The 72,089-nt window shown below is 44.5% G+C and overlaps 1 protein-coding gene across 1 annotated transcript; it reads right to left on the bottom strand.

Moving 5' to 3' along the window:
- Window positions 1-18,057: 18,057 nt before the first annotated feature.
- On the bottom strand, window positions 18,058-57,743 carry LOC136610153 (solute carrier family 23 member 1-like). The gene is made up of 12 exons (XM_066589401.1): window positions 57,489-57,743; window positions 43,298-43,459; window positions 43,041-43,198; window positions 36,951-37,110; window positions 34,650-34,831; window positions 32,298-32,421; window positions 30,258-30,414; window positions 27,636-27,889; window positions 25,291-25,455; window positions 20,896-21,004; window positions 20,405-20,500; window positions 18,058-18,979 (listed from the first exon to the last, which is right to left on the bottom strand). The coding sequence occupies exons 1-12, from the start codon at window positions 57,528-57,530 to the stop codon at window positions 18,756-18,758; spliced, it is 1,833 nt and encodes a 610-aa protein (XP_066445498.1). The 5' UTR covers window positions 57,531-57,743; the 3' UTR covers window positions 18,058-18,755.
- Window positions 57,744-72,089: the final 14,346 nt, after the last annotated feature.

The following is a 72,089-nucleotide window of genomic DNA, read 5'->3' as shown; positions in this document are numbered from 1 at the left end:
TCTACATTGTCCGGGAGCAATGGTGGCTGAGTGTGGGCGTCTTAACCATATGCATCTTCCAAATGCTAGAAGTCTAATGAATGGAATGGGGCAGAGATAGTAAGATCGGCTTCAGCTGTTCATAGTGTTTCTTAACCATCGTCTCTCATATCCTAGAAAGAGGTTCTGCAGCAGACTAAACGCTACACTTTGCAGCCGGAGAACACTTTGGTCTCTCTGCTAAAAATGAAAGGTGAGTACATCTGTATACTGAGGCGAGCATAGTATGTATATACTGTATATATGTAACCATACACCGTACTGTGAATCTCTGCCCCTAAGGTCACATTCTCATAGAGGACAGCAGTCCCCGTAGCCAGGAGGACATCAAGGATGAATATTTACAGCCTTGCAGTAGCAGTCAGAGGTAGGCGACACGGATGCAAATGCAACTTTAAAGGGGTTCTCCAATTTGTTCCTGATGCTTTATGTTGAACTCAATGGGCCGTCAATATACTGCACGGACGTGGTGCTGGTTTTTTGCAGTGACCTTCTGTCCTTCTGAGTATGTGAGGACAGCCATTGCTTTTGTAACCTCTAGTAGACAGATGCATGGGGTGTGGGTTCATAGGGTGTAAGTCCTTCCTGCTGCTGGATGTACCATTACATCCAAATTACAGAGCTCCTACCGCAGATGATAACTGTGCCCGTGCCATCAACAGAAGGGCAGGGGTTACCCACTTTCCCAGATTAGTAAGGGACAGGGGTCCTTCCATCCTTGCCTGTAGAGGTGCAATTGGTCTTTGCAATACTATGTGTGTGATTGTGGTTTTAAATGGACACAATTCCAGCGTCCACATGGAGGTTTGGCACTCTAGTGCACCCAGTGGACGTTACAGAATGCCCAGCCTTACCGTGCGGGATGTACTTGTGTTTTATCCCTTCTTTTGCTGACTGGCTGGCGTCTGCACTAGGCCCGTATGGATAGGTCCTGTGCATGCTATGTCAGTAGGGTGGGTTGCCATTTTTTACCCTGTGGACTAGTGCACTTTTTCTTGCAGGCTACTGTGACTGAGGCCAGTTGTGTAAGGCGCAATGGTCCTGTTTTTAGGTGCACTATTAGTTACTCTTCCCTATTTGCCATCTTTGCCTTGGTGTCAGGGCCTTTATAGATAAGTCCTGTACACATGCGCGGTTTGGAGGAGTTGCATAATTTTTTTTTTTATGCCCAAAGGGTCCAGAGGCCCCTTTTTGAAATTGGAGGTGCTGTTAAGGTTGTGCATCTGGGACTGTGGTTCTACAGGCTCCTTGTGCAAACCTTGACAGGTAGGGGTAATTGAGCTGGCTGAGTGTGGTATTGTTCACCAGCCAATCCCCCTGGTCTGCGGCAGATAAAGACCAGCAAACTCTTGTGAGAGATTGCTGGTCATGTTAGTGCTTTACTGTTGTACCCTCTGTTGAGCCCACTCAGCTGCTATTTGCATGCTTGTCTGTAATGTCCCTCTCTCCTCCCCTGAGGACGGTCTGGACACCTGCTGTTCCTCCCTTCCTTGTGTTCTGGGGTTCGTGTATTGTGTCGTGTGGGGTATGGTTACCACGCAGGTGCAGGCGGCCCACAGGTTTCTTCCTATCCCTTGGCAGGTGCGACCCCCAGACGTCTGATGTCCTGTGTGTGTGTCTGGTCGGTGATGCCTGACACTGTTCTTTATGTCAGCACGATGGCTGACTCTATTCCCCTGTTTATGAGGACACTTGGACTAGTTATGGTTTACCATCTGCATGCATGTGAGCTCTGGGTGGGGTTCCTGTTATATGTTGTATGCACAACCATATATGTTGGTGTGAACAGTGACATGTGTGGTATGTCTGTGCAAGTGGCCAGACATGTGCTGTATGTGTAGTCCTGTTCTGTGTTTAGTGTGTGTGAACAGTGTCGTTCTCCTGCTCCTGCCCTGGCTGACCCGCACCCCACAGGCAAACAGATCTAATCATTAACCCTTTTGGGACCCACCAATTGCTTGTATGTTTTAAACACCAGCTGAACTGACGAAGGGGTTATCCCCGAAATGCGTTTTCATAAGCTGATCACGTACTTTATTAAATAAAAGGAGAAGTTTCCCAAACCTTTGGTCACTTCCTATTCACTTTAACCTGGAGTGTTGCGCCTTCTCAACTGCCAGTTTTTTAGTTCTATCCTCTTACTCTATCACGCCCCCCGGTGGTGCGTCATCTGGTCAGGCAGCACCTCCACTATTGAAGTCACCACTTCACTCTCTTCACCACTTTTACAGTATCATTTTTCACAACAAACACAACTGTACGGGTTTTGCTCCACCCCTCTTTTTCCTCCTCGTCCACAGTAGACAGAGCGTCTGACCAGACTGTTAGAAGGTGTTGGGACCAGTGGATGTGTGAGGGCACACAAGGTGACTGGGCTCAGGACCCCCAAAAGACCACCAGTAGAGAGGAGCGTCTGCCCAGACTGTTAGGAGGTGTTGGGACCAGTGGATACATGAGGACACATGGTGACCGTGCTCAGGATGCCCCCTACAGACCACCAGTAGAGAGGAGCGTGTGTGGGAGGGCACACAAGGTGACCGGGCTCAGGACGCCCACTACAGACCACCAGTAGAGAGGAGCGTCTGCCCAGACTGTTAGGAGGTGTTGGGACCAGTGGATGTGTGAGGGCACACAAGGTGACTGGGCTCAGGATGCCCCCTACAGACCACCAGTAGAGAGGAGCGTGTGTGGGAGGGCACACAAGGTGTGACAAGCAGGAGAAGCTCCAATTGCTTGTTTGTCTGCCATTGTTACACCTCTTTATCTGTCAGAACCATTTACAGGCATTTGGCTGAAGGACATCATGGTCTCACGCCGCCCATTACGTGTACTGCCAGTGACACCCACCGTCACCTCCGTTTGTAGTGGTGTCATGAATGATGACCACCCCCCCACCTTTCACTGCTGGTGTGATGGTCTGGGGGGCCATCACATAGTGCAGTCGGACCTCCCTAGTAGTGGTACGAGGCCAATGACATCTCAGCGATATGTTCAGGACATCCTGCAGCCACATGTGTTCCTCCAGCAAGATAATGCTCGGCCGCACACACAAGGGGGTCACAGGAGCCCCCACAACATTGTCACACTTCCGTGGTTGTTCAATTGCCAAATTTATCACCAATAGAACATGTATGGGACCATCTGGGACGCCAACTTCCACAGCGTACAAGTTTGCACAATCTAGAGGCTCAGTTACAGCAAATGTTGAGTGATATGCTGCAGGATACCATACAGAACCTGTATGCCTCCATGCTCGCCTGTATCACATTTTGCATCCAAGCTAGAGGTGGTACAACAAGGTCCAAGAGCCTCCATGCTCCTTGTATCCAAGCTAGAGGCGGTACAATGGTATTAGAGCCTCCATGCCCGCCCGTATCACGTCTTGTATCCAAGCTAGAGGCGGTACAAAAGGGTACTAGAGCCTCCATGTCCACCCGTATCACATCTTGTATCCAAGCTAGAGGTGGTACAACAGGGTCCTAGAGCCTCCATGCCCCTCGTATCACATCTTGTATCCAAGCTAGAAGGCGGTACAACAGGGTACTAGAACCTCCATGCCTACACGTATCACATCTTGTATCCAAGCTAGAGGTGGTACAACAGGGTCCTAGAGCCTCCATGCCCCTCGTATCACATCTTGTATCCAAGCTAGAGGCGGTACAACAGGGTCCGAGAGCCTCCATGCCCGTCGTATCACATCTTGTATCCAAGCTAGAGGCGGTAGAACAGGGTACTAGAGCCTCCATGCCCCTCGTATCACATCTTGTATCCAAGCTAGGGGCGGTACAACAGGGTACTAGAGCCTCCATACCCCTCGTATCACATCTTGTATCCAATCTAGAGGCAGTACAACAGGGTACTAGAGCCTTCATGCCCCTCGTATCACATCTTGTATCCAAGCTAGAGGCGGTACAACACGGTACTAGAGCCTCCATACCCCTCGTATCACATCTTGTATCCAATCTAGAGGCAGTACAACAGGGTACTAGAGCCTTCATGCCCCTCGTATCACATCTTGTATCCAAGCTAGAGGCGGTACAACAGGGTACTAGAGCCTCCATAACCGCCCGTATCACATCTTGTATCCAAGCTAGAGGTGGTGCAACAGGGTCCTAGAGCCTCCATGTCTGCCCGTATCACATCTTGTGTCCAAGCTAGAGGCGGTACAACAGGGTACTAGAGCCTCCATAACCGCCTGTATCACATCTTGTATCCAAGCTAGAGGTGGTACAACAGGGTCCTAGAGCCTACCTTCAAGGGGTTATTTTTCTGAAATAAGTTCTTTTCCTGCTCCGATATATTATAATCACTTACAATCGCAGATAGAAAGTTTCCTTCCACTTTGATGACTCCTTCTAGGGGAGAGATTGGTTTTTACAATGAGTTTATTTTATTTTAATGTTTATAAATTTGGAATTGCCGGGATCGTACTAATCCATGGAATAAAGACAACGTCCTCTGTAACGGGAAAAATAAAAATGTACGATTTAATGAAAGTAGTAAGGAAGAAAAAGGACTGCAGCAGGAAGGGGTTAAGTGTGTTTGAGCGTACAATCTCATATTTGCAGCGTTTTTTGCTTGTTTTTTCCATGTCAGCGGCCCACCTGCAGGCCCGGTGCGTCAGGCGCAGATAGACCCCTTGATCTTCTACCTTTATCCGGTATTACTGAGGGACCTCGAAGAGTCGGTGGAAGAACTAAGGATAGAACAAGCTAACAAAGCGTTATACTCTCTGGGCCTAATGGAGTTTGAACGGTAAATATAATATTTTGGGACATGGAAGTTGGATATTATACACTATCTGCATTATATTTTAGTCCTAATTTTGCTGGCTTCAGAGTTAAAATCTCCCAGCATTCCCTGCTTGTTCTGTGTTTTTATGGAACTTGCCTAGTGATTTGCATTCTGGAGTGTGTCGTCTGTACACCAAGTGCGTTACAGTCATCGGATGTAGTAAAATAAACTGCTGCTTGTATTATAGGAGCTCAGCTAAGTCAGGATAGGGTGTCTGACAACAAGCTGGCTGACTGTTGCCAATAACCACGATAATAAATTTAACCCCTTAATGATCCCCAATACACCTTTTTATTGCCGACACTTGGGAAATAGTGACCACAAGATAATTAATTTCCAGCTGTCATTCAATAAGAAACCTTACCAGGGAATGACAAGAAAAACGAAACTTTAGTAAAGCTAAATTTGATCAGCTGAGAACTACTATCGGCAACATTAATTGGGACAACATCCTCAATAATAAAAAGTACAGGCGGCAAATGGGAAAAGTTTAAAAACATCCTAACGACCTCATGTGAGCAGTTCATACCCTTTAAAAATAAAAGAACTACAAGTAGAAGGAAACCAATGTGGCTGGACGAAACTGTAAGGGGAGCAATAAGCGAAAAAAAGAAAGCGTTTAAAATATTAAAACAAGAAGGCAGCGAAGAAGCGCTAAAAACATACGGGGAAAAAACTAATTATGTAAGGAAAAGATCAAAACTGCCAAAGAGGAGGCAGAAAGACTGATTGCCAAGGAGAGCAAGAATAATCCTAAACTATTTTTTAAATTATATAAATGGTAGAAAGATTTGGACTGAAGTCACTGGCCTGTTAACTAATAATGCAGGAGAAAACATAGGAGGTGATGGGGGGGGGGGGGGGGTAGCAAATCTATTAAATTGTTTTTTCTCAAGTGTGTTCACGAAGGAAAAAGAAATGTCACACGAGATGCAGGGGGGATAAAATGAACCCCTCGCTTAATATCACCTGTCTAACACAGGAGGAAGTGCAGAGACGATTAAAAAAGATTAAAAGCGAAAAATCGCCGGGCCCAGATGGAATACACCTAAGGGTCCTAAGTGACGTCATAGATAAACCGTTATTTCTTATATTTAGGGACACTATTAAGACTGGGGTTGTACCACCGGATTGACATATTGTCAGTGTGGTTCCAATATACAAAAAGGGGCCAAGAAGAGAGCCTGGTAACTACAGGCCAGTAAGTCTCACTTCAATATTTGGAAAAATAGTTGAGGGGTTTCTGAGAGACGCCATCGTAGAATACCTCAAGGAGAACAACAGAATAACTCCTCACCAGCACGGGTTCATGAGGGGTCGATCATGTCCGATCAATGCGATCAGCTTCTACGATGAAGTAAGTTCTAGGCTGAACCTTGGAGAGTCTATTGATCTCGTATATCTAGATTTTTCTAAAGCATTTGACACCGTGCCGCATAATAGGTTAATATAAAATATGAGACAGCTCGGACTGGGCGAGAACGTGTGTATCTGGTAAAGAACTGGCTCAGATAGGAAGCGGAGGGTGGTAATAAATGGTTCATACTCTGATTGGGCCACCGTCGCTAGCGGGGGCCACAGGGTTCAGTATTGGGCCCCATTCTGTTCAATATATTTATCAATGACCTGATAGAGGGGCTGCACAGTAAAATATCAATATTTGTAGATGGTACGAAATAATAAAGCTGGGGACTTGGGTAGAAAAATGGCAAATGAAGTTCAACAACGATAAATGTAAGGTTATGCACATGGGCAGGAGGAACGGATGTTACCAATATACACTAAATGGGGTACTGCTTGGGAAAAGTGAGATGGAAAAAGACCTGGGGGTACTAGTGGATAGTAGACTAAACTGGAGTAACCAATGCCAGTCAGCTGCTGCAAAGGCAAATAAAGACTTGGGGTGCATTAAAAGAGGTATAGGTGCGAGGGACCAGAACATTATTCTTCTGCTATAAAAGGCACTTGTCAGGCCCCACATGGAATAAGTTACTAATGGGATATCGACCTGCACATACATCTTTTTAAAGTGGTGGCTTGGTTGACTAACGACAGCCAGGGTCCAGCTTTAGCAGCCACAAACATGCCACAAACCATAACAGCTGCATGTAAGCAGATGACAGGAACAGCGGTCTCCTCCTGTCACTGATCCGCATCCTGCAATGTAAAAGCAAGGTACTAATGGGTTCTCATGGCAGCAAGAGACCTGAAAAGGCCTCCATGTCCGCCATGTATCTCAGACTATTGTACCCCGCCTCCAGCAGAGTCTGAAAGGCCGATGTCATAGGCATTGTAGAATGCATTACATAAGTAATGCTGTGTGCTATCCTAGCAATTGAATGATCACATTTTCAAGTCGACTTGAGGGACTAAAAAACTGTCAAATAAAGTTACATTTTTTTAAAGAAAATCCAGTGTAAAAAAATACACATTTTCCACCAAAAAATCCTTTTTAAACAGATACAATACACATATATATATATATATTTTTTTTTTTTAAAGCAGCACATAATTGGGATTACTGTTAGAGATGAGTGAGCACGCTCGGTAAAGGCAGATACTCGAGCGAGCATCGCTCCTCTCGAGTAACTGCATACTCCTCTGAGCAAATGCGCGCAGGGGGGAGCAAGAGAGATGGAGCGAGAGAGATCTCTCTCAATCTCCCCCTGCCCCCCCCCCCCCCCCCCTGCATTTGCTCGGACGAGTATGCAGTTACTCGACAAGAGCTTTACCGAGCGTGCTCGCTCATCTCTAATTACTGTATTTGTAATGACCTAGACAATGAAAATTAAGTTTGTTATTTATCGTGCATAGTGAATGCCATAAAAATCTTAAAAAGTAATGTCAGAATTGTTATTTTTCTTTTGTTCGCCTCCCACAAAATTGTCATAAAAAGCCATCCGAAAGTCACATGTCCCTCAGACTGGTACCAATAAAAACTACAACTCTGCAAAAAATACAAGCCCTCACAGAGCTCAGCTGATGGGAAAATAACAATGTTCTGGGTCTTACAACGTGGCGATGCAGAGTCAGCTGTAAAAATAAGAAAAATCTATAAACTTGGTATCACAGTAATCATACTGGTCAGATAAGAAAGTTATCAGGTTATTTTTACCAAATGGTGAACGCTATAAAAAAAAAAACCCTAAAACAATGGCAGAATTTCTGGTGGGGATTTCCATGTTCTTCCCCCCCCAAAAGATATAATAAAAATTCTCCAATACATTATATGTACCCCAGAGAGTGACCAAGAAAAATACAACTCGTCCTAGAAAAAATCAAGTTCTTGTATGGCTATGTCAAGGAGTTATGGTTCTTGCAATGTGACTATTGAAAACCACTTCGTCCATAAAGCGACCTTAAGGGTCTGGAGAAACAAAGATGGCCACATCAGCTTCTCTGACTACCAGATGCACACTGTACATTAGTATGCATCATTAGTCTAAGACATTACACCTGCCTTGATTGGAAAGTGCTGCCCACTGAGCAGTCAGAGCAGCATGTAGTGTCTTAGACCACTGAAGCATACTAGGCACAGTGAGCATCATGTAGTCCGAGAAGTGGTTCGGCCATCTTAGTTTCTCTTTAGGCCTAGAGGGTCGCTTTAGAACACAATATAGTCCGGTCACTAAGGTGTTAAGGATAATTGCTTGCTCATATTCCCATCCAGGTACATGCGCTTCTATAAGCAGACGGTGGATATGTTCATCGAGAACAAAGTGGTGCCAACTGGGCAGGTCACTCATCCCGTGGTGTCCAAAGCCATCTTCAACCTGTGGCAATGGCTTCTCCGAAATGGTAAAGCCAATATTTATCAGAAGTGCTTGTCCAAAGCCAGAAACACTGCTGCCTGCCCTTTAACCTACCCCTCATACGCATGCTATGCCAGTGGGGGCAAAAGAGGTAGTGAGGCGGAGAGCCAGAAAAGACCTGGAGGCCTTCTGTCTTCTACTTCTAAAGATGTAAGTGGTGAAGTCCTAAGTAGTAGCAACTATGTTAAAAAGTTTTTTTTTTATACATTGTTTCTCAGTTTTGCTACTTTTTAAATAAATGTCGTGTTCCAGTTTCTCCTTATCAAGTTCGTTGCCTGCTGGCAGAGATTGAGAGCATTTTTTTGCTTACATCTAGAGGCTGAAAACCCATCCTGATATTACAGGAGAGATGGAATATGCTGTAACAAACCATGTGTCGAAACTATCCTGATCATGTTGGACTATCAGGCAGATAAACAAAGACTGAAAACCCGAGTGGCAACTAATATGGCTGCTATTACAGCATCTAAAGGCATTGTAGTTCTGTAGGAGGGCATCGGGGTCATCCTCCATCAACCACCTTCCCTGAGGGCCCTTCAGCGATCCTGTCCAGCTGATGGAATCACTGCCTTGGCTGTCTTCATAAATCCCATAGACTGCATTAGAGAGGGTCAAGGAGGGACTCAACATCTGTGACTGCAGTAGGAGGTTAGATGGGGTTCCTCCTACCCCAGACGATTATCAGACACAAATGTTTCTCTACTCATTCACAGTCGTCCATGATGAATGATCAGCTGACGAATGAGGAACTGCTTGTTCTTTGGGTAATTGGATTATTTATGGGAGGATAAAAAAATAAGGCTTCTTGGTGGTACATCCTTATCCGGTTATTGCATTATAAAGATCATGGCGTTATCCTGTGAAAGGCTATAAACTTAGCAGATGAACATCAATGGCAGTAAAATTGTGATATTCCGAGATTATTTCATAGAGATCCAGAAAAAGAGGTCTAAGTTCGTGGAGATTAGGTATCGCCTGAGATCCCTGCAAGTGCCTTCTCCATGCTTTACCGCGCAAAGCTACACGTAGTGGCACTGGGCACTACCCATTCAAAAGATGCCCGAACTCATTGGAAACAAATGAGTGGAAGAATAAAAATAACAAAACTTTAATAATGTGGTTGCATAAGTGTAAGCACCCTCTTATATTTGGGAATGTGGTTGTGTTAGGAATTAACCAGCCAATCATATTTAAACGCATGTTACATAGTAGTCCGTGCAGAGCGGCCATTATTTATAGTGATTGTGATTTACCCCATATAAAGTTCGGCTTTTCTAGGAGGATTTTCCTGACATTTGTTTATTGGTCTGTAAAGCTCTTACAGCACATCAAAGGGATCTGATTTTCAAACTAGCTGGACATCATCAAAAGAGAAATGGAAAGAACGAGTGGATCTAATGGGAGTCAGTGAACTGCATTGGACTGGATTTGGGGACTTCAGCTCAGATGACTGCACCATTTATTACTTTGGAAATGAGACGGAAAGGAGAAAAGGAATTGCCATTGTGGCAAACAGAAAAATCACAAGGTCCATAGATACCCCCAAATACACCAATGATAGGATCATGTTCACTGTGGAAACTATAGAGCAATGCCTCTGAATCACTTGGGCAATATCCATGACCAGGAACATCCTGAGGTTCAAGCTGGGTTCCGCAAGGGCAGAGGGACCCGTAACCACATTGCAAACCTGAGGTGGACCATGGAAAAGGCAAGTGTGTGTCAGAAGAAGCTCTACCTGTGTTCCATTGATTAGACTAACGCTTTGGACTACATTAAGCATGATAAACTTTGGGAACCACTGAGGGAGGTAGGAGGACCAGCACACCTGGTCACGTTGATCAGGTCCCTCTACAGCAATCAAGAGGCCACAGTGGGAACCAGCTATAGAGATCACAAAGGTCACAGGACAAGGATGCATCCTCTCCTTTTCCTTTCAACCTGTATTCGGAAGTGATCATTTAGTCATCTGGGTTGAAAATTAGGTGGAAGAACCATCACTAATCTAAGATACGCTGATCCTGAAGCTAAAAGAAGAAAGTGAGAAGATGGGACTTCATGTGAACATCAAGAAGACAAAGATCATGACCACTACCAATAAGAAAGTCCACATAAAGGTCATCGATGAGGAAATCAAAGTGGTTTATAGTTTCATATTTCTTCAGTCCCTCATTGATCATAACCACGATATGGCCACGGTGAGCATAGACCTGATATGGAAGTGCAAGGATGTCTCAGTCACCATTAAAAGAAAGTTAATCACAGTCATCGTCTTCCCAATTGCAGTATAAAGCTGTGGGACGTGGACATTAAAAATAGCAGACAGAAGAAAAATGGATGCATTCGACCTGTGGTATTGGAGAACTCTACGAATCCTGGACAGCTAGGATAACCAACAAAGCTGTCCTGTACTATACCAACCCAGAGGTGTTCCTGGAAGGCCGGATCACGAGACAGAGACTGACTTACTTTGGACACGTGATGAGGGCGATATTGCTGGAAAAAAAAGATGCTACTTGCCATGGTCAGTGGTAAAAGGAAACCAGGAAGACAAAAGACACAACTGGACACCATCAAGAAGGACATCGAAATCTACATAAGGCAATTGAAAGTAGCCATAGAGAAGCATGAAGTGGACGTGCCTACAGAGCATCCAAGAGTCAGATACAACTGAACGGATGGAATTGGAATTGGAACTATGGAAAAACAGAGAAAAAGAAGTCACAATAAAAAATATGAGAACTGTGGTTAGAGAAATCCGGATAACATCACCTGCCTTGTTTTGAGACCATAGAATCCTAGAATGGTAGAGTTGGAAGGATCCTCCATGGTCATCGGGTCCAACCCCCTGCTCAGTGCAGGATTAATGTTCTCAAAACCGTCTGTTCACCTTTGGGGTTGCCCTAAAGAATTGTCGGGATGTGAAGGGATCAGGCTCCGATCTGAATACGTAAATCATATGTTAAGTTAGAACAACGTGTATAGGTTCTCTATCTTCATGTCTACTGTTATGGTCTGTAGGGATCTGGGTTGCTCAGGTGATTTGATGATGCATTCTGCGGGCTGGCTTTCCTTAGGTTTCTGGGTTTAGCTTGTTTCTGTATGTCTTTGTAAACTTTTAATAAAAATTACATGATTTAAAATAAAAGCCTTCTGAGTAATGGCCCAAGACGTTCCGCAGAACACAGCCCACAGGTAAAGAATGCAACAGAATCCACACTAATTGACAGAATCCACTTCTGCGCTGCATCCTGCAGACCATTCTGTCCCCTGTGAAAGGCCCCATATACAACGTGTGTCACCTGGATCCCCGAGTATCTTATATCTCGTATTTGCATATCTTACATTCCAGGAAGCGTTGCATGACCTGTAGGTCTCCCGAAGCTATTATGTCGGTCTCCATAAGGAGCAGCCGTATCTTACCAGACCATACTATCTTGTAACGCTTTTTTTTTTTGCGTCTTCAGCTTCTCATAGATGATGCGTTTGAATTGGCTGCTGGATTTTTGGAGTGCAACACGAACCGGAAATTACCTAATGCGGGGTAAGACATCTCTGTAGATATGGGGGCAGATTAGTTTGCAGATTGGTGCATGAAGCGTAAACTAGTTTGTATCCACATAGAATGTTAAGTGACTATTTTGTAAGGGTCTGGAGCTGTACCATACCTTAAACTCCAGTTACAACCTGCTGCATTTATTTTGCAAGGATATGGAGCTTTACTATACCTTTATCTGTAGTTACAACCGAAGCTGCAAGGCGGCTGGTGTCTTATAAGTGTAGCTGGTCTGCTTTTAATGTGGGTCTTCTCTATGGACAATGCATCCCTTTGTCCTATTAGTACACATGGAAATAATTGTGAGCGCAGCTCTTGAGTAAAATGTGATTGTTCCCAGCAAGAGAAACCACGTAATCCTGTAGATATGATACCTTTTAATGGCTAACAAAAATACATAATGTAAATGTGAGCTTCCGAACCAACGCAGGGTACAATAAGCCTAGCTCTGGAGTAAGGTACAAGATGTAACTCAGGAACAGTACAGGATAAGTAATGTATGTACATAGTGACTCCACTAGCAGAATAGTGAGTGCAGCTCTGGAGTATAATACAGGATGTAACTCAGGATCAGTACAGGATAAGTAATGTATGTACACAGTGACTCCACCAGCAGAATAGTGAGTGCAGCTCTGGAGTATAATACAGGATGTAATGTATGTACATAGTGACTCCACCAGCAGAATAGTGAGTGCAGCTCTGGAGTATAATACAGGATGTAACTCAGGATCAGTACAGGATAAGTAATGTATGTACACAGTGACTCCACTAGCAGAATAGTGAGTGCAGCTCTGGAGTATAATACAGGATGTAACTCAGGATCAGTACAGGATAAGTAATGTATGTACACAGTGACTCCACTAGCAGAATAGTGAGTGCAGCTCTGGGGTATAATACAGGATAGTAATGTATGTATACAGTGAGTCCATCAGCAGAATAGTGAGTGCAGCTCTGGAGTATAATACGGGATGTAACTCTGGATCAGTACAGGATAAGTAATGTATGTACACAGTGACTCCACCAGCAGAATAGTGAGTGCAGCTCTGGGGTATAATACATTACTTATCCTGTACTGATCCTGAGTTACATCCTGTATTATACCCCAGAGCTGCACTCACTATTCTGCTGGTGGAGTCACTGTGTACATACATTACTTATCCTGTACTGATCCAGAGTTACATCCTGTATTATACTCCAGAGCTGCACTCACTATTCTGCTGCTGGAGTCACTGTGTACATACATTACTTATCCTGTACTGATCCTGAGTTACGTCCTGTATTATACCCCAGAGCTGCACTCACTATTCTGCTGGTGGAGTCACTGTGTACACACATTACTTATCCGGTACTGATCCTGAGTTACATCCTGTATTATACTCCAGAGCTGCACTCACTATTCTGCTGGTGGAGTCACTGTGTACATACATTACTTATCCTGTACTGATCCTGAGTTACGTCCTGTATTATACCCCAGAGCTGCACTCACTATTCTGCTGATGGAGTCACTGTGTACATACATTACTTATCCTGTACTGATCCTGAGTTACATCCTGTATGTACAGAGTGACTCCATCAGCAGAATAGTGAGTGTAGCTCTGGGGTATAATACAGGATGTAACTCAGGATCAGTACAGGATAAGTAATGTATGTACACAGTGACTCCACCCAGCAGCAGAATTTGGAGTGCAGCTCTGGAGTCTTAATACATGCTGTATCTCACTGTACTTTAATATCTCGCTTTGCAGAAGTCGTACACATGAAAGTTCCCCATGGGAGAGTCCTAAAATAGAGAAATGGCTTCACCAAAACATCTCTGATTTCTTGAGAGCCAAATTCTTTTCCTGCACACAAGTAAGTTTCTATTTCAGTGTATAAACCTGCAGCGGCTCACAGGAGTTTGCATTAGTTCACTGGTGCGTTAAAAGGTCCCTACATGATAAACCAGAGACCACAAGTGAATCAAGTTGTGTCTTTGCATCAAACACTTGTACAAATATACACAAAATACAAATATTGCAGGAATTTATTATTAAGGCGTCTGTCTCGCAGAGCGACTATGATGATGCGTTTCTAAGATGTACAGAAAACTTCGACGGTGAAGACAACCTCTGAGGAGTGGAGCTCTGACACAAGATTTATTATGGCCGCAATCACCAGGTTTTCTGAATCATCGGTGGTAGGCGCCTCAAGAGTTTCAATAATGGACCCGTACTAAAAGTCCTCCCCTCTACAAGATTACAAGTCGTTTCTCAGCTATATCTAAGAAAGCTGGGTTACAACCAATATGGCTGCCATTTCAAGACTTATAAGGGTTGATGTTCTACTTTCTTAAACTGCTATGTTGTGATGCGTACTGCATTCCCTTTTCAGTGCACGGCTAGGCGGAGCTGCCTTTCAGGCTTCTGGGAATGCTGATAAAAATTGTATTGGGGCCGTTTACACGTGACAATAACTTGTTCTGATTCCTTGAGCTAGCGGTCTGAACACGTGCCTCGAAAATTCGTTCAGTTCTCGTTTGCCGTTCAGGTTTTGCATGCAGAAAACTGAACAAGGGATCGGTCCATGTAAACAGGCAGTATCACTCATGAACGACTACTGCCTGATTAGTGTGAATGGAGGCAGGCGGGAGGGATCGATCCCCGGCCCGTTCTGCTTCCATTCATTAGCAATGATCATTCCTGTGTAAAAGCAGAGGAACGATTATCACTGGGACGACCTGTCTGGCATCTGCACCAAACAAGTCATCCCCTGTGAAAGGGGCCTTAGTCAACCCGCTTTTCCGAAAAGCCATAAAGAAGTTGAGACTTCTGGTTACTTGGTGACTTCTGTTTTTCTTGATGTCTGAGGGTGACCCTCTTTTAGATTTGTAATATTGGATGTTGTATTGTTCGCTCCGCGGAGCAGATCTGTTTTATATTATTACATTTGTGATTCTTAAATAAAGATTTATTTATCTATGAAATGTGGTGAGATTTGCTGTTTTTCAGTATTGCATGTAAGGAAGGCTGCACTGAATATGACAGTTGGACATTTGCCCCAAAAACAAGGCAGGAAAAAATAGTAGCAATCCCAGCCAATCAGTGAGCAGGGAACATGGAGGTGCCAGAATATTGGAAATTCCTTAGATGGACTGCTACTTGAGAAAGGTGCCCTGAGCGTGGAAACACATAGTATTTAATCCCCTGACAGCCAAGCCAGTGGAGACGAGTTGCATCTCTTTATCCACACTGCAACATTCTTGTCTTGTATGGCTTTGTTGGAGACTTAAATAGTGTGTTTTTTCTTTGGACTATTACTAAAGATGAGCGAGCCTACTCGGCGACGCCCCTTTTTCGCCCGAGCGCCGCGATTTTCGAGTACTTCCGTACTCGGGCGAAAAGATTCGGGGGGCGCCGTGGGTGAGTGGGGGGTTGCAGTGGGGAGTGGGGGAGAGAGAGAGAGGGATCCCCCCTGTTCCCCGCTGCTGCCCCCCGCTCCGCCACGCCTCCCGGCGCCCCCGAATCTTTTCACCCGAGTACGGAAGTACTCGAAAATCGCGGTGCTCGATCAAGTAATTACTCGAAATGAGTACGTTCACTCATCTCTATTACCCTTCCACTTTTCCACTAGTCAGTGTTTGGGTCCCCTTACACTGCCACCTGAATGCTTGGATCACCATGGACCAGGACTGACTTTTATCATCCCAAGCAAGCCAGGACCATAGATGCCTAGCCTTTTCCTTTTGCCTTTTCCTAGAGTTTCCCGCTGGGTGCCAGGTGAGTTACTGTCTCCTGAATAGGAGTTTAATATATATATAATCTGATTAAAGATCTATTGGGTGCTTTCCCTTATATTCTATACATATTTCTTTGATGGATTGCCAGCAGACCTTATGCTACAGCGTTAATGGGTCACGTGGGAGGACCAGACTTGGATATACACCGATCAGTTCTACATGTAAATGTAACATCCTCAGGACTGCCAGGACCCAACAATGCTATCAGCACTCCCCATGGAGACCTTCTGATAAAAGTGAAAAACGATTTTTAGGTTAGCTTGAATTTAACGATCGGCTAATAGTGCCCGAAAAGCGGACCATGGGCGCACATTTACATGCACCGATTATCACTTAAACGATTGCCGATTAGCAATTTTTTTTTTTCTTTTAGCGATCATCGGCTGGTGTAAGTGGGCCTTAAGAAGGATGTTGTATGGACAGCATCTTCAACCAACTGAGTAAAGTTTCTGTAGCCGCTTCTTCAATTAGTTGTTCTAAAAAAATTTGGTCACCCCCCCCCCCCCCTCTGCTTTTTGGGGATCACCATGTATAATGGCTTTCATTCTTGTAGAGACAAGGTATAGTCACACAGACTTTTATTTCTTATTGAAGAATGTTTTTTCAACTCTGAGGCAGTACAGGTCTCAAATATATGCTAAAAAATCTTTCAAATATTGGTTTACTACAGTTTTCTTTTGGGTCTGGGGTCAAGATTTGACTTTTCTAATGGCGACTCCACCTAATTGGCTATTAATATTTCCACTTTCTGCTCTACAGCTAATCTCTGACGTCTCCCAATGTATGTGGCTCACTGCCATAGCCCCCAGCTAGTAGGGCATAGTGAGAAGCATAAAGGAGGTGGGGTTGATAGCTAAGGATCCACTGCCACTGAGCTGCGGATCCCTATCACTTGAATCTGACAAAATGGTGCCCAGGAATATGTATACTGTTGTTTTCCTCTGTATTATCTTATGCAATTTTCAATAAATAAAGTATGTGGTCACTTTAAGAAATCCTGTTCGTGACGCCAAAACTGTGTCTGTAGCAGGCCAGAGTGGGAAGGGAGTGATGTGAGTGGTAAATGTTTCTTTAAGCCTCACTAATAACTTCCATCAGGAGGACCTGGCTGCAGGGAGTTAAACAGGCTTTGGCTTTGATAGTACTATTCTAGTTTGTTGTGACACTAGTGCTGATTAGCACATTAACCTCTGTGAAAACACTCAGACTAAGACTGAAATCTTGGTGCAAACAGTAGTTAAACATTTTACTTAAAATCATTAATGTTGGGTGCAATACTTATCACGGCAGTACTTCAGACAGTGTAATCCTGAATATCCAGATTTTGTCTTCTTGCCCTTTGATGCATGAAGGTTAGACTGGTCTCTGTAATGTGGTTCTACAATATCAGTTACTGGGCCTATTTTTTTCCCCGTGTTCTGCAAGGTAACCTTCCCCACGTATGCTGGGCTTCTTGGGCTCTTTGCTCCAGCTGCAACTGTCTTGCACTCGGTCTGAGGCAGTCTTCCTGCTGACAGATGCTCTTGAAGTTTCTCTCTCTCTTCCAGCTCTTGGCATCCCATGGGAATATTTGTTCCGCGTCTGCTCCTCACAGACCCCAAACACGCGCACCCCCTTCTCCTTTCCCCTCTCCAACAATAACTTCTCACTTCCTCTGCACAACCAAACTCTGGGACCATCCCCTCCTATCACACCACAGCGCTCAGCCAATCATTGGAATTTCTTTCATTATCCAGTCTGACCAATGGCTATGGTATTAGAGAGAACCAATAGCAAGGGGTTCTGATTACTGGGCCAATTACAGGTAACCCTGTAGCTGGGCAGATCAGAACTACCACTAATGGACACTGTAAATAAATATAGGCTTGAATTGTGTGTGCAGCCAAAACAGTTAATCCCCATATTTGCGGGACTCTTTTTAGGTCACTCCACTATGGTCTTAGCAGCCATCACTTTGCCTCTAGTCAGTGATTCAGGAGCAATAATCGTTGGGCCCAACAGTCATCGCATGTAAAGGTACCCTAAGGGTAGCTGATGGATCAAAGACGAGTTCACATGGAAATGACATACTTTTGGATGTAACCAGTGAGTGTGGCCATGACGCCTTTATTAAAGCACCTCTGCTGGAAGAACCTGATACAAATCTGTTACATTTATCAGCATGGAAGATAACGGTCTTACCAGAAGTATCACAGTATTCTGATTACAGTTTGATTACTTATGTAACGGGATGTCTGATCACAGTTTTCGCCTGGTCATAAAGGATGCTGGTGAGGAAAAGCTAAATCCCTTTGGTCCTGAATTGGCCTGTGTTTGGCTATTGCATTTGCTCAGGGCTTTCAGTTCGTTGACCCAAAGCTTCTCCAGCGATGTCATATCTAGGCATTTGGTTCTAAATACATCTCTGTTTTAAGGATTGTTTTTCTTCTTGGAGTCATCCACTGATCATAAGACATTGCTGCAAACATTAGTACATTCAAATCACATAGATACAGGCCATTTTGGTACAAGTTGAACCAATATATGAAGTTAATTGGTCTTAGAGTAACTCTCCTTGTAGGCCGCCCTCTCAGAAGCCAATTATTGGGGGTCCCCCAGCAGGGAGCCTCCTCCAGTCAGTTGTATGCCGCTCGTATAGCCGTATGTCCATTGTTATCCATAGACACCCATGCCATCCGATGTTTACAGTCTTCCAGTGATGGTGAAGGGGATCCTGAGAGGGTCCTGAACATACTTGTACTATGTGTATTGGACTTGCTACAATGCTCCTTGGCGCTATTCAGTGGATAGTTTCAATGTAGGTATTCCGATTGTTGTTCTCTTGAGCCACAAAGGGCAACTCCCTGGGTTTTGGACAGAAAGGAACATATCGGAGCCAAGAAGAAGTGCAGAATTTTGTGCCAATTCCAAATGGAAGGTCATAGACATCTCCAACATCGCAACAGTTTTCAGTGTCTCCGCTGGCATCATTCCATGTGGCTATTCCCCTTTCTTCTTTTGTACCTATCAAGTAATAAGAAACAACACAAAAATTTATGGTGGAGTCAAGACCTCATCTGAACACCTTTTGGGTCACACATATGGTTATATCTGTCCTAACTGAACATAGCTGTCCACATTATATGCTGTGTGGAGCGGGCTCTGATGGCCAACACCTCCCCTCAACAGCTGCGATCAGAGATAACTGACCGTGGCCGTTAACCCTTTAAATGCTGCTGTAAGTTCTGACATTTAAATGTCCCGATTGATCGATATAGATCATGGGGCTACCTTCTGGTGTCATGGCAGCCTGGGGGCTTCTGACAGTCCTTACAGCTGCCATGGATTTATGTCTATTAATTGGTAAACCTGTTATTGGTAATGCCAATAGTATTGCATTATACTGTATAAGTGATCAAATTATTGCAAGTTCAAGTCCCCCATAGGGACCAATGAAGAAGGTAAAAATAATCAGTAAAATAAAGATTTCTCAATTATAAAAATATTAAAAGTTAAAAAAAAAAACTTTTCCCAGTTATCGCCTTCAGGATGAAGTCACACGAACGTATATCGGCTCGGTTTTTACGCTGAGCCGATATACGTTGTCCTCGTGTGCAGGGGGGGGGGGGAGGATGGAAGAGCCAGGAGAAGGAACTGAGCTCCTGTAAACCCTCTGCACCTCCTCTCCGCCCCTCTGCACTATTTGCAATGGGAAGGGGCGGGGGCGAGCCCCGCCCCCGTCCCACCTCTCCCCATTGCAAATAGTGCAGAGGGGCGGAGAGGAGGCAGAGAGGGGGATGGGAGCTCAGTTCCTGCTCCTGGCTCTTCCACCCCCCCCCCTGCAGAGGAGAACAACGTATAAGCGGCTCGGCGTGAAAACCGAGCCGATATACGTTCGTGTGACTTCACCCTTAAAAAAATAAAATTGGTATTGGTGCATCTATAAAAATCCAATTTATTAAAATATTACATCATTAATCCCGCACGGTTAACTCTGTCGTCAGGAAAAAAAACATAACTCCTCACGCAAAAAATAATCCCTCATGTAGATATATTGCCAGAGAAATTTTAAAAGTTAAGAAGTTTTGAAAGTGCGGATACCAGAATTGCAGGATGTGATCTGAATGTAGGTGCGGCAATGGATGTGGGTAATAAGGTTAAAGAGATTCGGGGTACAGGACAAGTACAGTGCTCCTTTATCTCTGACAGTCGAGCAGAGTTGAATGGAGAGGCAGTGAACATGCGCCCTGCACAACTACTGCTGTATTCGAATGCGGACACTGAAATCTCATTCTTATGATTGGTGGAGATCCAGTGACCTGACCACAGCTGATAAGCTACAGATTCACTTAGAGAGGCTAAATGGCCTATGAACATATGTGTTGGATATGTTCTACATAGAATGATCTCCAGACAAGCAGAGTCTCTAAGACTAAAGCCCAACATTACCTGGTATAGTGTTGTCCAGGAAGAATCCTAGGAACCCGCCTACGAACATTCCCGTGGTTAGCAGCACCAGGATGACTTGGTCTAGTTGAACAATACCTGTGTGGAGATGGAAATGCAATTAGAAGTCACGTCTCGGACTCGGTTTGATGCACTTGCCTTTTCAGGTTCTAAAGAATGATACTGCAACAAAATGCCAGGAACCCCAACGAAAGAGAACATAAGAGCTCCATTGTGGATTCACTGAAATGGATATAACACAATCCTAAAACTGTTAGGACAATGAAGCCCCCCCCCCCCCCCCCCATACAACCTCAACAACTGTCAGTCGAACGATTGTTTAGTCAACAGCTGTTTTCTCTGGATCCCCATATACAAACGTTCGGCTCGGCCGAGCACCGTGTGCCGACTTCTCTCCCAGAGGTCAAAAGGATTGGGCGATGAAATTCAACATCCCTGATCTTTCTTGTTCCCGACATTATCTGTATCTTTACCCGTCTCTAGAAGATCCGTATTGTTTTTCACCCAGTTTGGAATAGTAAGGCCAGAAAATATGGAAAATCCAACAATGAATATGTTCCTTGAGGAATTCATGTCAGCGTACTGGAAGAATAAAACACAAAAAATGTTCGTTTGGATGCAGAAATTAAGCAAAAATGTCCATTACATCTACAACCCCAAGTCCAAAAAAGTCATAATGCGCCAATTTTTTTCATATTGGTGGAAGGTCTGGACTGCAGATGGCAGTTCAGCACCCGGACTCTTGTTCTGTGAAGCCATGAGGTTCAGAATTGTCTTGCTGATATATGCAAGGCCTTCCCTGATAGAGACATTGTCTGGATGGGAGCGTTTGTTCTATAACCTCTATATAATGCTCAGCATTTATATTGCCTTTCAAGATGTGTAAATTGCCCATAGGCACTAATGGAACCTCATACCAGCAGGCTTTTGACCTGCACACCGATAACAAGCTGGATGGTCCCTCTCCTCTTTATTTTTTTAAATTCTTTATTTATTCGTTTTTTCAAATTAGAGAAACAATTTAACATTGTCCAATTGTAACTACAAAATGTAAGTTACATATTTTCATAGGCTTATCCCCATCTACGACAGTAGAGTGGGACAGGTTCAGGAGCGCATCGTTACAGAAACTAGAACGGATTGGAGACCTGTGAAGTAACATAATGGAAAACCTAAATATTCCCTTATGATGAGAATTGTCTGGTAGCTCCCCGGAGCTAACCAGAAAGGGGTTAGGCTTGAAAGGGGTTAGGAGGATAGGTATAAGGGAAGAGGAGGGCGGGAGACACAGAGGGGGGGAGGGTGATGATTTAAGAAAAAAAAAGGGAGGGGAGGAGGAAATATTGTGTTGGGAGGAGGGGATTGGGAACACTGGGCCAAGAGGTCTCATAAGGCATAGAGATTCTTTTATTCCTCGAGTTTAGGAACTCCAACCAATAGTGCCACGTTTTTGAGAACCTATCCTGAGAATCTTTTATAGAAGCTGTAAGGTCCTCCATCTCCATCGTCTCGCGGATCTGTTGCAACCATATTGAATCAGAGGGAGGTGACGTTTGTCTCCATAGTTTCAGTATGCATGCCCTTGCATTTCGAGCAGATGTCTCACCACAGAACGCCTATAGGAATTCGAGGGGATGTTGCTGAGATGTAGGAAGAATAATAATGGAGGTGACTTTGGGAGAACAAAATCTGTAAATTTGGAGCTAATGCGCCAAACCTCAGGCCAGAAGTTCACCAGCAGTGTGCAATCCTAAAATACTTGTGAAAGGGTTCCCTGGCCTGCACCTCACCTCCAACACATTACATAAAATGATACCAGCCATTTCCCCAATCGGGAGGGCACCCTATACCACAGCGAGAGAATTTTGAATCCCATTTTCTGAACCTTGCTTGAGATGGATGACTTATGTGTAGAGTTGAAAACTCTATTTAACTGTTCAGGTGTAATGGATATTGTCAAATCTCTTTCCCAAGCGCGAACATATGATGGTGGTGGGACCTCTGCTTGTGTGGTTGATATGTTGCATATACAGTAAAAGGTGTAGCGGGAGGGACCTATGCCACTGCAGAGCTGCTGAAATTGAGTCTTCCCTCTTGAGAATCCCAGGGCAGGAGGTAAGGAATGGAGAAAAAGTCTGATTTGTAGGATTTGGTATTTGTATAGCGCCAACTTATACCGCAGCGCTTTCAGGTAATTATTACTTATTACCAAGCTGGGTTCTCATTTTACCGACGTCGGAAGGATGGAAGGCTGAGTCAACCTTGAGCCGGCTACCTGAATCATGCGGGGATCGAACTTGCAACCTTCAGGTTGATTTGACAGTAAGTCAGTGGCATAGGTTGTGTGATATTTGCCAGCCCTGTTATAGATAGATAGCCACTGTCCCTCTGATAGGAAATGGAATGCCCTGAACCTACCACTGTGGAGCCATAGATGGAGTGTCCCCCCTTCAAGTCTAGCAGGGAGAGCTGGCTTTCCCAAAATAGGAAACGAGGGTGATGGCATGGGCGAAATGCCAGGTTTGGGGAAAACTCGGGAGAGGACCCTGAAAATGGGGTGGGAACTAATTTCTGGAAGTAGGTCACCCTGTATCCAAGGTAGAGCAGGAAGGGGCATAGGGGAAACCACCTGTTCCAACTAAATCCACTGCTTATAGTTAATGTGCCTATTCCAGTCGACTACGCACAAAAGATGAGGCTTGGTGATAGGCCGTCAAATTTGGTAGGTCACGACCGCCCATTTCCTTAGACCTCAACAGGTTACTCCAGGCTATGCGGGAAGGCTTGTCCGCCCATATAAACCTTGTGAGCAGGGAAGATAAGTGTCCGAAGTGTATGAATGGGTAAGGCTTGAAGGGTATACTACAATATTTTGGGAAGGACATTTATCTTAAATATTGAACATCTGCCAAACCAGGAAAAAAGGCCCTTAGTCCTGAAGTTAGGTCCCTTTTAATGTTACTTAAAAGGCTTGTGTAGTTTGCTGCGTATAGGTTGGAGGTATCTGCTGTTAGGTGGATCCCCAAATATTTAATGTTATCTGTGGGCCATCGAAAGGAGAACGAATCTTTTAGCTCAGTGGCCAGGGAGTAAGACAAAGATACATTGAGCACTGCAGATTTTTGGCAATTAATTTTGAAATTTGATAACGAAGTTCGTTTAGAAGGTTAGGGAGAGACAACCTGGAAGATGAGAGAAAGAACAGCAGATCATCTGCGTATGAGGCTACCTTGTGCACGCAGCCCCCCCATCTGTACTCCTCCAATGTTGGTGTTGGAACGTATGTGGCCGAGGAGGGGCTCCAGGCACAAGATAAAGAGAAGGGGAGAAAGAGGGCATCCTTGATGTGTGCCATTGGAAATTAGAAAGGGAGTGGAAAACTGACCATTAGTTTTAACAGAGGCTGATGGGGATGAGTATAGGCTAGAGATCCAGTTCATAATATTATGGCCTAGACCCATGTGGTGGAGAGTTTCTTGCAAGAAGACCCAATCAAGCCTATTGAACACTTTGTCAGCGTCCGTGGAAAGAAGGCATATAGGAAGGGATGTTTTTTTCACCTGATGGATGAGGTTAATGGCCTTAATAGTGTTGTCCTGTGCCTCCCTCAGTGGCACAAAACCCTCCTGGTCCCCGTGTATAATGTAGCAGTGGAGGGGCAAAAAGAGATTGGCAATGATTTTTGAAAAGCGTTTTAGATCCACGTTTTGTAGGGAAATGGGACAATAACTCTGACACAGGGAAGGATCCTTCCCCTCTTTTGGGATAACTGTAATAAATGATTTCAGGATATCTCTTGGTGTGCAGGTACCCGATGTAAGGAAGTTAAAGGTCCGGAGGAAATGAGAGGGCAAGGTATTGGAAAAAGTCTTGTAGCATGAGAGAGTAAATCTGTCTAGGCCGAGCTGATATACGGTGTCCTTGTCTGCAGGAGGGGGGGTGGAGCCAGAAGCAGGAACTGAGCTCTCGCCCCTTCCCTGCCCCTCGCCACTATTTGCAATGGGAGGGCGGGACGGGGCGGAGCTAAGTCGCGGGACTTAGCTCTGCCCCCGTGTCACCCCCTCCTATTGCAAATAGTGGCAGGGGGCGGGAGCTCAGTTCCTGCTCCTGGCTCTTCCATCCAACCCCCCCCCTTCCCCGCAGACAAGGACACCGTATATCGGTTCGGCGTGAAAACCGAGCCGATATACGGTCGGCTAAATAAGCCCTTAACCTGTATTTGTGGATTACACTGAGAAATGCGTTCACAGACAATAATTGCTGAAAGTATTCCAGAGCTCTTGCAGTGATTTGCATTGCAGAATCATGCCTGTTTTTAATGCAGTGACACCTGAGGGCCCGTAGACCTCGAGCATCTAGTATTGAATATCAGCCTTATTCCTTGTGCACATTAATTTCTCAGAATTTTCTGAAACTGTTGATATTATGTACTGTAGATGGTGGGATATTCAAAGTCAAAGAGGAATATTTTTCTGAAATTTTTCTACAATATTTAGATGCCATTTTTCACAGATTGGTGAACTTCTGTTCTGACCATCTTTGTTTCTGAGAGACTTTGACTCTCAAACGTGTTCCTTTTATACAGTCTTGTAAATTAGCAGAAGATTGACTCTCCAGCTGTTTTTGATTAGTAACGCTTGCTTTTCCAGCCTTTTGTTAACTCTGTCCCAACTTTTGTGTGATGTGTTGCTACCATTAATTTCTAAATGAGTGAAAGTTTTATAATAAAATGGAGAACATGTCTCCCTTTCACCTTCTGATGTGTGTTCTATGTTCTATTATGAGTAAAATATGGTTAGATGAGATCTCCAAGTCATTGCAGTCTTTTTTTTTTACATTTATTTTTTGGTCATTCATTTTTCATTCACCTGTAAATTGGACAATCCAACAGCAGCTATTACTCCAAACATCACCAGGAACATCCCACCGATCACTGGAGTTGGGATAGTGGCAAAGACAGCACCAATTTTACCAAACATGCCCAAAAGGAGCATCAGTACCCCGCCAGCAATGATCACCATCCGACTCCCAACCTGAAAAACAATGATCAGCATCAGAGTGGCTTAACGCTCCTACATTTGCTCAACCACTAGATAATATCTGTACGCAACCCTGTAGGACCAATTCTGATGACTGAATCATCTGGTTAAAAATATAGAGATTCCAATTAGACAATTTCCTTGGTTTTCACCACTGCTGTATAGTACTAGTACACTAGGCTCACAAAAATAGAAGGTAAAGAAATTTGATTTCATTCACATTTTCCAATACAGTGTTGGGCCGCCTTTGGCTTCAATGACTGTAGTAACCCTGCTAAGCATACTTTCCGCCCGATTCCTATAGATGTGTGAAGGGATTTGTCTTCATTCCTTGAATAAAGCTTCACATAGTGATGGGGAGGATGTTGGACGTGCATAGATATGGTGGTCTAGTTCATCCCAGACAAACTCAATGGGATTGAGATCCAGACTTTGGATTGGCCAATGAAGTTTGCAGATATTCCCTTCCTCAAATCAATCTTCAATGCTGCTTACTGTATGACATGGTGCTCGGTCATTTTGGTAGAGACATGGAGCTGTACCAAAGTATTGCCACAGGATAGGTAATGCCACATTGTCTAGAATGTCTCTGTACTTTTTGGCATTGAGGGTGGACTTCAGTATAACCAATGGCCCTAGTCCTTCCAGACACAAACACCTCCACGCCATAACAGAACCTCCTCTAAACTTAATTGTTGGGACATTGCAGTCGCATAGAAACCTCATTTGCAGAAGGAAATACTAAATGCAATGGGATGAAACTGAAAGGGAGGAGAAACAGATTAGATATTAGAAAAAACTTTTTGACAGTGAGGTTGATCAATGAGTGGAACAGGTTACCACAGGAGGTGGTGAGTTCTCCTTCAATAGAAGTGTTCAAACAAAGGCTGGACAAATATCTGTCTTGGATGATTTAGTGAATCCTGCACTGAGCAGGGGGTCGGACCCGATGACCCTAGAGGTCCTTTCCAACTCTACCATTCTATGAAACCTCTCTCCAGGCAACCGCCACATCCAAGTGCTGTCATTGGTTCGGAAAATGTTGTGCTGTGATTCATCTGTCCACAACACTTGCTTCCACCCATTTACAGTTCCAGAAGCATGTTCCAAGTGCCATTGCAGGCGCCTCTGTGCATTCACTGCTGTGCTCTTGGGCTTGTGTGCAGCCACTTGTCCATGGTAACCCTCTGCATGCAGTTCCCTATGATGGTTCTGTTGCTAATGGTTGTTCTAATGGCCCGTGAGACCTCTTGAGTGAGTGTTTCGGTAAGCGATATGCTTCATGCCTTTACAGCTCGTACAAGGCTTTGTTGTCCTCATTCTGTCAATTTACGAGGTCGCCCTGAACCTGGCCACACTGCACACACCAGATGTTTTCCATTTCCAAATAACATTGCCAACATTTAATTTTTTGATTGGTCGAAAAGCACTGCGATGTCCTATACTGATTGGTTGGTGACATCTCACCACTATACCCTGGGGACTTTTGAAGGCCCAAAAGCGTTGCGATGTCCAATACTGATCGACATTCCCTACCGCACCCCCTTGTCAGTTCTACACCTGGTGGCATTCTGATGGTTTATGTACTGGGATCTGCCTGTGTGATATTCTCCTTTTATACTTATTGCTCACACATCCAATTTGAATATTCCCTTCGTCTGACAGCACAGGACTGATGGGGGTCCCATACTTTTGTTAACATAGTGTATATGGAATGAATGTTTGACTGGTGTGGTCCGGCCTCCAGGACGCCTGCCGAAAAAAGAGAAATGTCCTTTCCGGCTTATATCCGGCTCAGTGCCGCTCCCAGCTAGGTGCAATTTTTGTGTAGGGATTTCCACCCCTCCAGTAAGATGATAAATATTTTGCAATGACTGGAACAATTTTCCACTTTGCTACTCCTTCAGATTGTAGCAACTTTTTGAAAATTTGCACAATTTGGTACATACAGTAATACAATAGATGTGAATTCTTAAGTACTGACTGATGAACTATGGTGTGATTTGCCAAATTATCATCACAACTTCATAACTTACATAGTATTAGAATGTAGGAAGTTTTCTTTCATTTGGTAGCACTAGTCTGGCTCTGAGAATTACTTCCTGTGGTCAACTGCCTTAAGATCATCCTACCATTCCTAATTTGAATCTCATTAATGACATTTGAATGTTTACCTTTGTGATTCCCAGGGCACCGACATTTTCACTGTAGGATGTGGTCCCATTTCCGGTGCCCCAGGCTCCGGCCAATAGGCAACCGATTCCTTCTATCCCGATTCCTCTGTTTATTGCATGCTTTGGTGGGGGTGGTGCCCCAGAAAGACGTGCACATGCATGGTAGTCGCCCACCGACTCAATCATGGATGAAATTACTCCAGCCAAGATCCCAAAGACCCCTTCCAGACTGACGGTAGGCACACCCCACTGGCCTGGAAGACAAATTAAAGAGCTGTGATACAAGTCAAAAGGCAGAAATAATGAGACTGATGCAGCTTATTGACTTAAAGTGATGAGCTGTATGTTGACTTGAGGGAATGCTCAACAATGCTAGCCATCCATGGTGCTGCCCGTTAACTGGGGTGAGGGCATCTGAAGAAACTTTTCAGCTTCATTAGTAATAAAGTAGAGTGTTTATGGGTGATAGATGCTAGGATTTCACGGCTACCCTTGTGAGGCTTTCTAATGCAGTTGTGTGGAGAGTATAGCAAGAATGAGGATAAAGGAAAAAACAGTGAAAGGGGAACCTTTGGATGGAAACCGCTCATCACTGAAAGGGGGCAGAGGAGGATGAATTGTTTTAACGGAACAGATTCTAAACAGTTAGAGTCAGCGGAATACAACACTGGTGCTCCAACTAACATATCTGTATACAACACGTATCATTTCTTATCACGGATGGGCTATAACAGCAGACAACTAGTTCCAGAGCCATTGTTAAGTGAAACAATGAGACTCCAGTGGGCAAAAGAGCACAAAAATGTATAATTGAGCAGCGTAAATGCATCGTCTGGTCAGAGGAGTCCAGATTTTTGTTGCATCATGCTGATGGAAGGTCAGAATTTGGGGCAAGCAGCATGAATCGATGACCCCTTCCTGTCAGCTGGTCAGAACATGCAGGACCTGCATCTAATTTATGGCAACTATAAGAAGCTTCTTGTCTGGTATTCCTGCACAACCATTTCATCACCTAGTAGAGTCTACGCCACAACAAGCTGCCACGGGTCCGAGACCAAAAGAAGAAGGTCCAAAACGCTAGTAGAGAAGGAAGTCCAACACACTAGTGCCTCTAAGATAGTGACAATTCAGCGTAGATCTATAGATCGAAGAAAGAGAGAGAAAGACATGATAGTGCAAGATAGGATGACTGTAGGTTAGATGTTAGCCAGAAAACAGACAGAATAACCACTCAGGTTATGATCTAATGGAGTGAAAAGAACCAAAAGGCCACTACGCACTGACTCCATAGAGCCATGATTTCTGTTTCCATATCTTACACCTATGATGACCAACAAGACTCAAACAGCTGTTTGGAAATTGACATGCACAACAATATGATTGTAGTCTTTGCTGCAATATGATTGTTGTCTTTTTAGTTGCTTCCGTCCCACTGGACAGGTATATTCCTACCCTACTATAGTGTCGGAGATGTGCAGTGCTGTGTAGTTCTATAGCAGGAAGATCAACGTTTCTGTTATAGTTTAAAGGTCTTTGCACTGTTCTTCACAGAATACAAAAATGGAAGAGAAGGAAAGAATTCCACCATTATCAAGGAATTGTTTGAAGCTAAGTTTTTGAAAGTATGCATTCTTCCGATGTGAAAAATACTTTTGGAGTCTTCTGAGGTCAAGAAGGGGCAGCAAAGAAGCCACTTTTCTCCCAAGAAAAACATCAAGAACAGAGTGACATTCTGCAGGAAGCACCGGGATTGGACCGCAGAGGACTGGGATAAAGTTATTTTCTCTGATGAAGCTGCCTTCTGACTGTTTTTGGGATATCTGGAAGAATGATTGTCTGAAGAAGAAAAGGCGAGCGCTACGATCAGTCCTGTGTCATGCCAGTAAAGCATCCTGAGACCATCCATGGGTGGGGTTGCTTTTCATCCAACAGAGCGGGCTCATTCACAGCCTAAGAACACGGTCATGAATAAAGAATGGGATCTTAACCTCCTCCAAGAACAACTTCTCCCGACTATCCAGGAGCAATGTGGTGATGAACAATGCTTTTTCCAGCATGATGGAGCAGCATGTCTCCAGGCAAAAGTGATACCTAAGTGGCTCGGTAAACAAAACATTGAAATTTGGGGTCCATGACCAGGAAACTCCCCAGATCTCAATCTCATTGAGAACCTGTTGTCAATCCTCAAAATGTGTGTGGACAAACAAAAAAACAGAAATTGTGATAAACTACAAGCACTGATTAAGAACAGCTTGTCATCAGTCAAGATTTGTCCCAGAAGCTGATATCCTATCCAACATGGTAGGGCGAATTGCAGCAATCTTCAAAAAATAAGGGTCACCATTGTAATTATTGAGCCTTTGCCTAAAGTTGATGTATTTGTCGAAAAAAGTTTAAAAAGTTATTAAATATTTCTAATTGCACTTCAGTAACCATAGAAACATCTGACTAAAAGATCCAAAAGCACTGAAGCGGCAAACTGTGTGAAACCCAAACTTTGTCTCTTGTCTCAAAACTTTTGGCCACTATTCTACACCCCTCAGCTGCTGCAGAACATCAAAATGCCCACAATTTTAATCAACAGTGGAAGTGATATATATCGAAGAACTTCATCATTGGTACCTGGATACGGAAAGCGGAACCACGGAGCGCGAGACAAAACATCTCCTTTTACATCAGTGCGAGCAAAATACCCGTAAGTCTCGGGCTTGGATGGGAGAACATCAGTGACGGTGAGAATGTAGCAGATTAGCCAAGAAATAGAGATACCAAGGAGCACCTGAGGAAGAGAAGAGGCAATGAGAATTTGGAGTAAAGTTTAGCACAGATTAAAGGGTGACTCCCTACCCCGCAGTAATAGCACACTCCTATAATGCCTGCTCTCTAGTAGCAGAAACCAAAAATTTGAATGCCGATTTGGATGTGACTGGAGTAAAAGACATGATGTATAAAGTCCATCTTAACTGCTATTTTTTTAGAATGTACAGTTGCACCTGAAATGAAAAAGGAAAAAAAAAAAGTGAAGCAACTTGGCAAATAGTCTTGATTTAAAAATCTCCTACTGTTTTCTTGGCAATCCTTTTTATTGGGTTTTGCGGTTAACAGAGGAAATAAAAGAAATTGACAAATTTATTGTATTAAAATACTAGTTCAGTACCATGACATGTATATTGTTAAGCATGCAATGCATTGTTAAATAAGGATAAGGGCTTATTCACAGGAGCGTATATCAGCCGCCGTTTTCATGGCCGGCCTATATACTCTACCATCTGAGCTGTCTATCCTCTTCCCTTCCCCTCACCGGCTCTCTGCCTCTCTCCTCCTCTCCGGCTGTTTGCAATGGGAGGGGGCTAAGCTTCGCCCCTGTCCCATCCTCTTCCATTGCTAGCTGTGGACAAGGGGCATGGAGGGGCGGGAGCTTAGCTTCGCCCCCGTCCCAACCTCTCCCATTGCTAGCTGCGGACAAGGGGCGGGAGCTTAACTTCGCCTCTGTCCCACTCCTCCCATTGCAAATAGCCGAAGGGAAGGAGAGAGGCGGTGAGGGGCAACGAAGGGGGAAGACAGCTCAGAATTTAGTGTATATAGGCAGGCCGTGAAAACAGCAGCCGATATATGCTCCTGTGAATAAGCCCTAAAACTAATGTTCATTTCTGACAAAGGAAAGAACAATTGCTAGAGGATATTGAGATACATCACTTAACCCCTTAGTGACCAAGTTTTTTTTTCCCATTTCCGTTGTTTTCTTCCCCCTTTTAAAAAATCATAACTCCTTTTTCCATCCATTGACGTAGCTGTATGAGGGTGTTTTTTGCCGGACGAGTTGTATTTTTCAATGATTCTATTTAATGTAACATAATATACTGAAAAGCTTTTCAAAAACTCTAAGTGGAGAAAAATGGGAAAAAAATGAAATTCTGCAATCTTTCGGTGTGCCTTGTTTCTACGGCGCACACACTTCAACAAAAATGACATAACTTTATTCTATGGGTCAGTACAATTACTACGATACGAAACGTATTTAGTTTTTTCTTTTTTGCTGTGCTACTCAGTCTGACTACACAGGTTTCGTAGTCTGTAACTATGGAGTCTGCATAGGAGCTGTATACACAAAACGGTGGTAAATCAGTTATGAAGACTATTTGCACAGTTGCTTCATTTTTTATTTTAGATGCTTAGGAGCAATACATCATTCAAAAATAGGTTGATATAGTGGAAATGGCCATTAAAGGGCTCAGGATCCCTGTGCATCAGCGGAACGTCCAGCCCATTACCCGTGCAGTGGGCTAAACCTCATCAGCGGACAGGGCAGGAGTTGTGAGTGCTGATTTACGCCTATTGTAATTAATGGCAGCGCCTTTCTTGTACTGCACTTACTGCTCCTCATTATGAACAGGATGTTTGACCTTACCCGTAGCAGGAGCAGGAAGTGCAGTGATTTCAATGGGAATGAAGCTGGAGGTCTCACTTCCTGCCCTGTCCGATGATGACAACCTCCGGCCCGCTGCACTGACAGTATGCTGGATGATCAGCTGATGGTCAGGGATGTTTGGCCAAGATGCGAACACTCCTGTAAATTTAGAACTGTTGCCCAAATTAGAGTGTTCCCCTCTCTGTTAATATAATTATTAAATTATGTTGCGTATCTAGAATAAGTCACATTACCGGAAAGATCTGGAAGAAATACACTCTGGAGAACTGGCACTTCCTGTTACTTTTTGAGTAATATGGCATCAGGAAGGGAATGTTCCTTAGGTATTGAGAAAACAAAACGATGAAGAAAGTCGTCCTGGGGACATAAAAATCACAAATATGATTAGTAAAAATGATAAAAAGGTGCAATTCACAATAAAATAATGGCTGTAGAGAGCTGATTTGCCCTTCAGGATGTCAGGAAAGTTGGGTGATAACCCTGAGGGAGCTCAGGACAACCCCACTCGGTACCCAAGTCTCAGAAGAGCGGCTCCCATCCTAGCAGACCTTCTGTTGTCCTCTTACTACTTGTAATACTACATTTCCCCTACAATGGCTGCTGCAGAAAAAATATCAGGTTGGCCTTGGCTTCCCCAAACAAAACCGTCCGGCTGTTTATTGATGCTGTTGAGAGCAGGATTCAACCCTCACATTCTCAGAGGGGTTGTGCATCCTCACATGACTGCAGTAACCCCTTCCCCGGGGGAACATTTACCTCCTACCGATGGTGTGGGCTCAGAAGCTGAACCTGCCCTATCCACAGTGGGAGCTGGCTGTGACTGACAGTTGGTCTCTTGTCGCAACAGTGGGGATCGGTGAAAACACTGATCCCTGTTGTTTACCCCTTACATGTCGATCAATGTTAAACACATCAGGAAAAGAGGGCAACTGGACGCAAGACAATAGCGTCCAAGTCTATCATAGCCTGTGATCACTGTGATTATTGATAATGTATTGTATTACAGAAGTATTGCAATGTATTATAATTAGAGATGAGCGAACGTACTCGTTAAGGGCGATTTCGCAATCGAGCATCGCTATTTTCGAGTACCTGACTACTCGGGGGGAAAAGATTCGGGGGGCGCCGGGGGTGAGCGTGGGGGGTAGAGAGAGAGAGAGCTCTCCCCTGTTCCCCCCCGCTCACCCCCGGTGCCCCCCGAATCTTTTCACCCGAGTAGTCAGGTACTCGAAAATAGCGATGCTCGATTGCGAAATCGCCCTTAACGAGTACGTTCGCTCATCTCTAATTATAATGATAACAGCATTGAAGGTTTAATGTCCTATACAGGGAAATAAAACATGTAAAAGACAAATAAATAACTATACTATTTTTACAAAAGGAAAGAAACTCTCCCATTTGTTTAAAAAATGTAAAAAAGAAAAACATTCTTGGTATTGTCGCATCCGTAACGACTCGTACTATAAAGTGAGCAGACTTTTTATCTTGCACAGCAAACATTCTAAAGAAAGGCAAACAGAGGCTTTTTTTTGTTCACTTTGTCTTCCAAAAAGCGCAATAAAAGTGATCAAAAAAGCCACAAAATGGTACCAATAAAAACGACCACCCGCAAAAAACAAGACCTCAAAGAGCTCTCAATGGAAAAATAAAAAAAAGTCATGGGACGATGCAAAAAATAATTTTCTTGGAAAAAAAATAAAGTTTTTTGTGCAAAAGTGGAAAATCTTTAAAAAATGTTACATTTTGGCATTGTCGTAATCGTACCGCACCACAGAAAAATGTATCCTGTCATTTATGCTGCATGATTACATGGCAGAATTTAGATGCTTTTTCTCTCTGCTCTTCAACAAACATTAACCCTTTCCAATCCAATGTCGGACCTGCCCCGACATCATCATTTCCCTCCACAGCTCCGATGTCGGGACAGGCCCGACACTGCAGTGCAGGAGTGCATCTGCACCCGATCATCAGACACATCGGGTACAGATGCACTCCTGCACTGGTCCTCATCGAGGACCCCTGAGGAGAAGGCAGAAAGGGTTAAAAACCCTTTCTGCCTTCTCCTTTACACATTACATAGCGCTCAATTAGCGCTATGTAATGCATGGAGATTCCGGCCGGCGATCATGTGACCGCCGATGTCACCTCACCCCCAGCTGTTACATGATCGCTGGGCCGGGAGGCTGAAGGGAGAATGCGGAAGTAATACTTCCACATTCCCCCCCACGGTGTAGTGACCACCTGCACCCTCCTGAACTGTCAGATCAGGAGGGTGAAGGGAAAACTTATTTTTTCTCATCCATTCTCCCCAACTCCAATTTATTTGGAGCTGGAGAGAATGGATGAGAAAAAATAAATGGATTAGAAAGGGTTAATAAAAGTTTTACAATACATTACATGTACCCCAAAAAAGCTACAGATCATCACGCAAAGAACAAGCCCTCATACAGCCACGGCAACGGAAAAAGAAAAGGTTATGGCTTTTGAAAAGTGGAGATTAAAATCCCCCAGAAATCATCCCGTATTTAGGTCCACAATAGACCGCGTCACTAAAGGATTACATATAAGGGTTTACATTTACTTACATGCTCGCTATTCCCCAGTGGGTTCCTGCATCGTTACCGGCTGACTGAAAGAGGGGAAGAGCAATGAGAGTAATAGTAGGAGTAATCGTTAAGGGACCAATGAATCGCATGAGGAAGCCAATCAGACCGGAAAATCCAACGAGGATTTGAAAGCAGGATGCAACCATAATGGCTCCTTGAACCTGGAAAGTTGGGTGGAGATAACGTGGTAATTAAAGGTCACTATAAGAAATATGTCATATAATGAATTCTGTCATGCTGCAGTTTTCATATTGACCAACAGATGTCACTACAACAGCCAAAGATTCCAGTTGGCAAAGGAAACCCATCTCACTTTACATTGTGCTGTAAAACTGAATGATTTTGCTTTGTTTTCACCTCTATGTGGAGGCTTGAAGAGGCACACGTTGAGGGTGCATTCACACGAGCGCATAAACGGCGCGTTTTTGCGCCCAATCGTATAAACGTGACCATCTGAGGCATTGGTTTCCAATGCATTCGTTCGCATGGGCGATTTTACGGCGCATAAAAACAGCAACCCGAAAAAAAACCGGAACATATGCGACCGAAATACGCGCCAACGCATATTCGATGGCCGAAAAGATAGTTTGCAAAGTAGGAACTAACGATAATACGCTTTCTAGCTCTGGTCATGATCGCCGAAAAACGTTCTTTCCGGCGATTAAACGCTGCGCACGTGCGAACGTAAATACGCCTACGCTCGTGTGACCGCGCCCTAAGGCCCATTTATACAGAACGATGATCGCTCAAAATTCCCTCAAATGGCAGTTTGAGTGATAGTTTTGAGCGATCATCTTTGCATAATTCAAAGTAGCTAATTAGCTACTTAAGAGTTAATGCAGGTGAAGTGGGATACCACTGCGATAGCTTCTAGAACAAAGCAGCTGTTTTGTGTATGCAAACAGCTGTATTGTTCTCAGAGCATTCCGCCGGTGTCCCACTGAGAACTGCCAGCGGGATACGAGCTGAAAGAATACTATCAGCGCCGCCCGCTGAGATAATCAGCTCTGGAGTATAATACAGGATGTAACTCAGGATCAGTACACGATAAGTAATGTATGTACACAGTGACTCCACAAGCAGAATAGTGAGTACAGCTCTGGGGTATAATACAGGATGTAACTCAGGATCAGTACAGGATAAGTAATGTATGTATACAGTGACTCCAGCAGCAGAATAGTGAGTGCAGCTCTGGAGTATAATACAGAATGTAACTCAGGATCAGTATAGGATAAGTAATGTATGTATACAGTGACTCCAGCAGCAGAATAGTGAGTGCAGCTCTGGAGTATAATACAGGATGTAACTCAGGATCAGTATAGGATAAGTAATGTATGTATACAGTGACTCCACCAACAGAATAGTGAGTGCAGCTCTGGAGTATAATACAGAATGTAACTCAGGATCAGTACAGGATAAGTAATGTATGAACACAGTGACTCCACCAGCAGAATAGTGAGTGCAGCTCTGGAGTATAATACAGGATGTAACTCTGGATCAGTACACGATAAGTAATGTATGTACACAGTGACCCCACCAGCAGAATAGTGAGTGCAGCTCTGGGGTATAATACAGGATGTAACTCTGGATCAGTACACGGTAAGTAATATATGTACACAGTGACTCCACCAGCAGAATAGTGAGTGCAGCTCTGGGGTATAATACAGGATGTAACTCTGGATCAGTACACGATAAGTAATATATGTACACAGTGACTCCACCAGCAGAATAGTGAGTGCAGCTCTGGAGTATAATACAGGATGTAACTCAGGATCAGTACACGATAAGTAATGTATGTACACAGTGACTCCACCAGCAGAATAGTGAGTGCAGCTCTGGAGTATAATACAGGATGTAACTCTGGATCAGTACACGATAAGTAATGTATGTACACAGTGACCCCACCAGCAGAATAGTGAGTGCAGCTCTGGGGTATAATACAGGATGTAACTCTGGATCAGTACACGATAAGTAATGTATGTACATAGTGACTCCACCTATAAGTAATGTTTTAAAAATGATTGCTTTTGACCAATTGGGTAAAAACAAAAAGGATACACCTTTCTGGTCATGTTCACATCTGTTCTGCAGGTTATATTTGGAACACATCTGGCACAGAATCCCAGAAGAAATAAGGCAGCATGATATATTTTTTCATCTGGAACAATGCCTACTGCCCCACTATAGTCAGTAGGGTCTGTATGGTGCCTCTTATGTCCAGCATGCACCAGATCTTGTATTTTCATGAGAACATGGCCTTAGCATACCATACCACATTACCTCTCGCATCCGTGACTGCCAAACTTCCACAAATACTGGCGATGTTGCATTCACCAGGGTGGCATTTTGGGTCCATTCTGGGCACTTCCACCTGGGAAGCGAGAGCATGGCAAGGGTTGGGGTCAAGAAGCTAAACGTTCCACCTTGTAAGATTGGTAACCTACAAAATACAAAAGATCAGGTAAGTTACATTCAACATTCCATCAACTTATCTTTTTCTTAACCCCTCAGTGACACCTATTTTCTTTATAAACAACCAGCTCATTTAACGTGCTTCGGGAACACAACCCCTTCCTCAGAAATGGCTGGAAAGAGTACCCCTGCTAATCCAGGGGGCAGTGTTGGGGGGTGGGGGGTGTTACTATTACTACTATTACTAGCACTGAATAGGTTAACTGTCTTGTATGTGAGTTGACTGTCTAGGTTATGTATCTTTTTGTTTGTCATGTGACTGTACTTTATATATGGGAGAGAGTCTGTTAGGGCGTTCTGTTCTGGACCTGCAGCAGAGAGGTCTTCAGGAGTTCCACACAGGTACCTTCAACCTGTGTTGGGCAGAATGGAAGAGGCTGAGAGAATGGCCAAATGACTGTCGGGGACTACTACCCCCAGGAGTTTGTCAGCATGAACCTGATCATGAGCGGACTGGGAGAGATTAGGAGAGAGAAGAGAGTGTGGTACAGGGCCTGGACCTACAGATAACTGTGGCTGTGGTTTCTCCTGACGTCCCGTGAGTTCTCCCGTCCTTTCCAGAGGCCGCATCTTAAAATTACGTCATTGAATGGATGTGATTGGTTCATCCAGCGCCGGCTTTCATTGGCGGAGCAGGGCTGGATGAACCAATCAGAGCATTAGCTTGCTGGAGGCGGAGAATTCAAGCCCCTGTTCCAGGAAGAAATGCTCGGTGCGGAGGACGTGGCAGTCTACAGCACGATGCAGACCATCGTAAGAACCAGAATGCCGGCGGTAGGTGAGTATTAGACCCCCCTCCCCGAGCCTCAGCTTGCGAGCTTCTTGACTTGCAAGCAGGCTCAAAACCCGAGTTTTTGCTCTTAAATCAGAGCAAAAATTCAGGAGAGAGCCTGCTCGCAAGTCAAGAAGCTCGCAAGCTGATGCCTTCGTAACCCAAGGTACTACTATATATGTATAGCTGGTACAAGTTATACATCTCCTGTATACAGTGATATGGACCATGCTGGTATAACCTGGGTATCTCCTTTGTATAATTATATATGTATAGCTGGTATAAGTTACATATCCTGTATATAGTGATATGGAGCATGCTGGTATAACCTGGGTATCTCCTTTATATAATTATATATGTATAGCTGGTATAAGTTACATATCCTGTATATAGTGATATGGACCATGCTGCTATAACCTGGGTATCTTCTGTATATAATTATATATGTACTGCTGCTATATGTTATGCATCCTGTATATAGTGTTATGGACCAAACTGGTATAACCTGGGTATCTTCTGTATATATATATTTTAAATCCCTGGCTGCTGATAGCTCAGAACTACAAAGTCGGGGACAGCGCCAGAAGTCGCGACTGAGCCCCAGCACCTGAAGGGAGGTGAGTATTTATTTTTTTTTTTTTTTATATACACTTTTTTAAATAGCTTTACAGGGAAGGGCTTATGAAGCCTTTCCCTGAAAAGTCATTGACGGGGATGCCGGCAGCAGGATTCTCTACCGCAGCTGTCGTGTGTGATAGCTGCGGTTGAGAATCAAAGAATTCCTCTGCTGCAGCAGGGAATTCTTTTAACTAGCAGGGGTGAAGGAATCATCTGCCACATGCGGCAGATGTGTTCCTCATGCTCGCGCGGGGTCACGGCAGCGACGGAGAGGCACGTTTTTTTTGGGTTTTTTTGCACTAAAATGTTTCTTTTTCAGGGAAGGACTTATATGTAAAGCCCTTCCTTGAAAAAGAATGCAGGGGTGGCGGCAGACCATTGCTTTCAATGGAGCCACCAGCAGCAGCCGCGGCTCCATTGACAACAAACACGCAGCTATGTTCACGCGTGTTTTTGCTCGTACCTAGGTGCGGACAAAAACATGCTCGTGTGAACGCACCCTTATTGGTGCCAGTTTGAGGTACCTGTGACTTTGGACTGCTTACTATGTTTTTTGGTAGGCGGACAAAAGAAAAATAGCAATTCTGGCATTACTTTTTAAAATAATTTTTACAGCGTTCACCATGCAAGATAAATAAAATATTTCCATTGTTTGGATTGTTAGCAGCTCAGTAATACCTATTGTGTTGGTTTTTAAATATATGTTTTTGCATTTTAAGAAAAGGATTTTTTTCTTTTAGCTTAATTTTTAGATTAAATTAAAATTTATTGAATTTTTTTTTACACTATTTTTTGAGTCCCTTAAGGGGACTTGAAGATGTGATTGTTCGATCGCTATGATAGTACACTGCATTACTTATGTAGTGCATTCTATTAAGCCTATGACAGCAGCCTATTAGAGTCTGCGGGAGATAGGACCTAATAAGCTGAGTTACATGGCAGACATGGAGGCCTTTGTCAGTCTGCCATGGGAGCCCATTGGTACCTTGTGATCGCACTGTGGAATGCTGATAGACAGCGGCTTACATGCTGCAGTTTCTATTGATGGTAGCATGTAAGGGGTTAAATTGACAGCATCTGAGGTTTCTACCCCCCCCCCCTCCCGGCCTTTCGAGCAACAGCCTGGCTGTCAATAGTCAGTCAAGTTGCCACCTTAAAATGATGAATGTGCATATTTAAAGCCCATTATTGACTGCTGTAAAAGAGGTGTTCAGTAAAGTCCCTTTTACACGCAACGATTATCGCTTAAACAACTGCGTGACTGAACGAACCGCCAAGATTTTTTGAATAAAATTACACGTACAAAAAATAGCTTTTAGTCATCTGCATTTCCTCAACGAGTTGTTTGCTCAGCTGGGCGTGTTTATGCGATGGTCATCTGTCCAGCAGAGTACATAATGAGTAAACAGTGCACTCATTATGTACACAAGGCAAACAGACCCCATCCTGCAGCCGCTCAAAATTCCATTCAGATTGCAGATTTATTGGTACCAGTTTGAGGTACATGTGACTTTGGACTGCTTACTATGTTTTTTGGTTGGCGAACAAATGGAACGATTTTTGAGCAATGAAATTACGTTTTTTATGCCGGCTAAAGACCAGCACTAAATGACAATTGAACGACTAGTGTACGACTGCCCATGTTTACACGTAACGATTATAATTATTACTCACTTTTGGCCGTTTTGCATGAATTTTGAGCGATAATTGTTGTGTGTGAAAGGGCCTTTAATAGTTAAAGGGCCGGTCCCTCCTATAAACTGATAAGCAGACACCAGGATAGTGCAATGTATCATAACACATCCAGGCCTGGGGTTACTTATCTGCTTTATCGTAATGAGAAATCTGCTTTTATGACTTGTTGAGTTGAAAAAGAAAATATTTGTGCCTGCAAAGTGATAAAATAAAGACTTTTGGTCGGACTCATCATTACATAATTACAGGATCTTACTTTGCCGCTTCTGTCATGGTGTTGCATAATTATATCTGATTAGGAGAAACCCACAGGGGTTGGTACATGACTCCTGAATGCGGCAGTACAACCTGGTCATATTTTACAGGACTCTTTGAAAGCTGGGTGACAACCCCCGTGTAATATCCACACTTGACAACTGTACCGGACCGCCCAGGAGCCTCCCGGAAAAAAGGGAAACCTCCCACACTCCCAGAATAGTTGGCAAGTCTCGAGTACAGGGCTGTTACTGGATGGGAAGTATGACCGCCTTGTGCTCCAATGAGAAAAAGGGCATTATTTATTATGGGGCATAGAGGGTGCACTATATATGGTGGGGGTACAGAGAGGGTATTATTTATTATGGGACATAGAGGGTGCATTATATATGGTGGGGGCACAGAGAGGGTATTATTTATTATGGGGCATAGAGGGTGCATTATATATGGTGGGGGGAAAGAGAGGGTATTATTTATTATGGGGCATAGAGGGTGCATTATATATGGTGGGGGCACGGAGAGGGTATTATTTATTATGGGGCATAGAGGGTGCATTAGATATGGTGGGGGCACAGAGAGGGTATTATTTATTATGGGGCATAGAGGGTGCATTAGATATGGTGGGGGCACAGAGAGGGTATTATTTATTATGGGGCATAGAGGGTGCATTAGATATGGTGGGGGCACAGAGAGGGTATTATTTATTGAAGGTATGACTGCCTTAGCAACATGCGACCCGTGTGATTGTGAGGAGGGCACCAAGTGGATGTGGGGATGATCGCTCCTCTTAGGCCTGCTCAGCCGGATGATCTTCATTCTCCAGGTTCTGTCTTCTCCCCTTTGATGTTCAAGGTGTTGCTGTCATCCCATCTACACCACCACAACACAATGTACTTAGCTTGGTTCTGGTGCTTTACTTATGTTATGAGCTTTGTTCTAGTGTTGTATGTTATGATTTTGGTGTTGTTGCTGTATTTATGTACTGAGCTTGGTTCTTGTGCTGTATTTGTTATGAGCTTGGTTCTCCTGCTGTATTTATGAAGTGAGTTTGGTTCTGGTGCTCTGTTTATATTATGAGCTTGGTTCTGGCACAGCATGCACTCGCAGAGCTGTTCTTTGTAGTTATGCAGCTGTGTTGCTACTTTCTGTGCAAGCAAAATACAGACTGTGCAAAATATATTGTTTTGTTCTTATTGGGAGGGGGGATTCCACACAAGGTGCCAGCTAACTGAAGAATGGCACTGACTGTGCAGTCACAGAGAGGGCATTATTCATTATGAGAGTACATAGAGAGGGTATTTATTGTGGGGGCATAGAACAGGTATTATTCTTTTGGGGGCATGATTAGTTCATGAGGGCAGTATGGGGGAATTATTACTGTGTGGGGATACTATTGCTTTGTGGGGCTAGTATTGTTTTGGGACACTATTAAGGCCCATTTAGACATAACAATTATCACTCAAAAGCCATCTTTTGAGCGATAATCGTTGCGTGTAAATGTGCCCATCTTTCAGTTATCTGCCGAACAATGGACTGCAGTTTGGCTTCAAATTCGTCCTTCAGCAGAACAGCTGATAAGCAGGACCGCACACTGTGCTCTGCCCACGGAGAGAGCTGATTGCATTGTCTCAGCTATTCTCAGCTGTTAGCCCCACTGGCAGAACGAAGAGAATTTATTCAGAAAACAGTCCGTGGTCCCCTGAATAAATTCAGCTCCCAGCGGCTCACAAGCTGCTAATTGGTACTAATAGCCATTAGTACCAATTAGAAGATTATGCAAAATGATCGCTCAAAAGCCATCTTTTGAGGGATTATCTTGGTGTCTAAGTGCCCCTTTACAATGGAAGGTACTGATAGGAGGATTATAGGGGTCACGGCAGGATGTGAACAGTGTGTAGAGACAAGTCGTGGCTGGAAGAAATTTCCATGGCGATCTGGGCCTTGATAAAGAAAAAAACAGGAAATTGAACAACTCCAATATGAGAAGATGCCACCTGTGATAACTGGAGGTAACTGCAGTATATTCACTATCACTGTGTAGAACTGCTATTTTCACTATTATTTAGAAATATACGTATTAGAGGTGAGTCACTTTATCAAGGACTGCCGTGTTATAAAATTTGTCCTACACTGTCTACAATCTTAAAAGGGGGTGTGGCCTGTTTGTGGGGGTGTGGTCTATGTCCATAAATTTTGCACACTGCTCTCTCAAGGCAGTTTCTAAAAGCTGGCAAGTATGGTAATAGCACCACTGGTCAACTAGAAACAGATGTAGACCGAACTTAAAAAAAAAAACCTCAGACAGAACGACCAATAAAATGCCTTTTATTCTGCTTTTAGAGCATGTGATCGGTGCCAGATTATCAGACATTCTGGATTATCGGATGCTTATAGAAAAGTATACATAATATATGTGTAAAAGGCAGAAAACCTCCAGATACATTCCAGGTTAACTCCAGCTCTGGGTGCCGGTCTATCAGACTGTTGGATGCCGAATTAAAGGAACTTTACCGTAAATTTGGCACGAGGAACTACAGTATGAAAAAGTGTGAGTTTACCTGACTCCAAACAGAACCTGCAGAAGGGTGCAAATTCCAGAGACGAAGAAGAGGGTGCTGATCAGGTGACTCTGTGTCAGGGGGTCGTAGGTCAAGCATAGCTCTTTGGATAAGATTAATGGAATAGCGACAATGCCCCCCAGGGCTGTCAGATAATGCTGCAGGGCAAAAGCAGAGACAAATCAATGAACTCTTCACTTGGCTGCTCATAGGTGATGACCAATATGGCCGCCATGAGGTTGGCTTTCCAGACTTACCTGGATGCCCAAAAAGATGCACAAGTACCAAGGTGGCACATCCGTCACTGTATACGCCAACTTGTTCCGGTCGTTGTCCATTAGACTGATTTTCTTCTTTTCTGGGCCGGGGTCATTTGTGTCAAATGAAGACATGACGTTATAATGATTGGCATCTTCTATCTGTCAGGGAGGAGGAACTTTGATTAGAGGGCAACGGGTTGTTGACAGCGGGGAGAACTTTAGGACAATTCATGGACTCTGGGTAGCAGAGTAAAAGTTCAAGAAATCGACAGACATCAGTTTCTCCATCCTAATCATAACATTTCCTCTTCTCTAAGTTTGCTTTAGGTGTTTCACTTGTAACAGCAGCATTATGTGCTCCAGAGCTGCTCTTCGTTCTCCAAATAGGAGCCATAATTAGCCATTTTGTAAGGTACAGAGTGCTGTTTCTAATCACTCAGCTACAAAAAAGTGTAGACGTTTTCCTGCTCTTTCCTCCTCCAGGGTGTATGTGGCCCCTTGGAGAGAGGGGCCCCAGCCTGATTAGTCCCATCCCCTTTGCCACTGGCCTGACTCCTCCCTACAGAGCAACTGTATTAATTGCAAGTAAGAGAGTGGGGAATAAAAAAGATCCATCCCTCCACTTTGGGAGGCAAAACTGGGCGCCATTATTGGGGGGGGGGGGGGGGGCAGATTCATCTTTGCTTTGGCGCCTCCTGTGTTTTATGTCTGCCATTCCTTTTCCTTCTCCATTCTCTACAGGTCTGTCATGCATCTCTACTTGCTTGAAAGAGCATAAGGCCTCCTTCACACGGGCAACAGAGTCGAACGATTTTGTAGCATTGCTACAAATCGCATGTATGTGAAGCCCATGCTTTCCTCTGGGTTCCTTCACACATACGATGTTTTGTAGCATGCAACAACCCGACACAAAAGACTCATGGGTCCGGCGATCTGCCCGCGACTAGTGAGGTTTTATAGCCCATGTTTACCTACGGAACCTTTCTCTCTGTTGCATCGCATCGCACGAAAACACGATTTTCATGCGGTGTGATGCAACTTTGACAGTAGGAAATCCTACTGTCAAAGCCCTAAACTAAACAGTGGCTTCAGGAAAAAAATTTAAAAAACAGATACATCACCTTACAAGCGCTCTCTGGCGCCGCCGCAGCTTCTCCCTGGGTCTCAGCATTGTTTCTTTTCATCATCTTCCCGCCTCCTGGAAGCGCTGGCTTTGATTGGCTGCTGCTTAGCCAATCACAGCCAGTGCTCCATGAATGGTTATGATTGAACCAATCACAGTCATTCATTGAGTGCTGTCTGTAATTGGCTAAGTGTCAGCTAATCACAGCCAGTGCTTCCCCGCCCAGAAGATGATGAAGAGAAACCAGGCCGGGCACTGAAAAGAAGCTTCAGCGGCGCCCAGGACAGTGCGGGAGAGGGGATGTATACTTTATATTTTTCTTTTTTTCTTCAGCTACAGCTTATTTTCAGGGTAGGGCTTATATTTCATGCCCCACTCCCACCCCCCGAAAATACTCGCATGTGATGCTACAAAATTGCGGTATTGCCGCGATAAGACGCAGCGTAATCGCACGGACCAGCAATGCTTTATCGCTGTGATTTTCTCGCGGCGATGCCATGTTGCCTGTGTGAAGGAGGCCTATATGTGAAGGGCTCTCCTACAGTGAGATGTAGGCATCCGCATGACGCCCACATGTGCCCAGAGAGCAAGCGAATGCAAAGCCCTTATTTCAGTGGAGGGAACAACAGGAAATAAAGCAAACTAGAATAAATGGATATCTCTGTCTGCAGTTATCACCTTATTGAGCAATCCTCAAAATGACACCTTAGCACTGTCCCTTTTTTTTTTTGCAGTGGTAGAGCGAACTTTGGAATGTTTAGGCTGTAACCTCTGCACCTCCTATATGTATGCCGCCTGCCTCCATGTCAATGATATTCTAAAGGATATTACTGATTAACGTTTTCTGTACCGATTCCAGAGCTGCACTCACTATTCTGCTGGTGGAGTCACTGTGTACATACATTACTTATCCTGTACTGATCCTGAGTTACATCCTGTATTATACCCCAGAGCTGCACTCACTATTCCGCTGGTGGAGTCACTGTGTACATACATTACTTATCCTGTACTGATCCTGAGTTACATCCTGTATTATACCCCAGAGCTGCACTCACTATTCCGCTGGTGGAGTCACTGTGTACATACATTACTTATCCTGTACTGCTCCTGAGTTACATCCTGTATTATACCCCAGAGCTGCACTCACTATTCCGCTGGTGGAGTCACTGTGTACATACATTACTTATCCTGTACTGATCCTGAGTTACATCCTCTATTATACTGCAGAGCTGCACTCACTATTCTGCTGGTGGAGTCACTGTGTACATACATTACTTATCCTGTACTGATCCTGAGTTACATCCTGTATTATACTCCAGAGCTGCACTCACTATTCTGCTGGTGGGGTCACTGTGTACATACATTACTTATCCTGTACTGATCCTGAGTTACATCCTGTATTATACTCCAGAGCTGCACTCACTATTCTGCTGGTGGAGTCACTGTGTACATACATTACTTATCCTGTATTGATCCTAAGTTACATCCTGTATTATACCCCAGAGCTGTACTCACTATTCTGCTGGTGGAGTCACTGTGTACATACATTACTTATCCTGTATTGTCGCTGAGTTACATCCTGTATTATGTACTCCAGAGTTGTACTCACTATTCTGCTGCTGGAGTCACTGTGTACATACATTACTTATCCTGTACTGATCCTGAGTTACATCCTGTATTATACTCCAGAGCTGCACTCACTATACTGCTGGTGGAGTCACTGTGTACATATATTACTTATCTTGCACTGGGTATTAGTGTATCTTGACGCCACCAGGAAGCTAGGGGTTTGACAGGTGGAACGCCCCTCTCACACCCCTAGCTCCCTATTGGGTGACGTCAGAAAGGTCCTACCACCACGGTGTGTATTGATTGCTGGCTGCCCTGGACAGTTAGGGTTAGGGATGGTGTTCCTTTTAGGCTTACATTAATTGTTGTAAATAATTGCATGTTACAAGATGGAAATATTAAAAATTAATAATCTAAGCCTAAAAGGAACATCATCGCTAACCCTAACCATCCACAGAAGGCAGCAATCAATACATAGGATGCTGCTTTACATGTTTCACTGCCGTAGAGATAAAGCTGCCACCGTGCAGGAGACAATGGATATTGGGATCCGCCGATAGAAGGCGGCACGGGAGCTGTCACATCGGCTATGAGCGGGGAGATAGAACCGCTGGCTGCACCGGCCGACTGAAACAGCAGCAGTGGGGAGTGAAGAGCAGCATGTGGGAGTTTAGCGCCGGACAGCAAACCGCAGGAGCGGAGATTTCAGCGACGCCCACAACAGCCCAGCCACAGGGAGTTGCTTTATGAGCTTGGACGGCACATGCTGCGCAGGGGAGCAGTATTACCAGGCAGGGAAACGGCCGCAGGGACCACTATTTACACCAGGGGTGCGGAGAGCTGTATGAACACCTGGGGAGCCAGCAGGGGACAACAGCAGCAGTGGGACGACATGGGAGCACTAAAAACAGCCGTGGAAGGCAGACCTGCAGTGCCCATGAAAGGGTCGGGGCTAACACAGGGGACAGGATAATTTAACTTAGCTGCCAGGACCTGATGGCAAGCCTTCTCTCCAGCCAATTAGCTTCTGGGGGCGTTCCTAGGCAGTCTGTCTTGTCTCCACCAGGACTTCCTGGTGGCGTCAAGATACACTAATACCCGTGCACTGATCCTGTTGCTATGTCTGCTTTTAGAAATGTATTAATCCTTTCCAATCCAATTTTGGCTTACTCTTTTTCTGCCGTTATACAACGGCGCTATCTGCTGGCTAAAGCCAGTACTGCATGAGGTGACATGATGGATAGGCTCCGACAGCAGAGAGGCTGGCAATATACAGTAAGAGAACCCTGACGGACGTCTTCCAACATCGAAGCTGTACAGCCTTAAATCATAATGTCTTAAGACGTCAGACAGTGAATTGGAAAGGGTTAATCAAGTTATGATTTTATGAAGCAAGATACTTGTTCCTCCTTGACGCTGGATACAACCTCACAACTGTACTATTCCTGCCAAGGTTGGAGAGGATCTTGGAAGTGTCCTTTGCATGGAGTAAATTCCTCTCCAGACACTTGCGCTCCTCTTCTGTGGTGAGCTCAGGGTCAGCCCAGCACATGTAATACTAACACAAGAGACCTTTATTGCTGGAAAGAACAACAGTCACATTCTGTGTTTGTGTTGGCAGCTCCATATATATATATGAGTATCCTGGATTAGTGACTCTTCTGCGCTGTTTGTATAACATATCAGGTTACTGTAGTAAAAGTGTAACCACGCTGTGCGCATATTGTAACATTGTGTCGAAAATTCCATCAGTTCAGCCTATTATTCTGCAATGTTGATCCAGAGAAAGGCAAACCCTTGTCTTGGAGTCATTATCCTCATCTAATGTGTAAAAAAAAAAAAATCTGATTCCAAATTAAAAGGGTTTTCCAACACGAAACTATTGATATCTATCCTTAGTGGTGGGGTCCGCCACTCAGAATCTTCACCAGTCAGCTGACTGGAGTCATAGTGGCACTCAGGTAGCCGCCTCTCACACTTCAAGGGTTTGTCCAGGGTTAGAAAAACATGGCTGCTTTCTTCCAAACACGGCGCTATCCTTGTCCATGGGTTGGGTCTTGTATTGAATTAACTTGGGTGCAATAGTCTCTTCAATCAGCTGATTGGTGGGGATTCGGAGTCACGCATGCACGCTAATCAAGCTGCTCTTGATATGTTAGTTCCCAAAAACACCTTTAACCCCTTAACAACCACCCATACGTCGTTTAATGGCGGCCATTAAGGGGCTTTATTCTGCATTGCTGTCAAAAGATGGCGCTGCATTAGAAGCCTAGGGTGGGTCTCCCATGCCAGGGGAGTGGGTCCTCAGCTGTTGGATGACAGCCAGACACTTGATCTAACACCGGGGACCAAAGAAACAACAGAGTCCCGCTGTTTAACCCTTTACACGCTGAAGTCAGTGCGACCACAGCAAGTAAAAGGCTGACAGAGGGAGGGGCTCCATCTGTCACCCATTAGAGCCCCTCGATGTGATTGTGGGGTCCCATTGGTTGCTATGGCACCTAGAGACTTAGATATTGCTTGTGGGTCTGCTAGCTATGGTGGCGGGGGGAGGCGTGGCGGAGCAGGGGGTAGCAGCGGGGAACAGGAGGGAGCCCTCTCTCTCTCCCTCTCCCCCCACTCCCCGCTGCAACCCCTCACTCACCCACGGCGCCCCCCAAATCTTTTCGCCCGAGTACGGAAGTACTCGAAAATCACGGCACTCGGGTGTAAAAGGGGCGTGGCCGAGTAGGTTCGCTCATCTCTAATTACTGTATTGAAGTATATAAGCATGTTAGAAGAATGATGAGAGATGCTGATATTCAAGTCCCCTAGTGGGACAAAAAAAAGTGTAAAAAATTTTTTAAAATAAAAATCTCAAAACGTCCCCTTTACTATGTAAAACAAATCTCTCATGTAGTATCACTGCATTCAGAATGACTCAAAGACAAAGGTTAGTACATCATTTAACCTGTACAGTGCACTTCGTGGAAAAAAGTTCAAATAACATGGCAAAGATAGTTAATTCTGCCTCTCTCGCCTTACAAAAAACGGAATAGAAAGTGATCGAAACATTGCATGGATCAACAAATGGTGCTAATAAAAAGTACAACTCATTCCACAAAAAAAAAAACCACACAGCTCCGTTGACAAAAGAAGAAAAATGTTAGGGGTCTTTGAAATTTGGTATCGACAAAATCGCACCGGCCGGCAGAAGTAATGTGATATATTATTTATACTGCACGGTGAAAAAAATGAAAAACATGCCATAATTGCAGATTTTGTTAATCTTGCCTCTAGAAAAAACTAGAATAAAAAGCATTAAAAATATTATTTGTTCGCAAAAATTAGATAAATGAAGACTGGAGTTCATCGCGCAAAAAATAAGACCTAAGAGCTCCGTGGATGGAAAAACAAACGGGTTCCGGCTCTTGGAATGCGGCAAAACGGAAGGAAATCTTTAAAATAAAAGTGTTTATTGTGTACAAAAATGGCAAAACATTAAAAAACTGTATTAACTTGTAATCGCCGAGATCGCGCTAACCCAGAGAGTAATGTTATCATATCGAATGCCGTAATAATGAAATCCAAAAAGTAATTGGCAGAATTTTTTCCCCAATCCCCATAAAAAATGTATACAATATGTTATATGTACCCAAAAATGATGCCGTTAGAAAATACAACTTGTCCCACAAAAAACAAGCCCTCGTAGGGCTATTTCAATGGAAGAATTAAAAAGTTATGGCTTCTAGAATGCGATGATGAAAAAAACGTAAAAATCGGTTGGGACTATTTTGTCCTTAAGGAAGCAATGATTTTTTTGGAATCCTAGAATGGTGGAGTTGGAAGGGACCTCCCCCTGCTCAGTGCAGGATTCACTAAATCATCCCACACAGATGTCTGTCCTGCCTTTGTTTGAACACTTCCATTGAAGGAGAACTCACCACCTCCTGTGGTAACCTGTTCCACTCATTGATCAGCCTCGCTGTCTAATATCTAATCTGTGTCTCCTCCCTTTCAGTTTCATCCCATTGCTTCTAGTCTTTCCTTGTGCAGATGAGAATAGGGCTGATCCCTCTGCACTGGGACAGCCCTTCAGATATTTGTAGACCGCTATTAAGTCTCCTCTCAGCCTCATTGGACATGATTTGCAGACCGTTCACCATCCTGGTAACTTCTATGAACTTGCTCCAGTTTGTCTATGTAATGCATCACATTGTTGACTCATGTTCAGTCTATGATCTATTAGTGTACCCAAGTCTTCTTCACATGTGCTGCTGCTTAGCCAGATTCGTCCCATTCTGTATGTGCTTTTTAAATTTTTCTTGCCCAGATGCAGGACTTCTTCTTGTTAAATACCATTCTGTTAGTCGCAGCCCGCTGTTCAAACTTTTCTAGATCTTTTTGAATCCTCTCTCTCTTCCCTAGTGTTAGCTATCCCTCCTAGCTTTGTGTCCTCTGCTAATTTGATCAGTTTCCCATCAATTCCCTCCTCCAGATCAGTTATAAAAATGTTGAACACCACTGGGCCTAGGACAGAACCTTGTGGTACCCCACTTGGTATATTCTTCCACTTGGATGTGCAGCCATTTGTGACCACTCTTTGAGTACGATCACTCAGCCAGTTGTGAATCCACCTAACAGTTGCCTTGTCAATCCCGTATTTGGTTATTTTTTTCAATAAGTATAGTATGAGATACTTTGTCAAATGCATTACTAAAGTCAAAGATATACTATATCTACTGCATTTCCCCTATCAACCCAGTCGGTGATTCTGTCATAGATTAAAATTATTCTGGCATGACTTGTTTGTTATAAACCCATGCTGGCTCTGGTTAATTACTCCATTCTCATCCAAGTACTTGCATACATGCTGTTTAATCATTTGTTCAAAGATCTTTCCCGTCATAGAAGTCAGGCTCACAGGCCTGTAGTTTCCTGGATCCATCTTTTTCCCTATTTTGAAGATGGGGACAACATTTGCCCTTTTCCAATCTTCTGGGACTTCTGCTGTTCTCCAGGAATTTTCAAAGATTATGGCGAGCGGTTCAGCAATTACTTCCGCTGCTTCCTTTACTATCCTAAGATGTAATTGATCTAAACCTGGAGACTATGTTCTATGCTCAAATGATCACAGCCGTCAGAGCTGTCATGACATGTCTCCACAATGTTCCATCCTGATGACGCAGTATTAGTAATATAACTGCAGAAACGCGTTGATGGTGATAGGAGGGAACGGAATAAAAATAAAAGTTCAATCCAGTTCCCTAGAACTTTTAGGGACAGCTATCCATGATCGAACATATGCTAGTACAGTTTAGCTGACCCGATGGGACAGAAGTAATAGTATTATTTATCAGGAGCAGTGAATAAAGGGATCTAATTTACTGAATGGGAGTTAGATTATAGTACTGTATGTGCCTCTCTGCAATGTCATTTCTTTATCATATCTGAATACAGCACATCTCTTAGGAACGTGCATAAGCTCTATTAAATTACTTGTGCCGCTTCCAATAGTGACTCTATTGAATACAACCTCTTTATTCTCCCTGAGGTGATATCGTGTGTGAATGAATAGAGGGTACTCATAGAGTTTATCTCTGGTCTTTTACACACTAACCAGAGATAGTGCAAATTTAACTTCCCCTATGGAGAGGTGATCTCAGAGTTATATGGACAATAGAACTGAATAGGTGCAGAGAAGAGGCATCAGTGTTCCCCAACTCCAGTCCTCAGGGACCCCCAACAGGTCATGTTTTCAGGATTTCCTCAGTATCACACAGGTGATGTTGTCGGTGCCTCAGACATTGCCACAGGTGTTCTTACTATAGGATATCCTGAAAACATGACCTGTTGGTGGTCCCTGAGGACTGGAGTTGGGGACCCCTGGTCTATATGACCCTATACGCATAGAGATAGCGACATACATCAAATCACGCAATTTTCCATTTTATTTATTTCTAATAAAAGCTACGTTTTATATTTCGTGGTTCCCTTCGGTGATTGAAGGAACTTGGAATATAGGGAACTTTTCTGCCTCGGTGACAAAACCTGGAGACTAGAATTCATTTATTAGCTAAGTGTTCCCCTCACCGTCTCTCTGCTTATAGATGGCCTGCATTCTTTTATTCCCCCAATTTCCACTTTTCGTAAGCCACACCTTTTTTTTATTTTCCCGTCGACATGGCCATATGAGAGCTGTAGTTTTTATTAGTTCCATTTTTGGGTGCATATAATGTATTGTGATTCTTTTTATTAATTTTTTGGGGAGGGCAGGGAGAGAAAACACATAAATGCTGCCATTGTTTTTTTTCTCCCCCAGAGTTAATCCTGGAGCTTCAATGACATGATAGTTTTTTTCTACGGTCCAGTATGATTACGACAATACCAGAAATATATATTTTTAGTTTTTTTCCGTTTTGCACAAAAAAAATTTCTTTTTAAAAAAAATTTTCTATGCATTGCTGCTTTCAACTCTCATAACTTATTTTTATTTTCCCATGGACGGAGCTCTGTGGGGGCTTTTTTTTTTGTGTGATGAGTTGTAGTTTCCATTGGTACCATTTTGGGGTACATCCGACTTTTTGATCACTTTTATTGCATTTTTTTGAGAGAGAAAATGAAAAAAATAAGCATGTTGGCTCCATTTTTTAGGTTGTTTTGTTTATAGTTTTTGCCATGCAGGATAAATAGTGTATTCAATTTATTGTACAGATCGTTATGGATATTCTGATACCAAATACATATTTTTTGTAATACAAACAGGAGAAGGTGTGCAAAAAGGTTGTTTTTTTTTTAGTATTTTACTTTTTACATTTTTTAAAGTCCCTGTATGTGACTTGAACCAGAAAAGCTCTCATATCTTTTTACAGGCATCCGCTTGCCACGGCAACCCATTAGCTGTCTTCTTACATAGCAGAGGGTCAATAAAGTCACAGAGGGAGCGCCCTCCCTCTGTGAACCCTTTACATGCCGCGATCCACATTGATCGCTGCATGTAAGAGGTTAGCAGCAGAAATCTGTGTTTTTACCGACCCCTACTGTTGCAGCCGGCTGTCAGTCATAGCTGTCTCCCACTGCAGATGGTGCGTATTAAATACCACCCAGCCAGGATGTAAGCAGTTTGGGGTTAACCTTTTTCAATCCAATTTTAGATTCAGGGCTTCCTAGGGGGCTTTCTCTTTCTGCCATTATACAATGGCGCCATCTGCTGGCTAGAGCCAGTACTGCGCTATGTGACATGCTGGAGAGGCCCCTGACAACAGAGCAGCCAGTAATTTACAGTAAGAATACCCTGCCGGACGTCTTCTAATATCGGAGCTGTACAGCCTTCAATCAGAATGTCTTCAGACGTCAGACAGTGGATTGGAAAGGGTTAAAATCTAATTTGTTGACTGGTCTGTGGTGTAAATTAGTTTGAGTTTATTTTCTCATCATGTACCTCTTTTAACGCACCCCATGATCCTAATAGACTTGGCAGCAGCTGCCTGACACTGGTAGCTCCAGTTAAGTCTGTAATTAATTAGAATTCCCATATCTGTTTCCATGTTGACTCTACTGTACATTACATAATCTTGCCTCGTATTTTTCCTTCTCATGTATGGAATATTACTGTAGTTTCGGGAAACTTATTTCTCTTGCACCATTACCATCATCACCCCACCCATCCCCCATATTATGCATTATGCTCTGATGGCTTTGGTGACCATCAGGTGGATAGAGTTCAAGATTAGATAAAAACACACTGCATGTTGGTATTGTATATGTAGCTGAAATTAATCAAGTAACTTGTTGTGGGCTGGCTCGAGTGATGATATTTAACCCATTGTAGTCAGTAACGCAATGTATAGAGGAGAGTATAGCAATTGTTGTCTAATTGTAAGGGGGGTGAGCAGTGCCCTGCTCCCCTCTTATGATCATGGCTCGGCCAATGTTGGCCACTCTATGGCATTCAGGATGCAACTCTAGATTTAACTTACAGACTGTGCTGTTGAAGTTGGCCACAAGAGGGAGCTCCAACAAAAGCAGAGGTTTTTGCTAATAGAAGTGAAGGGAGCTATTCGAAAACAGTGGGAAGCTTCTAGAAAAAGGCTCTGATTGGCTGTGTAGCCACATGTGATGCAGTGAGGAAAGGCCAACAGCCATTCAAGTTTGGACTCCGGCTGGGTCATTCCAAAACTTTGATCTTTTTCTGGAGAAACCATTCTTTTGGTGATTTGGAGGTCTGCTTTGGGTCGTTGTCATGCTGAAAGGGGAAATTCATCTTCAGCTTTTTAGCAGAGGCCTGAAAGTTTTGTGCCAAAATGAACTAATATATGGAATTGTTCATAATTCCGTCCACCTTGACTAACGCCCCAGTTCCAGCAGCAGAAAAGCAGCCTCCCATATAATGCTGCCCCCACCATCTTCATTGTGGATCGGGTGGTCTTCTGCTGATACTCAGCATTGGCTTTGTGCCAAACATACCTTTTTGAATTCTTGCCAAAAAGTCCAACCTTGGTCTCATCAGACAGATCACGTTCTCCCATGTACTTTTAGCAGACTTGATGGCAGTTTTGGTAAAACACAGCCAGGCTTGGATGTTTTTCTTTGTTAGAAAAGGCTTATGTCTTGCCCCTTCCCCCCCCCCCCCCCCCCACACACAGCCCAGACATATGAAGAATATAGGAGATGGTTGTCACATGCATTACACAAGCAGTACTTCTCAGAAACTCCTGCAGCTCCTTTAATGTTGCTGTTGGCCTCTTGACAATTTTCTTCTAGTCTTTTCATCAACTTTTGAAAGACATCCAGTTCTTGGTAATGTCACTGTTGTGCCAAATTTAATCGGCATCTTGACGACGTCTTCCCTGTGCCCCTTCGTACATGCAATGCCTTGGAGAGGTTTTGGTTCCCTTCTCCTGACTGATACCTTCCAACAATCTGACCCCTTTGACGTGTTGTAAACTCTCCACAGATTATGATAAAATGCCATATTTTTGTCATGTTACAAAATCCGCCAATAATGAATCATTTCAGATTTCTTTCCACCTTCCATGTGACCCGTTCCTTGTGAAATCATTTAGGCTAGAGAAGAAAAACTTAAATAATGTGGTTGCATAAGTGTGAACACCCTCTTATATTTGGAGATGACTCACGCCTACGGTCATGGCAGGGAAAAAAATATAAAATAGGTTAGCACTACCAAATGGAAATATATCTCAATAGAAATCTATAGGTGTCGTTAAACCACGGCTGCAACATACAGTACAAGCAGAAATAAATTTACTATCAGAGGTCTACATACCTATAATCAATACGCTATCCAGATTAAGTAATGCAAGGGTCTCGGTATATAATTCAATCGAATTACATTGGCCCGTCTACTAACGTCGAGGTGACCGAGCTCTCAGATGGGTCCTAATGCTAAAGCCAGGCGGTAAATCTCAACCTGGGAAAGTTGGGTTCCTACCTCTCAGAATGCTCCTCTCTTGGGACTAAGCCTACAAATAAAACCAGGGAAGGTAGGATACCATTTAGATGTTCCAGTAGGAGGGACAGAAGGTAAATGGGCGGCAGGTGTGCACAACCAAGTGAGGGCAGCCAAAACTACCTTCGCTGGTTTTATTTGTTGGCTTAGTCCAAAGAGGGGAGCATTCTGAAAGGTAGGAACTAGAGATGAGCGAGCGTACTCGGTTCGGGTGTTTTTGCACTCGAGCACCGCTTTTTCCGAGTAACTAACTGCTCGGACGAAAAGATTCGGGGGGCGGCGTGGTGGAGTGGGGGGTAGCAGTGGGGAAGAGGGGGGAGCTCTCTCTCTCTCCCCCCCCCCCCATTCCCCTCTTCAACCCCGTTGCTCGAGTGCAAAAACACCCGAAAAGAGTACGTTGGCTCATCTCTAGTAGGATCCCAACTCTCTCAGGTTGAGATTTTTCACCTGGTATTAGCATTGGGACTAGAGATGAGCGAGTATACTTGCTAAGGCTAACTACTCGAGTGAGTAGTGCCTTAGTCGAGTATCTGCCCGCTCGTCTGTAAAGATTCGGTTGCCGGCGGGGGGCGGGGAGCGGCGGGGGGAGAGCGGGGAGGAACGGAGGGGAGATCTCTCACTCTCTCCCCCCCGCTCCCCCTGCTCACTGCCGCAACTCCCCTGTCACCCGCGCCGGCAGCCGAAGCTTTACAGACGAGCGGGCAGGTACTCGACTAAGGCACTACTCACTCATCTCTAGTTAGGACCCATCTGAGCTTGGTCACCTCGACGTTAGTAGACGGGCCAATGTAATTTGATCGAATTATATACCGAAACCCTTGCATTATTTAATGTGGTTAGAGTATTGATTACAGGTATGTAGACCTCTGATAGTACATTTATTTTGCGTGCTGTGGCCATTTTTGGTTTCTGCTTCTACCGCCATGACAGGGAACTCTGAAAATGTAGCAAATCGAGTGACACAGAAAAATGTTGCAAAGAAAGTGTGAAGTAGATAGAGATACTGTAGAAAAGTGACATTTAGTTTCTTCGTTCTGCATCGGCTCCTACATGCCTTGATGGATCTCAACCAAACGTGGTACGCAAACTCTTCATGAGCCAATTTAAGTTAGTGGGCAGGGGCTTCAACTGTTTGCTCCTCATAGCAACCAATCACAGCACAGCGTTCTAGAGCAACTTAATGAGAACATACTATTACACAGCGTTCACATAATACTGCCATAAAGTGCCTATACAAAGGTGACCGAGAAATACCAAAAAGTGCGCACATAATGCAGTGCTAGTGTATATACAAAAGTGCCATACAGTGAACGCATAACAGTACATCACAGTGCCCATATAATACAACTAAGTGGTGACTAAGACTTGCCATACAGTGAATGGATAACGGTACCGTAGAGTGCTCACAGTACTGCAATACAGTGTAGATACAAGCGTGCCATACACTGAACAGATAATAGTACCAAACCAGTGCCCACATAACACGGTCATAGTGCATGTACAAAAGTGCCATACAGTGCACACATATACTGTCTATACCATAGAGTGAACACATAACAGTGCCATACAGTGCACACATATACTGTCTATACCATAGAGTGAACACATAACAGTGCCATACAGCGCCCACATAATGCAGCCATATAGCACTTATGCAAAGTACCTTATAGTGCCCAAATATGAGGTGCTACCAGTAAGGTGTGCAGGAGGGGGGCACGGACATATCAAATTGACAATAGTATCTGGATCCAGGGGCAGACTGACTATTGGGACAATTTGGCACTGCTATAGCTTATCTGTCTATCGCAACTAATTAGTAGGAGGGAGCAATGTCCCGGAGTGCCCAGGGGTGTAGGCGATTTCTGCACCCATTAAGAAACAAGTGCCCTCCCTCTCTTCTAGATGAACTGATTAGTAATTATCTGAGTGAGATTCTTTTCATCTCAGCCCCACAATTAGGGAACCTTTGTTACTTTCTTGGTAGTGACCCCAACACTAGAATGTTATAGATGTGTGAGTATATATATATATTAGTGACATGCTCTGACCTCAAATGTCGGGTTATCCACACCGTCACTTTCCTTCTCCATCTCTCCGGCTGCAGGTTTGACGGAGCTCTACGGAGTCACCTGCCCAGGTGAGAGCAGGCACCAGCTCTGTACCGCCTCAGTAAGATCTGCAGCTCATCTCTGTGTCCCAACGCAGGTCAATGAGTAATGAAGCAGGAAACTAATTGTGTAACTCATGTAAATCAGCAGAGCCGAGGTGTTTGCTTCTCCGCAAGTATTTGTCAGGACCCGGAAAAAAAACCCAAACTAAAAAGTGGGTAACTCTTGTGTCATTAGTGACTTGGCACAGAGAAGCAGGACCTGATGCCAGTCTTGGCATTGTTTGCAGCACCGTAAGAGATCTACATCACAGACACTTGGCTTAGGGTAAAGAGATTGTATTCAGGTTGGCACTTCTAGGGGCCCCGCCCAGTTCTGTGGTGGCACAGGGTGATCACAGCTGGCAGGAGCCTCTGGCATAAGGGTGGCATTATATGTCACTGTATGTATATGTGTGTGTGAACCTGTTTCAGAGCCGTCCTCCAGCTATTATTCACTATATAATAGCTATTCAACTGAACTTGTGGGTAGAATTGTGCTTAGAGAAGTGATGTGAAGTTCTGGGGCCCCACAGCAGGATCTGTAACAGGGGCCCTGGAGCAGGATGGGTGGTATGATATTGCTGCTACTGTAAATGCCATGGAATTTCCGCACAGAATGATAGTGGGGCTTCTCCATAATGATAAATGTATGTCTTGTGCATTTGTATTGTCAGTGTCTTCTATGAGGTGTGCGTTTGTGGTGTGCATTGCACCTCTGCAGCACTGAATAGGTTAATGTCTGGATTATGTCTGAGAAATGAATCATGTTGTACATCATGTGACCATGTTATATATATATATATATGTGGTTGCAAGATGTAGTGCAAGGGGGTCTGCTTGAAAAAGTGAGAGAAGTCTGAGATCCACACTTCAGTGATCATCCAATGTGTGGAGAATAGAGGAAGCGGAGCGGCTCCTACTGCTTGGCCTGGGACGAGCTCTCCCAGAGTGTTCCAGTACTACCTTTAGATACTAAGTATGAGAGAAGGACCGCTGCATGGCCAGAAGTCAAGGACAAATGTATGTGAGTGTGGAGAGAGAGAGAGAGACATTCGCCAGGAGTGGGATCACACAGATAACTGGGACTGTGGATCGTCCGGAATACCCAGAGAATCCTCCCTGGCACACCACTTTATTTCGTTGTATCTGTGCCAGCTTGTTGATGCTACGAAGATTCAGTTACAGTAAACAGACACTACCGACCCTTCCCGGTTTGTCCGTGAAGTTTTTCCCTGTGTGTGGACTGAGTTATTAATGGCATCCAGCTTTCCCCACAGAGGACGGAAAGGTGGCGTCACGAGTGACAAAAGGACATTAATGTAACTGTGTTACTTTTCTATGTGACTTGGACGGGTTTCGTGCTACCCAAGGGGAGGAGATGGTAGAGCCACTGTGACCGAAGTAATCTTTATCTTCCCAGCCATCTCTTCAGCTGTGGGTCTGCTCCTTGGATGCTGCACCACTTCTAGGGCCTCAGGTGACAATACCCTTCATCTAATCACACCACAATTCTCATCATTTGTATATCTGCCTGAGATGGAACTACATGCTCGGGTTTGCAGCAAAACAACAACTTCTTCTGGGGGCCGGAGTGTTTTTTGAGAAATAGTGTATTTTTAACGCAGTCACTCATATATCCACATGCCTATATAAAGGGAACACCTTGGCGAGACAAGGCACTTCGAACTTCAAGCATTACTAACTACTATCCTTGTAGCACTTCATTCTCCTGATCGTATTTCATACTACAATTAAGGAGTCCCACGTCATTGTAGGTGCAAAAGTACATTTCCTTACACTTCCATCTCACATAATCTTTTATCTGCACATATCTGCTACTTTGAATTGCCCTGTCCCCTTGTACAGAATTTCACATCTACACATGGCATTGCTTCACTTCTTTCACGACACATACCGACACTTCCTAACATCGTTAATTGGTCGCCATAAATACTGCTTCATAATAACAGTACGTCATAATGTCAGTGATATTCGTCTCTCATAGTCCCTAGTATGCGCACTAATGTCTTATCTGACCGGTCTTGTGTGTTTAGACACTTCTTTCGCCACTGGGTCCACGACATTGTCATCGAATCTGGGTCCATGGCACTATCTGCTTCTTCAGGGACTGAGTCCCCTGTGATAAAGGAGACTCCCTCTCCTTCCATGTGGCATGGTATATTTTTCGGCCCTGGTCATCAGGCCCTTTTAGAGCCTCCATTGGGCCCCTAGTCATTGTCGTGACCCAGTACATGCTTTCCTGGCCCCCTCCATAAGGTCATACATGTATGTCCTATGTAGATGCACTGTGCAAAACTGTCTTGTCATTCTATTATGTGCACAGCAGCAGCACATGATGGGTTAATGTCTGCAAAGTGTGAGCTGACTGTCTGTAAATGTAACAATTCTATCCTGTCACGTGGTATGAGTGAGGCTATAAATGTGAGTGCTTGATAGCGGGAAAGGGTCTTCCATCGGAGAGAGAAAAGCACAGATACACATGGCAGTGCCTTCAGCCCTCAGGTGTTAAAGATGGAAGAGGAAGAGAGGCTTCCCGAAGTGCTTATTGCTGTAATGAAGATGGAGTGAACCCCCGAGAGAGAGAGTAAGCAACCAGTGAGTAGACTTTCTCAAGGCCCAGTGCAGAGGTACTGTTTCATCTTCAACTGTTCACACCCAAGCATCTTGAAGTCTGGGACCGCTGGGTGGAGGTACGTGTTTACAGTTGTCACACACACAGACGTCCTAAAGTGTAGGATCACTGTGTGGAGGTACTCATCGTCAAGTCTGTCTGTATGTATCTTTCATTTTGCCTGCACTCAGAATACTGCTGATTTTTGCCTTGTATTGTTTGACGTTATTACCCAGTAATGTCACTCCAGGCCCTGACCGTTCCTGGGTACCTGAGGTACTATACTCCTGTCTGTGGCTCGTTTATTTCCCCACCGATGCTCATGCCAGTGTGTGTCAGAATGGTGGCGTCACCTGTGACAATCCCTTCACCTCTCCTAATGTTTATTGAACATTCCCATGCTGAGGGTGTCCGGAAAAGGCCCAGCGCTGCCCTGGCCTTGGCTGCGTGCATCCCTACGGGAGGGAGCGTGGTAAGTGCCATGGTGACAAGCCAGCATCTTTCCTTCCCAGCTTCTCAGTGTATGCCATGTGTCCGGGGTCAACCTACAGGACGCTGCAGGACCCTACTTCTTTTTGGTATCACTAGGAACAGGATTGAATCTCATGTGCCACACAGACATGCCTGCGATGATGCAGAGGTACTACCCAGAAAGAGGAACCGTGTTAACAATTTACAAATGTTTGCCCAATCACCAAAGCTCTCTCCAGCTCACTCCCGCCAAGTATTTGGCACAAAAAAGACCGCGCTCTGGCCAAGCATAAGTAGGGGGAAGGACTACCCCCACCAGGACTTTTAACAACCCCCAAGTGTAGAAGTTACCTGCAGACCCCTTGTGCCAGAATTTTACAAATCTCCATCTGAGTAAGATGGATCCAGTGCTAAGGCACCTGAGGCTATGCCCTGTCTCCAAGGGTGCAGCTGGACTGTCCCTCCGGAGGCAACCACTCTACTGGGAGGAAGATCCCCAACTAATCTGGTTGCCCACCGATTCTACATTTTCTGCCACTACCATTCAGTGAACTGATGTGCCCACCGGGGATGCCGCAGAGCCCCCGCACCCTCCCTACATGTTCAGGAGGGACAATGTGACCACTCAAGTGGAATACCCGCCGTGGATATTGATCCACCACCGGAACTCTGTTGTAAGAGACTCCTTTTGTAAGAGACATTTGTTCCTAATTCCCCGTTAAGCCCCTTGTTTAAAAAGGACTTTAAAGTTTTAATCCCTTTTCATAGTTCAACGCATGCTTTTGTTTTTCATATTGAGAAGTTCATAAAGTTATGCAACGTTTATAATGGTCAAGTAATGTGCAGGAAGGTGATTGATACAGTGTTTATCTGTTGTTTCACTTGCTCACTTCTAATTTAAAATAATATATTTTTCTTTAAATGTAATATGCTAATTTAGATATACTAATGTAGAAACACTTAGATTAGAAATCCCACGTGTGTGTGATCTGTATGCATGGTGTGTGTGATTTATGTGTATGACTGGAGGTTTCTTGCGTTCCCTATGTCACGTTTCAGTGCTAGCTGTCCGTGCTGTCTATCTCAGCAGGCGGGGCCTTCCTTTCACATTGTTCTACTTTTGTCAGGGAGAGTGATGGTCATTCCACTCAGCTCTTGTTCTCTTTTTCCTGCCAGTCGCCCATTCTAATTTTTAATTTGGTCACAGTGTGTTTCATCCTCAAAAGAGAAAGTGATGGTTATTCCACTTATCTCAATTCTTTTAGTCTTCGGAGAGAAGAGTTATGACTGTGCTCCATTGCAATACTAGTGTCCCTGAATTCTGGTTAGCTTAGTAGAATTTCTTAATGTACTTGCAAGTCATAGTCCTTACATGCTGTCACAAACAAAAAACCATACACAGAAATGACACTTCTTGACGTCTCCGTACACTTGGGGTGGGTTATTCCTGTACATAGGTTACCATGGGTAGGAGCTGTGTTTATAGGTTTCGCTTTGCACATTCTGTGACTGCGCAGAGGCCTTTCAGGTGCATTGGAAGTCAAACACTAAAGATGACCCCACTCCGGATTCTTACACTCTGCTTTGGAGGCGCCAGGGTTGGCTTACTTTTAAGTAGGGGGGAACTGTAGTCGCCCAGTACATGCTTTCCTGGCCCCCTCCATAATGTCACACATGTAATGTCTCATGTAGATGCACTGTGCAAAACTGTCTGGTCATTCTGGTATGTGTATTGCACAGCTGCAGCAAATGAGAGGTTAATGTCTGCAAAGTGTGAGCTGACTGTCTGTAAATGTAACAATTCTATCCTGTCACGTGGTCTGAGTGAATGTATAAATGTGAGTGCTTGAGAGCGGGAAAAGGTCTTTCATCAAAGAGAGAAAAACACAGATACACATGGGGGCACCTTCAGCCCTCAGGTGTTAAAGATGGAAGAGGAAGAGAGGCTTCCCGGAGTGCTTATTGCTGTAATGAAGATGGAGTGAGCCCCAAAGAGGAAGAGAGTGAGCAACCAGTGAGTAAGACTTTCTCAAGGCCCAGTGCAGACATACTCTTTCTTCTTCTTTAACTGTTCACACCCAAGCATCCTGAAGTCTGGGACCACTGGGTGGAGGTAAGCGTCTACTGTTGTCACACACGCAGGAGGCCTGAAGTCTGGGATCGCCTTGTGGAGGTACTCATCGTCATGTCTGTCTGTATATATTTTTCATTTTGCCTGCACTCGGAATACTGCTGCAGATTTTTGCGCTGTATTGTTTGAAGTTATTACCCAGGAAAGTTTTTCCAGGCCCTGACCGTTCTTGGGGACCTGAGGTACTATACTACTGTCTGTGGCTCATTTATTTTCTTGCCGATGTTCACGCCAGTGGGTGTTGAAACAGTGGCGTCACCCGTGACAATCCCTTCACCTTTCCTAATGTTTATTGGGCATCCCCATGCCAAGGGTGTCCAGAAGAGGCCCAGTTCTGCCCTGGCCTTGGCTGCGTGCGCCCCTTCGGGAGGGAGCATGGTAAGTGCCGCAGTGACAAGCCAGCATCATGCCCTCCCAGCTCCTCAGCATATGCCATGTGTCTGGGGTCACCCTACATGACGCTGCATCATCTAGGCCCCTAGGCAGTCACTCTGGTGCTGCTTCCCCTATACAGCATAGCACCTTGCAGAAAACTGCTTTCGCCACTTCAGTAGCAGGGCTCTTGTCACTCACTGCTGTGTCTCTTCTGCTGCTGTGCTCCTCTCCAGAGCTGTGATGCAGCACCAATTCTTTTATATTACAGCCTCAGGTGCCGAGAACTTCCTCCCCGAAGGCTACAACTCTCTATACACTCTCCCTATCTGTGGACAGATCTTTTGGGCAATGATGCACTAGCTGCATCACCGTCAGCATCATCAAGGGGGAACAGAGACTCTTGCATCTTCGGCACTACAAAGCACCCCTTTCCCTCCCGGCTCTCTGACGCTGGTCTGTCAGGGGAGCGGAGGCCCAAACTGGTGCTTCTTCATGGCGCTGACACTTGCCTGTCATTCTCAGTGCTCAGCTGATCTGTTCTCTTTCCCCACCCCCATTCCGTCTGGGTTCTGAGTCAGAGGGAGCAGGGCTTCACACTGTGGCCTCAGAGCAGCACTCCCCCCTTACAGCCCCACCTAGTACATAATAACAATACCAGTTTCCACTTACGTGGCTAAAGGGACGTTGAACCTATGAAGCTTCAGGGCTCCAGTACAAATCACAGCTGTTGTAATCGGTTTAGATTTTCTGATTGTAGCTTTTTTTAATCTATAGTTTGTCCATGACTATGACACTATGGTGGGGGGTGGGGAGGGGCATGTGACCTGGGCTGCTCTTCAGCAGCCACAAGACCAATAAGATCTAGTCTAGTCTGGAGATGACTCATTGACTTTTACAGGAGAGTGTTGTGGGCATGCTCTGTTGACTTTGCAGGGAGGAGGAGGAGGTGAGCTGTGACATCACCTATAGACTTCTATGGGAGATTGTTGTGGGCATGCTCTGTTAACTTTGCAGGGAGGAGGAGGAGGTGAGCTGTGACATCACCTATAGACTTCTATGGGAGATTGTTGTGGGCATGCTCTGTTAACTTTGCAGGTAGGGGTAGAAGGTGAGCTGTGACATCACATATAGACCTATGAGAAAGTGTTGTAGACATGCTCTGTGAACTATGTGGGGAGGAAGAGGAGATAAACTGTGACATCACCTGTAAACTTGTATGAGAAAGTGTTGTTTTTTTTTTTAAAAGTACTTTTTTATTGGTTTTTCCACTGAAATATGTTTGCTAATTCTGGATTATACGAATCAGATCATAAAATATCAATGTTAAATCAAAATTATACCAAGAATTAACGTTACTGTAACACATTACCGGAAATCACCGCCAAGCATTCCACATAATATTCTGTCTATCGTGGCTGTGGTTGCATCTAGCATATATCTGTTCGTATGTATAGCGATCAGCCACCATGTAAATCTTTTATACAAGGAGGGGGGGGAGAGGGGGCATGACCTCCACTTTCTAGTTATAATAAGTTTTGTCGCTTGTAAGAAATGGCGAATCCATTTCCGATAATATCGGGGTAGAGAATCGCACTCTGAGCCGGGGGCGGCCTTCTGGGCCGGGCAATGCCGGTTATATTTTGAATGTACCGAAACAGCTCTGTCCAGAATATGTGAACACGAGGACAATCCCAGAGAATGTGGTATAACATACCCCCCTGACCAGCTTCTCCAGCACTCTTTGCTCTCTGTGGAGAAGCTTCTTGCCAGTTTTATGGGTTTTAATACCGCCTGGTTAAAACTTTGTAATTAGTTTGTAAAAGATTTGCAGACAAGGCGGACTTATTAGCCCATTCAGCCGTAGGGATGGAGAAAACGTCTCCTTCAGGTATATCTAATATATCTAATACCTTGACTGCTCCACCATCTCAGGTTCAGATTGTGGATGAAGTCTGTGAGGGTCTCTAGGGGCAGAGTAAGAGATTTCTTTCCCGGGGAGTGCTTAAATTTGTAAATACTTAAGTTTCAGGCTTGGAGGGCTGAGGGCATGGGGGGGGGGGGGGGGTGACAGGCTTTGTATATTTAAGGATGGAGATAGAGAATACTAATCATTTAGGCTTTAAGAAGGGAGTCCAAAGATCTGTTACCACTGAAGAGCTTCTCCATAAGGCCCCATGTTGATGTCTGGGAGTCACTCAGCCATAAAGATGATTGGTTCATGATAATGATAATATAAGAATAGATTTGGGACTCCTAGACACATGGGAGAGGATTGTGGACATGCTTTGTGAGCTGTGCATGGAGGGGGAGGAGGTGAGCTGTGACATAACCTAATGTGAATGGTGGATCCAGTGTTATATATATATATATATATATATATATATATATATTTATATATATATATATATATATATATATATATATATATATAAAACCATAAAGGGTCTCGAGGTTGGAATTCATGCAATGGTCACATTTTTTGCACTTTTTCTCTCATAGCTGTAGCCCAGCCCATGTTTGACAAGAGGAGGGAGGAGCACGCCGCAGAGATGTACCGGAGTGTCTGAATTGTTGCCCATTATGAATAACAATGGCGAACCATCATCCTGCTTTCTGGCTCAGAACAAGAATTTAATGCCCCTCATTCTTGGAATCCAAGGGAACCGCATAGTGTAGACCCCCCACTAACCAGTCTGATAGAATGAGCATGTTGATAAACACACAGGACCCTTACCAACCCCCACCCCCCACTAACATGGCTGTTGGCTAATTATATGCAATATAACAGAGATAAGTGGCAACCTCATCATGGCGCCTCTTATCGTCATCATTAATTGGGATAGGGCCAGCCCTGGGATCACAGACCCTTCTTCCTGAGTGCATCAGAAGTGGACTTCACTTTCATACAGCGATCTATAGCTTTGTATAGCCATAGACAGCGTATAACAATAGCGCCACCTGCTGGCTGCAACAGGTGACACTCCTGTAAGGTTCAGTTCACATAATGCAGCAGCTGCACTGGAACAAATGCATAAATACCGCAGTGTGAGTATCCGCACACGTGGCCGATCGGCTGAGGAAATCGGCACCATTCGGTGTGAACTTTGTTGCAGACTTTGGCGCAGATCTGCAGCACGTGCAAAAAACGCTGTAGGGCTTTTTCACCCGTACGATGCGCACAAAACTCGCGCAAATCAGAAATCCCTTGAATGGATTCTTTCACACGAATGATTCTGTGAGGAAGAAAAAAAAAATCCCAACCCGTTCTCTCTTTGGGGGTTATCTTGTAACGCCTTGCACATTGTACTCATTGGGACCCTAAAAGATGCCAGTGCAACGCGATGTTTCCCATCGAAGTGTATGGGAAACACTTGCAATCCTATCACGTTCACGAAAATCACAATTTCACAGAAACAATGAGATTTTTAATCAAAAACGCTTTGCATTGCCATGAAAAATCATTGCGGTATCGGGCCGAGCTTCACACGTGGGAATTAATCATTAGTGTGTTTTTACCTACGCTCATACAGTGAAACGAACCCTCAGCTTTGATTTAAAATCCACATGCAGTAAAATCGTCCATATAAAGGCGCCCACCCACTGGCGTTTGCGATTTTCGTGCGTGAAAAACGCAGCGTTTTCCGTGCGTTTTTCGCGGCGTTTTCGCGCCTTTTCCATTAATTTCCATTGACATTCATGGGTGCATTAGGAGAAAAATAAGGATACATATGCAACTGACAGTTCCTATGTTAAAAATCGCAACGCAACGCAAAAAAAGCCACCAGTGGACAGGAGTACATTCAATTCTAATTGCTCTTGTGAAAAAACGCAAAACGCAAAGAAAAAAAAATCGCCAGTGGGTGGGCGCCCTAAGACTGGATTTCCATCGAAAGTAATGGGATGTGAATTTGCAGCAAAATTGGCGCCGGTTCTACAACAAAAGTTCAGCCGTGTGAAGCTACTATAATACTTCGCTCAGCCGTTAAGCTGCGCAGAATATTCCGCAGTGCAGTGGAAAATTCCGCTATAAACATCTGCGCAAAATCCACAAATGCGGATGGAATTCTGCTACTTTCGATTCTGCATCCAGATCCGCACATTAGACGTGCAGATGTTGGCATGACGTTTTCCACGTGGCAGAAATGGTGCGGCTGCTCCGCAGCTCTGAATCCGCAGCATTTTTACTTTCACACAGTGGATTCTGCCACGGAATTTTCTGCTCGGAGTCCACCTGTAAACGGCGACAGAGATCCGCGGCTGTTGTGCTGCGGTTTTTGTCGTGGATCCATTCGCGGATTTAGCTCTATGAATGGGCAAAGTCCACATACGGAATTTCAGATTTGTTTCGGCGTAAAAATGTGTCGGAAATTCGGCGTGTGGATTGGATTGCGCCCAGTGACAGAACTAAATCCGCACGCCGACCGCGACAGAATAGCTGCGGATTTCAGACACAAAATTCCATGGCAAAATCCACCATGTGAGCGCTGTCCGAGGTGCATCCGCGCATGGGGGGTCTTGGTGCCGCCCTGCAGTTGTAGGACTTAAGGCCGACGTCACGTGGGCATATGTGCGTTTGTGCGTGCATAAGCACAGTGCTTTTGCGGAATGACCAAGACCTTTTTTCCAAGGCATGTGTATTTGCGCAGGGCAAAAAAAAAGTGCGCACCGATTGAAATGGCTCATTTATCTAATGAGTTCCAGATGTGTTTTTTTTGTTGTTGCAGAATTACGCAATGTTTCACGCATCTATTATCGTATTTTGCGCATTTGTACATCCCATTGACTTATATGTGGACTTTCGGTGCACAAATGCGCATGAAAATAGAGCCCGCTGCACAACTGAAATGCGAAGGAAATATATGCGCATGAAAGCGAACCCAGTGAAATCAGTCGGCTCTATTCTCTGCATATTGTGCGCACAAATATGGCCATGTGACGCCGGCCTGACAGTTGTATCCAGTCCTCTGTGAGTTGGAAAATCCTGCTGCGAGTATCGTCCTCACCGAGTACCTGCCTGCTCGCCTGCAAAGATTCGGGGAGCGGCGGGTGAGAATGGGGGGGGGAGATCTCTCTCTCCCTCCCGCAACACAGCGCTCACCCCGCACCGCCACCCGAATCTTTGCGGGCGAGCAGGCAGGTACTCGGAAAGGACGATACTCGCTCGAGTATCTGTCCTTACCGAGTATGCTCGCTCATCTCTAGAAGGCACCCATTGTAAATCATTGGTTTCACAATCTGCTTGTTTACTAACTCTCGCATCACGCTAAATTCACACGATTTTCTCGCCGCCCTTACTGCATTTTTTGGGGAGGTGAAATAAGCAGAAAAAAAGGATTTGGGCTCTGTTTCCTTTTTTCCCCGTTTTGTTCTGTTTTTAATAGTGGTCTCTGTGCAGGATAAAAAATGTGTTCAGTTTATCATAAGGATTGTTACAGATTTGATGATAATAAACGTGGGGTTTATTTTTTTTTTAAATAAGAGAAGAAAGTGCAAGATTTTTTATTTTGTTTTACAATTTTTTCTCCCCTTTTTTTTATGTCCCTGTAGGGGGCTTGAACCTGCGATGCTATGATCGCTCCGATAATACACTGTAGTACTTCTGTACTGCAATGCATTATCACTTATCATAGCAATCACAGGCCATGGTAAACCCGGGCGCCATTAAATGGCATTGGCCCTCCACGATTACATAGCGGAAGGCCGATGACATCACAGAGATAGAGCCCTCCCTCTGAGAATCTTTTGCATGCCATCATCAACATGGATTGTGGCATGTAAGGGGTTAACAGTGGGGATCAGTGTTCTCACCGATCTCCACTTTTGCAGTGGGTGGCCAGTTGTCCGTCACAGCTGACTCCCACTGCGGATGGCATGGGCCACAGCTTCTGAGCCTACGCCATCCATAAGACGTAACTGTACACCCATTCGCAGCGACCCCTTCTTACCATAAATATACACCCTGGGGCCAGAAGGGGTTAATGTCAGAATCTAATTGGGGGGTTAGTAACCTGCACCCTTTCACTGTTGCTCGTAGACTACTCCAGCTCTCGGCGGAGGGGTACAGGCAGTTTCGTTCTGGGGTCCCAGCTCAAAGCCCTCCATGAGTCTTATGACATATGAGGTGGAGTTCCCCTTTAAGCATGGACCAGCTGGGAAGAGGAACACAGAACGCAATATTCCCGCAGATCACTCCGTCGCATGGAAAGTTCCGCAACAAAATCCGCTTGTCTAAGGCGCAGGTTTTGATGCAGCAGTGGAAATGGTAGAATTCGGCCTCCTAATCTGTATTTAGACCTGCGGATATGAAGACCGTGGAATATTCTGACCTGCGTGAAGGCGCAGACACATGCAGGAAAGGACTAGTAGGGATACCGGGACTTGCCTTGTACATTGTCTTGTCCAGACCGTTGCAGCCCTGGAGCCTCTCGGCAGCAGTCATCATCCTTCTCCAGGCAGCTGACAGGCACACGGTGATCCCTCCGCTCCGATGTATCCTGCTACACGGCAGAACATTAAATAGAAATAGGAAGCGGCTCCGGTCGGCTGGGCAAGGGCACAGGAGCTGAGACTCATGTGAGTGGAATTATCACAATCTGACTCTAATTTGTGAGGAACCGTCGCTTCCTGGCAATAAGGACAAGGGTTAATGTGGGCAGAGTCCTGTAGTCCGGCATCTGATGGTCCGGAAATCCTACTGACCTGACAGCCATTTAAAAAAGTGATTGCAGTGACCTAGAATTCCCGATTTAGAGAAACCCTTGGTGACCCACAATATGATTGACGGATTCTGGGGGCAGAGCTTCACCACCTGTCAAAAGTTTTAGAACATCTCAATTTTCTCCGTTTTTATTGCTATTGACACAGTTTAATGTCCCAAATGTGCAGAGAACAAGGAAACAAGAACGATACAAAGAAGGGGTTAACTTTGCTTCGCTGAATTAAATGTAGCTTTTTGTCTCTTCCCAGTCGCCCCTCTGGCTGATATAACAGCGTCCCGCCGTGGAGTTGGTCTTTCTACAATTGTATTCAGATACCGTTCAGGAATATCTTGTTGCAGAAGCTCCCACAATCGTGCTGCACTTGTAGGCTGCTTTGCTGTCACCCTTCTGTCCAGTTCATCCAAAAGAAGCTCAATGGGGTTTAAGTCTGGAGACTGCAGGCCATTCCATTCTTTGAGGTCTGTCAGCTTCTTCCTATCTTCTCCAGTACTTAGTAACATAGCATATTAGGCTGAAGGGAGACAATGTCCATCCAGTTCAGCCTGTTTCCACCACTTTGTTAATCCACAGGAAGGCAAAAAACCCCAATGAGGCAGAAGCCAATTAGTCCATTTGGGGGGAAAAAATTCCTTCCCGACTTCATAATGGCAGTCAGAATAATCCCTGGATCAACGTTTTGAAAGTTCAACCTGACTAGACCCGCTAGTTATTTAATGTCTATACCCTGACGTAACCTAGAAGTATGTTTTGGATCAAAGTCTTGCTGACCAACTAGGCGCACACCAGAGGGTATTGCATGATGTATCAAAATGCTGTGGCAGCCCTTCATGTCCAGTGTGTAAGTTGCCAATTCTGGAACTAGCAGATGAGCCCCAGACCATCAGGATTCCTCCTCCTTGTTTGACCGTTGGTGTCACACACTCAGGAACCATCCCTCACCTACTCGATGGTGTACAAAAACCCTGCGTGATGTACTAAAGAGGCCAGATTTTGATTCATCAGTCCATAAGACCTTCGTCCACTCCTCAGTAGTCCACTGGAGTTGCTGCTCAGCCTGGGCAAGTCTTTAATTATTTTGCAATCTTAAGGTGCATTTACACACATAGATGATTGCGCAAAATTCATCAGAAACTGACAGTTTTCAGTGATCAATTTGCATCAGCTACTAATGGGCTAATCAGCCCTTTAGTACTTCATTGCATGTATTTAGAGAACAGCGGGTGATCTGTTCTCTAAATACATTGCTATTGTTCTCCAGTGGGACAGCAGCCATTACAGCTGTTGGGGAATGTTATCAACGCTGCCCGCAGAGATCTCAGCGTGCGGTCCATCTTATCTTGTAGTCCTGAGGGATGAGGATTTCATGCGGACCTGAAGTCAGCGATGGACGAAAAGTGCACCAAGAGTAATAGATTATGTGTTTTTTTATAAGTAATTTTTTTTAGTTTAAACATTTAAAATGGGCTTTTGTGAGGAAAAATGTGTTTTTTAGGGGATTAAAAAACAAAACTAAACTCTATTGAACTTTTTTGATACTATTTTTTTAGCCCCCAAAGAAGATTTGATTATGTGATTGATCATTCGCTAGCATACTACACTGCATTACTTATGTAGTGCATTCTACTAAGCCTATAACATTAGCCTATTAGATTCTGTAGGAAGCACTGGCGTCACTATAGGGGATGCGGTTGCACCCGGGCCCAGGAGCATTAGGGGGCCCATAAGGCCTCTCTTCTCCATATAGGGAGCCTAGTACTATGAATAAAGCATTATAGTTGGGGGCCCTGTTACAGGTTTTGTATTGGGGCCCAGAAGCCTCAAGTTACGCTTCTGGTGGGAGGCGGGGCCTAAAAGGCTAAGTTAAATGGCAGACATGAAGGATTTTGTCAGGCTTCCAGCTGCCATTTTACCCCACTGGTACCTTACAATAGCGGGGTGCTGATGTGTGACAGAGCCCCATCCCCCCGGCATTTGCTTATATGCTGCAGTTACTATTAATTGTGGCATGTACAGGGTTAAACTGCCAGGATCTGAGCTTTCTCTGCTCCTAGCTGCCAGTTGTCAGCCAAGCCACCAACTTAAAAACATTTATATGCAGGTTTAAAGCCCATTAGCGAGGTCACTAAAAAGGGTATCGGCTGTCACTAAGGGGTTAAGAGCAAGAAGTGGGGC

The sequence above is a fragment of the Eleutherodactylus coqui genome, chromosome 2 (assembly GCF_035609145.1).
Source record: "Eleutherodactylus coqui strain aEleCoq1 chromosome 2, aEleCoq1.hap1, whole genome shotgun sequence".
Taxonomy (NCBI): domain Eukaryota; kingdom Metazoa; phylum Chordata; class Amphibia; order Anura; family Eleutherodactylidae; genus Eleutherodactylus; species Eleutherodactylus coqui.
Note: the sequence above shows the minus strand (reverse complement) of the source record. Positions and strands in the feature narration are given on the sequence as shown.

Excerpts from the sequence above, each read along its gene's own strand:
- LOC136610153 (XM_066589401.1), bottom strand. The coding sequence starts at position 57,530 with ATGGAGAAGGAAAGTGACGGTGTGGATAACCCGACATTTGAG. Across the intron at positions 37,111-43,040 it reads CAGGTTCTGTTTGGAGTCAG|GTTACCAATCTTACAAGGTG; the intron begins GTAAACTCACAC and ends TGTATTTTGTAG. Across the intron at positions 32,422-34,649 it reads CACTGGGGAATAGCGAGCAT|GACGACTTTCTTCATCGTTT; the intron begins GTAAGTAAATGT and ends TTATGTCCCCAG.